General features: G+C 46.1%; 1 protein-coding gene and 1 non-coding gene across 2 annotated transcripts; one reads left to right on the forward strand and one right to left on the reverse strand.

The window, feature by feature from the left end:
• Nucleotides 1-7,851: 7,851 nt before the first annotated feature.
• Nucleotides 7,852-42,323, reverse strand: LOC146188017 (cytosolic endo-beta-N-acetylglucosaminidase-like). The gene is made up of 9 exons (XM_084603592.1): nt 41,764-42,323; nt 41,141-41,289; nt 40,543-40,691; nt 38,632-38,949; nt 30,999-31,102; nt 30,226-30,334; nt 24,333-24,520; nt 14,000-14,257; nt 7,852-9,576 (listed from the first exon to the last, which is right to left on the reverse strand). The coding sequence occupies exons 1-9, from the start codon at nt 41,931-41,933 to the stop codon at nt 9,321-9,323; spliced, it is 1,701 nt and encodes a 566-aa protein (XP_084459718.1). The 5' UTR covers nt 41,934-42,323; the 3' UTR covers nt 7,852-9,320.
• Nucleotides 42,324-50,523: 8,200 nt separating this feature from the next.
• On the forward strand, nt 50,524-50,605 carry TRNAS-UGA (transfer RNA serine (anticodon UGA)). The gene has a single exon. It is a non-coding gene; the product is annotated as a tRNA-Ser (tRNA).
• Nucleotides 50,606-72,089: the final 21,484 nt, after the last annotated feature.

Consider the following 72,089-nt stretch of genomic DNA (forward strand, 5'->3'; position numbering starts at 1 on the left):
AGCTATTGGCCTGTCCATCCTGCTGACAAAGAGAAAATTATGTTTATTAAATCCGACAACCTTTACGAATTTAATGTGATGCCATTCGGCCTTTTCAATGCACTCGCTACCTTCAAGCGATTCATAGACACGATACATCACGGTTTGAAATGGGCAGTATGGAGGTATTTATGTGTTACTTGGATGTCATAATTTTCAGGAAGACAATAAGCGAGTACAATGACTGTTTAACTCTTGTGTTGGACTGCATGCGCAAAGCCGGCCTTGTGCTGAACTCAAAGAAGTGCTGTTTTGGAGCACGCTAAGCACTAGTTCTCGCACTTCTCGTGAATAAAGAAGGCGTCAGACCTGATATCACAAAGACAGCAGCAGTTGCCTCTTTCAAGCCACCTCAAAAGAACTACGGAGTTTCCTAGATTTGTGTTCATACTTTCGCTGTTTTATTCACTGCTTTGCTGACATCGCACACCCCCTGACAAGCTTCATTATCAAGATGTCGCTTTCGATACCTGAGTGCTACTCCACCTTCCGCCACCTGAAATTTCTTCTCACATTGCAACATGTGCTCCTCCACTTCTTTATGGACGTCCATTTACCATTGTTGCAGCCCTCTGCTTGTTAATTACCCTCAAGGACCCGTGTGGTCACTTTGCACGATGGGCCCTGCGGCTGCAAGAGTAAAACTTCACAGTCGCATACAAAACTGGTCGTAAGCACACTGAAGCAAACTGTCTTGGTCGCCTGCCCCTGTCTACAACGAAGTCTGGCGCCGATGATTTCGAAAACTAAGTCATGTTTGTGTCACCTGCTTTTCCTGACATCCCCACGTTTGTTGAAGAACAACAAAGGGATCCCACCTTGGAGCCTCTCTTTGCAGCGGCTCATGTTCAATCAGGTGCATGCCAATTTTGTGTGCGTTATCGCATGCTCTGGAAGAAAAACGATTCTTTTACGGTACTCTACTTCCTTCTGGTTGTTTCGAAGAGCTATACCATCCTATTTTGCAGGCCATGCACGAATGCCTTAGTTCCGGGCATCTTGGAACTGCGAGAACTGCTTCTACTGGCCGAAAATGCGAGCAACTGCTGAGCGGTACGTCTCCAGCTGCACCCAGTGTCAGCACTACAAATGTCCCACAAGCATGGCAGTGGGGTGGCTTTACCCCATTGCACCATCCCGTGCACCATTCGAGCAAGTGGGCGCTGATATCCTTGGCCTCCTTCCGCTATTCCATAATGGGAACCATTGGATCGTTGTTTGCAGGGACTAGTTCGCTGGATATTGCAAGACAGTAGCCGTACTCGCGGCCAACGTTTATCAAGTTTCCTGTTTAATGCTACAGGTGATAGTTTTCCGCCACGGATCATCATGAGTTATTATTAGCGACTGTGGTCACCAGAACGGTAGCTTGGCGGGCTAGTTGGTTCATATCTAACTTGTATTGCAGCGTGAACCACAAGAAGGGACGACGACAGACGGTCCGAATGGCGAAGACAGGCCCGGCTCTACAGGGAGTACCTGTTTGTGCAAGTGAACAGGACTGCCTCCTATTGTATGGCTGCACGTATTTGGCAGCAATGCCATGGGAACATCGATCAGATAACGGAGGTCCGCTGGCATGGCTTACTACCTTGGCTTCGAGCTCTTCAGCCCGTCAAGAAAGAGGCGAGGCCCTGCAACCCTGTTCACATCGAAGGTTATGCGGATATTCCGGGGGATATTCTACAGACCCTACAGCTTGGGCCAAAGTGTGCTGTCGAACCTAGAAAGAATGCGCCGGAAATGTTGGCGATGGTCAGACAAGTTGCAAGATTCACACCAGAAGATCAGAAGAGCAACTGTATATCCCAGGGAGTCGATGTTCTCGAGCACGCAGCGAGGTCAAGACGCACTGTGCCGTTGAAAACTGTGTCTGATTTTTTGTGCAACAACCAACTTTGTGTTCTTACGGCTGATAAAGAGGGTGGTTTTGCCGTTTTTCCGCATGACCTCTTCCGGAAGAAAGCCTCCGAAGCTATCAAGAGCAATTTTAATAGAATGAGCGAATTAAAACTAAAGAAAGCTAAGGCCGTGGCAAAAAAACTGTGCAGGGGGTTAGGATTACAAACACTCGTCAAGCAAATTCAGGACAAGGAAAAACCTTGTTTAGACATGTTCTTTTCCGCAAAAACTCATAAGGATGGCTGTCCACTTCGTGTGATTATTTCAGAAAAGGGAACATGGCAGAAATGTTTAGCTCTTTTTCTGCAGGATAAGTTGGCCATGCTAACAATTGAAGACCCATTCCTTGCTAGGAACTCTGAACAGGTTGTTGAATACTTGCGGCAGCATGAGACTGCAAATGTATCGGCCTTTTCCATAGACATAAAGGACCTTTTTTTACTCTTTGCCGCATGATGCCTTGCTATCATGTGTTGAACAGGCCATTGATAAGATGGGTGCCGTTTCGTTCCAGAACAGTTGTGGCTTACATGTTAGTGGCTTTCTAGAATTGCTTGATGTGTACCTGCGATCTACGTTTGCCACCTGGGACAAAGGTTTTTACCTGCAAAAACGCGGAGTATGCATTGGATCATGTATTGCCCCGGTCCTTAGCAACTTGTTTTTAGCCATGCACAACAGAATACAGTTGAATCCCGCCACAACGAATACCGCCACAACGAAATTTCCGCGACAGCGAATAATTTTTTATTCCCCGCGAGTATCCTATAAGAATTAATGGCCTAAATTTCTCTGCACAACGAACCATTTTTGCAGAGCGTTTCCGCTTCAACGAAATTTTCGCGTTCAAAATCGAAACCGAAACTAGTTTTATTGGCGAGAAGTCCAAGTCAAATCCAAAGCCACATTAAGCCATAGAGTTTCTTACTCTAAGGAACTCTATGCATTAAGCATGAAATCACGTGATTGCAGTTCCGCCATTTTGGCTTTGTGTCGTGGTCGCGTTCACTCGCTGCCTTTCTCTTCGACAACGACGAGTTTTCATCCGCAGGACACGATGGCAACGCAAGTGAAAAAACGCAAAACTCTTTCCCTTGAGCAAAAAGCTCAAATAATCGCCCAAGCAGAAAGCGGAAGGAAGAAAGCGGCAATTGCTGAAGACTTCGGAATTCCTGCAAGTTCGCTGTCAACGATTCTAGGCAATAAGGACAGCGTGAGAATGGCACTTGCTTCAGGCACATCCTCGAAGCACAAAAAGGTGACGCGGCCCCTCCATGAAGAGTTGGACAAAGCAGTGCATGCGTGGTTTGTGGAAGCACGAGCCAGCAACGTCCCCCTGTCCGGAAGCATCGTCCAGCAGAAAGCCTTGAACTATGCATGCCTACTTGGCATTGATGATTTTAAAGCCAGCATTGGCTGGCTAAACCGTTTCAAGGCCCGCCATAACATCGTTGGAAAAGTGTTGTGCGGCGAGTCAATGTCAGCAGACGTGGACGGAGCAGCTGCTTGGAGGGCGAGTAACATGGCCGGAATTTTAAGCAACTTCGCGCCTGCAGACATTTACAACGCCGACGAGACCGGGCTATTCTACGAGATGTTGCCGGCTAGGACGCTCGACTTCAAGGGGCAGCGCTGTCACGGCGGCAAACACAGCAAAAAAACGCATCACAGTGCTGCTTTGCACAAACATGGATGGCTCGGACAAGCGTCCGCCGTTAGTCATAGGCAAAAGTGCCAAGCCGCGCTGTTTTAAGGGAACTCGTAGCCTACCTGTGCAGTACAAGGCGAACAACAAGTCATGGATGACCCGCGCTATTTTCACCGAGTGGATGATGGCATTCGACCGCGACATGAAGCGGCAGGGCCGTAAAGTTTGCTTGCTTTTGGACAATTGTTCAGCGCATCACTCCGACGAAGTCAAGCTCACTAACACGGAGCTGAGGTTTTTCCCTCCCAATTGCACGTCTGTCTTACAGCCTCTCGATCAGGGCGTGATTCTTAGCCTGAAGCGCGCTTACCGCGGGAGGTTAATTCAGCGGCTGCTTTTTAACACTGAAACCGGCCGAGACACGAAGGTGGACTTGTACGTGGCACTGCAGATTGTCTGCTGCCTGGAGCACACTGGGGCGCTCAGTAATTGTGAACTGTTTCAGGCACGCCGGATTTGCCGAAGGTCGACCCGTACACTCTGCTGGCCTAACACCAGGCGTTACAGACGACGACGAAGAGGCGTCACCGGCTCCGGGGATCGCGGCCGCCTGGAAAACGCTGGGAGAAATAGGAACCGTGCCGCCTAATCTCGAGCTCGACGAATACATCGGCGCTGACGCTTGTGTTGTTGTTCACGAAGATGTGAGTGATGAGCAGATCATAAAAGCTGCCCGGAATGATAAGGACTCTTCCGATGAAGAAGACGACGACGTACAGGAAGCGCCGGCTGCGGCAACCGCCGTACAGGTGATGGACGCTTTTGATGTCATCAGGAATTTCGTTGCTGTCCGAGACGACGATGTTGCAATGGGTTTGCTGACCGAGTGCGAAAATCGCGTGACGGCGTTGCTCGCCGTGAAGCGTAAGCAAACCAAGCTTACAGATTTTTGGCATTAAACGCCTTTGCTGCTGCTTGGGCAATTCTTTCTGCGTTTCACGTCAAATTTTTGCGATAACGAAGTTCCGCGAGAACGAATTTTTTTTCGTGCACCGTGAATTTCGTTATAGCGGGATTCAACTGTAATCGAAAGATGTCTCGAAGGTACAAGTGTTGTCCAAGTCTTTAGGTTTGTAGATGACTTTTTAATCATAATTGACAATGCCAATGCAGATTTTCATGTAACAGCTGAAGACGTGCTAGACACATTCAAGCGAAACTTAACACCTTTAATTTTGACGCATGAAATGCCCAACAACCATTCCATTAGATTTTTGGAGCTAAGACTAAAGTTTTGTAATAACCATGTTTGTTAGGGGTATGAACCACGTGGCAAAAAATGTTTATTACCCGCTGTATCTGCCCACTCCAAGCTTGTAAAGCGCAGCGTTGTGAAATATTGTTTTGTAAATGCCCTGACTAAATCCTGTGACCATATGCTTAAAGAAAGTCTAGCTCTGCAAAATAGACGCCTGTCTGACGCGAGGTTCCCAGAGGCCCTTGTAGTTTCTGTGCCGAGGGCCTGCTCCAGAAAATGAAACAAGTCCGGCAATCTGAAAACAATGCCGTGACAGGCCCGGATGCACGCAAAAGAGTAGCAATCATTCTGTATATCCACCAGACTTCCCACAACCTGAAGAAGGTTGGAAAGCGCGCAGGCGTTGAAGTTGTGTTTTCGGCCCCACTCAAACTATCAGTTCTATGCAAGAAAACTAACCCGTGCTATAGCAAAAAAGAAAAAATTGTGCATGATTAGGCACCAGAATCGGTTTGTCACTTGCAACGAAGGTGTTGTATATCGCGTTCAGTTGTCCTGCGGACGCGAATACATTGGAAAAACCAGCAGGTGTATAAATACCAGATTGAAAGAACACAACAAGAATGTAAATGATGGTGACCAGGGCCATCTTAGCATGCACTGTCGTAATTGCGGCGATGAGTCTACACGTCGCCGCAGAAAACCCTGCGTGCCTGCGTTCCAAAACAGCACAATCGTTGCTTGACACAATGATCAGTGTGTCAGGGAGATAATTGAGGCGGTAAACATAGCTTGTACAAAGGAAAGGTGTGTAAGCATGCCATCAGTCGCACTAAGCAAGAAAGAACTGAAGTTTCTAGATCGATGGTGATTACGGCCTTGTCCTATCGCCTATGCCTTTCATGCTGATTGCTTTTCCTGCTCTTTCCTGCTGAAGCTTCAAATGCGTATAAATGCGTGGCATATCAGAGAAATGAATAGTTGGAATTCAGCGCTGTTTTCACTCTGTCTGTCGTCGTCCCTTCTTGTGGTTAGCGCTGCAATACAAGTTAGATGTGGTCACCAGCTTACCACCGAGGAGATACTCTATTTATGTGCGTCATTTTTGCGATTCATCGTCTTATCATCCCCAAACCAACGGTCTAACTGAACGTACCAACCGTACAATCACTAATATGCTCTCCATGCACTTTGATGCAAATCGCAAAAAATGGGACAGTGTCCTACGTTCCACTACCTACACTTTTAATACCGCCCATCATGAGACCACTGGCTTTAGCCCATTCTTCCTGCTCTACACCTACCCACAATATACCTTGGTCACCATCCTTCCCTTTCTGCCAGTAGTGGTGAAGATCCCTTGGTAGACGAGACGACGAGCTTTGCCGAGAAGCCCGCTGGCTTGCCTGCCTTTGCATCCTAGCTTCTCAGGATCACTCGAAAGTATGGTACGATGCCCACCACCATCACGTCACTTATCAGCCTGGACATCTGGTCTTCCTGTGGCAGTCTGTCAGGAAGCGGGGTCCATTACAAAAGCTGCTATGTCACTACAATGAACCGTCTGTGGTCCTTGCCCAACTTAGCGAGCTCAATTATCACATCGTGCACCTCACGACAAGTGGCCTTCATTTTGCGAAAAGTGAAGTTGTGCACATTGTTCCCCACCATTCATACGACACTATTTAAGTCGCCCAGCGGACTTCGGCTGCATAAGGGAAAGTATGACGCCCAGCAATAGAGGAAGGGCAAGATGAAAATTATGAAGAAACGGCTCGTGCTGGGACTCGCAAACAGACTTAATCAGTTTCAGACATTTGTCCTTTGGCTCGTAACAATCACTCATAACAACATTGTCATGCACGCACAATAGCTACCCTATACAGGCAGCATTGCAGGCAACTTTAACATTAGTGTAATGCTTTCACAAGATAGGCAATAGCCAAAGGCCTCAATTGATTTTCCATAAAATTCTTCATGCTACGTTTCTCAGCACACAGTAATGACGAGTGAAAGAACAGAACATGTAAACATAACCAGAGAAGTACCAGAGAAAACCACTGCTTCATGAACCTGTCCCGTTTTTTTTTTTCCATCGAGTTTTCTCTCGAAAGAATTTGTTTTCTTGCATGTAAAATTATGCAGAAAACTAGTCCCAAGAACAACATTCCATCTCATTCATGCGCCCAGCCAAAGCCACCATAACGCGTTATATCGAGCTTTTCATTGCTTATCTGCCACTCCCTGCTCTGGTGACAGCACGGCTTAGGCATAATTTTATACAGTAGAACCCCTTTTACTAAATTCACTCGGACCAGCAAAAATCTTTACTATATCAGAGTCCTTGGTGATATCAGGGTTGTTGGTGATAACAAGGATGTCAAGATGACGTCTGGTAATTAAATGGCTGCTTAATAAACCAGTCTTGTTGCTTTACGAAAAAAAAAGAACACTCTGAAATACCTTCAATCTGTCTCTTTGTGCCATTTTCCTTTACCCAGTAAGGTATTTTGTTTGCCTCTTGTGGGAGTAGGCCCTTCTGAAGCATGAAGCCAATGTGGTTACGAATACAACTGAACTTGATTTCACGTGAAAACCAAAACCTTGCATTAGCATGGTGTCATCTTCTGCTGTTTCTGCCTTTTCAGAGGCAGTAGACGAGAAATTTGGCGACAGTCTAGCGCTGCAAGACTGCACACACCACTCCTCTACTTCTGGCCACCGCTGCCTCATGCTGGAAATGTTTGGCCGTTTTTTCCTCTTCCCTTTTTATCGCTGCTATGTTACTCTCGTTTACTTTCTGAACGGACCGTGCCACCTTCTTTCCAAGTTTGTAGCTAACTTTACTTTTTGTTTTTCCTACGAGCTGCGTTTTGTCATAGCTCCAAGACCAACATAAAGTTTGCTTCTCCCGAGTGCTGGTGAGTCTGGTGGTAAAGCCATCAAAGAAAACAGTGATTTTATTATTACATTATTTTCTGTTTTTTTCCAATAAAGAAGAATTCGCCTCAAGGTCCTAGGCAACACACCTGTGGCGATGTCAGACGGTGGGAAGTATGTCACCATGGCCAGATGCACTTCACTAAAACCAATTATAACCAAGAATGTCTACATAACAGGGCAAAAATGTACAGTCATCTATGGAAGATGAACTCCGAATTATTATATCCAAGTTTACTATAGCAAGGTTCTACTGTATTTTGGCAGATACTGGTTTTATGGCACTAATGGGCTTGCTGGCAGTGCCGTCGGAACTCCCAGAAAAACACCCACTGACACATTCACACTTCTCTTCCTTACCTTGGAACACTCGGCCATGCAGCCCAAGCCTTCAGTCGCCTTGCGCACGAGTGTGCCTGCGGGGCACTGCACACTGGTGCGATCCCAAGGTCTGATCTGCAGACGGTGCTTACACTGATGACGCAAAACTGAAGAATGAACTAGGATTAGAAAAGCTAACACTCTAAACTGGGTTTTAACAAATTGGGCATTGTTGTCAGCGTGCACAGCAAGAAGTGGGTAAGGAGAAGTGTAGAGAGCGAGGGCTAGTCCTGTATGATTTCGCGGAACCCACAAAAGCAGCCCGTGAAACATTTGAGAACCCCTGCTCTAAACAGTGCTTTAAGGGTATCCCGTAATGTGAAGCAGATTCCAGAACGAGCAAGTACGACTTCCACACAGTGAAACAGCCTCTAGCAAAGTAATGGATGCCACAAAAAAAAATGCAAGGTACATTGAACTAGAACATTACAAAGTTTTCTGTGCATGTAACAAAAATCTGATTACTTCATTGCCATGTCAGCAATGTTTAGATGTATAACTGCAACCAACACCCATCTCAGTCCAGCCAACAGCTGCAGGGAATACCCTCATTCGTACCAACTGCTGTGCTTGGGTGGAGATTGATTATAGCTAGTTCCATGTCGCGTACAACCGTGCACGCATACGAGCACACTAGAGCTAAGCATTTCAATGCATGCAAAGGAAGACGTGTGTCGCACTGCTCTTATTTATTTCCAAGGCCACAAAAGCTTTTTTGCAGGTTAAGGAAAATACCAACAGTAACCTGTTAAAGCATCATATGCATAGAACCTGCATTTGGCTGCTAAACTCAACATTGTAGACTGAAATCCTATCTAGAGCATCTGTATTTCTATGGAAGTTTAATGCAAAAAAATCAACTAGTAACTAAACCCCTATAGTAAGTTGCATCCGCAAACAGCACTAAGCATTAATTTTGAGACCTATTATTATGCATATGCTGAAAGTTGGGCTCACTACTGAGCACACCGGAAGAGAAAAAAAAGCAGGAAAAAAAAAATTAATAATTCTATGTAGGATCAAAAAATTTGCCAACTATATTGTTAATTCAAGACCAATAATGCGTATACATGCTACAGTCCTTGTTTTTCATACACAGTGTTTCCGCGCCTTACAAACCGAGTTGAATACTGCAGGACAACATCGTTCACATTACACTGTGACATTATTTTCACTTTCAGTCACTACATTTTCCAGCTTCTCAACGCTGTCTTCGTCACTAAATGCATCCATGTCGGGACCCGAGTCCTCTGAGCCACTGTCCCTGGCTGGTTCAGCGCCGACTGTGTTGTCTGGTCGTTTCACGACAAGTCTACCCAGCAAGCAGGCATTTGCGGCTGACAGAACAAACAAAATTCCGATCTCGTCAAGAGTGGCACTGCTCTTAAGGTCTTTGACCCAGTACGTCCTGCGAACAGTGGCAGTTGAAAATTCAATAAGCTGGTGTTCAGCGCTGTCAAATGACAGGCATCAACAGACGACACACACATGTAAAGAAAATTGAAATGACAGTTTGGTTTTTTTACTCGGAGCAGAAAACATGAATGGTGTGCATCAGGTTATAATGAGATGCTTGTCATTACGCAGTGATGTGCAAGCAAACTTAATCAGTAGAGAAAATGAGAAATAGTAGGTATTCTAAGATTCGTCACGCTGCTGCAAGTATTTCTGAGCTAGCCGCACCAGCACCAGAGATAATGAAAAATGATGCTCCCCTTCTGATCCCTGAACTTGTTCTTCTTGTTGGTTGACCCCTTATCGTTCAAAAATAGAAGCGTACAAGTTGATGCAGGAAATGAAATGCCATGCAGTCCTCATCGCACTTGCCGCGCACCAAAGCGACTTCGAAATTTCCAACTTTCTGAATGTAGCTAAGTCTATCGTTAAAAAAGGTGCGGACAGAGCTGACGTGCTTTGGCGATGACGTCGCATCTGTGGCGAAAAGAAAATAGCACATTCAGTGGTCAGACGCCGTCAGAATACCTGATTTTCTTCAGCGGCTGTCATCGCGAGCGACGACCTAGGGAAGTGTCAATGCGGGCCATTGCAAAGGAGCTCCAAGTCGCACAGCCAACTGTCAGGCTCGCTGTGCACGAGGACTTGAGGCCAATTCTTGTCCGATAAAATGTGGGAGAATCGTCTGCTTTAGTCCAAGCGCTCGATAGGCATGTTAAAGAGACCCGAGGAACCTAAAATGCCGTTTTTCTTTTTTTTTTTTTTCTTTTTCAGATGAAAAGAACTTTGACCAAGACCAAAAAGCTAATCACCGTAACGACAGGTGGCTTTGCACAAGCGCTGATGAAGTGCCTACAATGATGCATACAAAATTTCCTTCTGTGATGGTGTTAGCAGTCGGCAACAATGAGAAGGACGTCAAGCCACCACACTTTTTTGCAGAAAGGACTCCACATTATTGCTGCCGCGTACGTGGAGGTGCTTGCCATTGTTCTGAAGCCCTAGATTGATACTGTTTCGAAAGGAAGACCTTACGCCTTTCAGCAAGATTCGGCCCCTGCCCACACCGCCTGCGTCACCCAGGAGAAGCTGGCCGACACATTCTATGATCACATCCCCCCCAGCTTGTGGCCTCCTAGTTCTCCAGATTTGAATCCACTCGACTATTATGTCTGAGGCATCATTGAGAGAGAGGCCAAGCCACATAATACAAAAAGCTCTCTCAAGGCCGCCATTGCTGACTCAATGGCCAGCATCTCTAAGGACCACTTGATCCTTGCATGCAGCCGTTTCCGAAGCCGAATTGAATTTGTTATTGCCGCAGGTGGCAGAATCATAGAGTAATTGTGAAAACAAACAGTAAGAGAAGTATTTCCCAAATTTTGGTGAAAATATGTCTATTTTTGCTGGAGATATTTTTCCCTGCCTGAAGCAAAAATAGCATCCTCAAACACCCCGCGCACCCAGTATTTTGCGGCTCCCCTCAACTTTGTTAAATCGAGTTTTAACTGTACTTTGGGCTAATGCTCGAAAGCATTCATTCTACACACTGAACCCATTTACCAGCAACCTTTGAAGCTTTTGCCTGATATTTCCTTTAACCACGTTTCGCACAACATCCCTATTACAGTGTTGAAGCTCCTACAAGAAAGTTGCATCTCAAAACTTGCTCAATGCAAGGTGTGGTGGAAGATGAATTCCGTTTCAAAATCTCTTTGGTCCTATGAAGTTTACTCCTCACAATTTGAGCAATGCTACCCTGCTACCCTGTAGGTGGCTCATTCAGAGTTGCGTGCACTATCTTGACTAGTATTTACTTACAGACTGCACCTTGCCATCCGCCTTCTACGGTGCAGTGTTCACAAAAAAAGATCAGTTTTGTAACTACAAGACTTCGGGAGGTTAACATATGAATTTGAGAAGGAATAACTGTCTAAACTGGCAATTCCTTCTTTGCCAAGGATTGGTGCTAGGACATTAACAGTGGGGTGGTATGGAGGTGGCGTTTCAGTTCCCTATAATGCCTCTATGAACATAAAAACAAACAAGCAAATGAAGCCCTGAGAGCCTAGACCGCATTCTCAGGAAACGTGCTCTTTAGGGATGGGTCGCTCCGGAGCAAGCCGGATCTTCGGAACCGCTCCTTTCAAAGAGCAGGTGAGCCATTTGGCTCCGTGAAGTCGGAGCCGGATCCGTCGGAGCCATCGGATCTTTCGGAGAGCTGGTAGCTGGTTCCCTCGTTCAGTGAACCTTTCCGTCACAGGCTGGTGCGACAACCGCGCCATCTATTAGTGATGCGAGAAAGCAACCTCCTGCCCTTTCTCACAGGATTCGCAATAATGTCCTCGCCCTCGGCTGTCTTTTGAGCAGAGTGTGCCGTTCTTTTGGAGAGCAAGTGAGGTGGTTCTTTTGCTTTTATTTTATGGATAGAGATCTGCTAGATGGCTGGAACGGCGGTCCTTTTGAAAAGCCGGTCCTCTCTCGTTCAGTGAGCCTTGTCTGTCGGAGCTGGGTGAGATTTCTCAAAACGCAAAGCGAAAAAGCAACTATACAGCTCTTCCTTGTCAGTGTCACAACCAACCCATTGCCTTCAGATCTTCCCGCGGGTACCGCGGGCGCACTGCTGCTGGTGCCCGCACTTTTTTTTTTTTGTCTTGCAGTTTTGTGGTTTCGTTCCATGCCGATGAGTGGGGACCGGTACTACTCGTACTCGTCCGCTGTGTAAAGTGGTCCGCGGCAATCCATTTGACTCTGTATGCGTAATGCAGTAAGACACCCGATGCCACTGAAGGGGGGAGTAAAGAAGAGGAGAGCGAAAGAAAAGGAATGAGAGGGAAAGACTAGAACTGGCACAGAAAGAGTGCGGCCATCGGCTTCGTGAAATAGAGGAAGACAAAAAGAGCGGGGAAAAAAAAAAAGAAAGAAGGCACGGAAAGGCAAACACTAAACGTCAAAAACTGAACGGCATGCCGCCAGATCCAACGCCTCCCGGAGAAGATCGCAGAGGCTGCGCGCAGAGCATGGTCGCGGCCCGTCACGATCGCGCGCCGATCGAGGCGGCCGTGGGCGGAGAAAGTTGCTTTTTCTCACCGCTAATAGATGACGCAGAAGTCGCACTTTTGAGTGTGCGTGCCTCTAGCTGCAGAACATAAAAGGTGCCAACTATCCAAATCTATCTGGTTCGACGGGACGGTTCGGGGCCATCCTCCCCTGACGCCCTCGAGGCCAATCTAGTAACGTTGCTCGAGGCCGGGCGTCAGGGAATCGAGGCCAATGTTGTCGTACTCCAAGCGTGCTTGGTACGCGCTGTTTTTTAGTGTCCGGAGTGGAGCCATGCTCAGGAGAGGAGAAAAGCAGAGCGAAGTGGTTCGAATGTTTAGCGTTCTTTCGTAGCACCTTCCTTAGTCATCTCAACAGGCAGAAACCGCAACTGCAACCACAACCGCAGGCAGAAACTGATGCTAAATGCCACCGCTTGCTGTGCCAAGTGAGGGCCAAAATTGATTTTACTTTTTGTCACTATTAATATATATATATAAGATCCGGCCCCTTCTGAGCGACCTACTCACTTCTACAGATGTAAGTAAGCCAGTGAGCCGTTCAAGTGAGCCGGCTCACTTTAGTGAGCAGAGCCGCTCTGATACGCTCACTAAAGTGAGCCGTCTTTCCCATCTCTAGTGCTCTTCGACTGATTAAGTGCTCAGCAAATTTGCTCAAGAGGCCTGGCACATTTTTTGCCACCCATCACCTCCCCTTGGCGGTGTCCAAGGAGGGCAGTGCCACTGTGTCCGCCTGCCACATTATATTTAAATGTAACAAATTATCCCTCACTATGCAATGTTGTGATTGTCAAAACTGGGTAATTTTGCTTCCTTCATACTTGAAGCAGGCACACAGTTTGTTCAAATGCCACATCAAGCTTTACACTAAACGAGAACAACTCCATCTATCTTTTATACATCATAAAGAAAAACTTTTGCTCTTTGTAGCCTTCTTGGCATTTTTTAAGCGGAAGATAGATTCAAAAGTGAGCCTTTTTTTTCCCCTCCCACCAATCGATTCAAACTCATGAAGCTGATAACAAAGAAGGCTTGTAACTGCCGCATAGAAGTGAGCTACAGTGCATTCCAGCATCAGAGATTTTCATAAAACTATATTGATATCATTGAAGTTCATACCTACGAAACAGGCAATAGTGGGTATACCTGTTTTTACATACTTTTTTTTTTTTTTTGCTCTTCTTTTAGGTAAAGTAGACTCTATTACACCATTGTAGTATAATTTATCAATGTAGGCCAGCTTTAACTTGCCCCAGTGCCCCTTTAAATCCTGTAAAGCAACAATAAATTGTTCACAATAAACTGTCCACATCATACCTGGTAACCCAGCAACTTCCAGAAGCATCCTCCAAGTTGGTGTTGAATCCAGAGTCTGAGATGTCGCGTGCCGCGATGTAGTGCTCTGTACTGGGCACGTCAATGATAACACCCAGCTTGAGCTGGTCTTCTTTTCCTTCGGCAGACTTGACCTTCAAGAGCAGCACAATATCATTCGTTATCGTGCCGTTGGGTTTCTGCTGCTTGAATGTGTAGCTGACCATCAGGTGACCCAGTGGGATATCGAACCCAAACAACCTGCCAAAAAAAGAAAAAAAAAATCATGCTTGCAAGCTTTCTAAAGCTTGTAGCCTCACAGGTCCATACAATAAAGTAAACATTCAAATGTTGACATGAAAGCCAGCATTATGGCACAATTCACTGAAAGGTTTCTAATAACCTCTAGTCGAAGCTATTCAGAATCGATCTACTCCTTAAGCGGGATCCACACGGGGGAGACCCGCGGGGATGGATGTGGAAAGGAGGAGCACGACGTCACGGGCTGGGCAAACTCGCCCCCGCACCCGAAATCATGCATTCACACGGACAATGATGAGTCGCCGAAGAGAGATGTCAACTGTTTCAAGCCGCACGCAGCAAGACAGGAACGAAGAAGTACACAAGACAGCCGTTTCTGACCTACTAACGTTTCGTTACCAGTCAGGGAAACAAGTTCAATGAAAAAAAGCATGAAAAATAAAATAAGAAAACTCGTCTGAAACGGAAGGGGCCCGTGGAAGAAGGGTCAAATACATAAGGCCCGAGTGGGGTAGATCTTATCTGCTCGCACCTCGCAGCGCGCTTCTTTTTCCCTCTCGGGGTCTCTCGGGGAGTTGGGGAGCGTTTGTACCGGCTGGCTAAGATGTCCCCCCAGCCCGGAGACAGTGGCAGGCGGCGAAAAACCGGAAGCTGCAACCCCCAGCAGCCTCTTAAAGGCGTGACATCAGCACAGTCGCCCTCGCTTAGAGCGGGATTTGAGCGCTCATGTGAATGCTGCTTTACATACTCCATAATTACCCCCGTACCGCCAGCACAACTAACATGAAAAAAACCTTACACTTCTCTGCTCTCTCAGTGAGATGTCAGATACGCCAACTATGTCTGCTACATAAATACACTTCACGGCCATTTCCTTCCGCATCCTTCTCACACCACACCTTGTGTGGACCATCATAATAAATCTTGATCCTCAATATGTCCCACAAATGCTCTCAACAATTCATTCCTCCCACGCTCGATTATTGATTGGAACCACCTTCCTGCAGTGCTGGTATCTATAATCGATATAAAATTGTTTAAGAATACTCTTACTGTACATTACAGTGTTCCTAACTGATCATTTTTCACTGTTTATTATCTTTCGATTTGCACCCTTATATATTTGCCTGTGCTTTTCTCTTATTCCTCAAATTTTGTCTTGTATTCCACTCCCCTCTGTAACAACCCAGCTGGGCCCTAAGGGTATTAAAAATAAATAAAACCCAGTGAATCAAAGCAGCCTTTTGTAAAACAGCTTTTTGTTAAAAATAATCGAAACCTGCATTTTGAAATAAGTATATGGCTGGCCCTGGGTCAGAAAAACATGGCAGAACAAGTTAAGACCTAATTTTTTAAAGAAAAAGTGTCACTTCCCCATCTCGAAACGGCAAATGGTTGCAAGAAAAAAAATCTGAGGCATCCGGATTCCCTTCAGCAAAACGAACCCTCGGCATTGCTCTCTGCCTTCTTCACGAAGTGCAGAACTATACAGAAAATGTAGCCCGAATGCATGTACAGCTGTGAATTCTGAACACAGCAAAGGTGCCGTCGTCAGTTCTGCTCCGATACTACAAGTTCTGCCCTTGCTGTTGTCTTCAATGTCACCTACAAGTATGCACCAGTACCGTTATGCACAATACACCCGTCTCCAACAGTAGACTGTGCCTCAAAAAAAAAAAATATTAAAAGACAATTTTTTTTTTGTGTGTAAATGTGTAAAATCTACATACAACAGTCACAAAGCTGTGCATGGCCTTTTTTTCACAACACCCTGCTGCGTGAAAATTAAAAAAAAAAAAAAAATTGTAAGTCACACACACGACACATTCACAAGGTGCCCCTCTAACACTCCTGGTACCCATGACCCTTCTTAGCCTATGCGTTCGCCCTAACGACCCTGTGTGGCTGTGCGTTCAATGCTCACCTTGCATGTATGGATGTCCTGGGTTCGAACCCCAATGGCAACAAGTTTATTTTAATAAAGCACTTCTACTCCTTTTTATTTACTTATTTATATACCCTAAAGGCCCTTTCAGGCATTACATAGGGGGGGAGGAGTCACATGAACAAGGTTGGTTATAACAGGCACATAAGTAACAATTGCACTTAAGGATCAGAGAGGAGGAAAAGAAATACTATCCTCAATAAAAGAACCACCTAGCCAATTTCGGCTTCATTTGGACACTCCACAAATTTGTTAGCTCTATCAGAATGTAGGGTGTTTGAAATGATCCTGCACGAGGTCATGTGGTTATGACATATCATGGCACCATTGACCAATCGGGTCTTTCTTCAGACTGCTGCCACAGTACTACAGCCCCAGCTTTTTGATGAAACGACCCATATTATATGCTATCGTGCAAATCCTTGGACATTTTCATTTGTGGTAGCATAGTTTTTTACTATCAAACAGTTCCCTTGCATTTTGAACTGGAAAGTTTGTAGAGAGAAACCGCTACATATATTATCACAGACAACTTGCAGAGGTACTAATGCTAATGCAAATAACCAGAGCACTGTTCACCTACGTCCGGATTACAGCGAACTTCAAATCCTTCTTTTTGCTCTAAGTGTTAGCAGCCTAGTAGGACAGGCAGGGACAGTGCAGCATGTATTATATCTAAAGCAAATTGTTGGGCACAATATTAGCATTGGCCAGCGTATGAAATAGCTTTGATGGAATAAAAAGTTACCCAAATAAGGTTGGCAGAGGAAGGAAAAGAGCCAACCAAAACAGTTTTTTGCCATTCCAGAGCAATACCAGAACAGAGCGGTATTAAATAGAATACGAATGTGCTGGGGATAGGCCTGCCAGCTAGTACACTTGTCATCGCTATCACTCAGGTACTGAAATGGCCACCAAGGAGGAGCCCCTAGCAAAGGAAAAATACTCAGCACAAAGAAAAAGATCCCACAGCATGGGAACGGTATCGTTAATGTGCAAAAGAATATAAAAAAAAATGGCCTCCACCAAGGAGAAGCTTTTTCCTCCAATTTACATTCAATCCTCCAAACAAGCCCCAAGGAATTCTGGCACATTCTCTCCCCTAAGATACGACTCAATAGAATTGAGCTTCTAGACATTAACTGCAAACAAAGAGACAGTGAAAAGAGCGCAATAATCCTAAATGAATATTTCTGTTCAGTGCTCTCCCCAGCAGCTGGCAGTCCCAATCTTTTTCCAGCCATCTCAACAGTAACCATGCTCCAAATTACAGTCACCCTGACAGGCGCAGCAAATCTAGTCAGTTCGCTCAAGACTTCTTCATCGGCAGGTTGAGACCACATCAACAGCAAACTCTTAAGAAATACCAGTGTAGTATTATCTAATATTTGCCCAATCATTATAATCCGGAGACGTCTCCGATGACTGGAAAATAGCAAAAATTGTACAGATTTAAAAAAAAAAGTGATCGCACAAATTCTCCCATTTTTCACCCTATGTTTTTAACCAGCATCCCTTCCAAATTGCTAGAACATGTTATATCATCCAGCCTAATGAGCCATCTTGATTCCATAAACTTCTTTTATCACCATCAACACGGTTTTCGAAAACCCTACTCCTGCGAAACTCAATTGGCTAAATTCACTCATGACATCCTTCGCTTTATGAATGAAAACTTTCAATTTGACGCCATATTTTTAAATTTTTCTAAGGCCTTCGACAGTGTTCCACACTTACACTTGCTCGCGAAACTTTCCTATCTAGGCATCCCTGCTGATCTAATGAACTGAAACCACCAATTTCTTCATGGGCGCAGGGAATGGCTACTGCTCATCCTTTTCTGATGTTACTTCAGGTGCCCCTCAGGGAGCCAGCCTAACCCCACAACTCTTCCTCATTTGCATCAATGATCTCCCAGCTAATATAGACACTAAACTATGACTCTTTGCGGACGACTGCGTCATGTACAGCCTCATTCGTCACCTCACCGGTAGCCACCTACTAAAAAAAGACATTGATACAATAGCCACATGGTTGTGACACTTGCCTTTGAGCCTGGACAAATGCCAACTCTTGTCGTTCTCCCACAAACGCTCAGTAATTCAGCATTCATACAACACTAACGCTACCCTGGTTACCAAAACATCACCCTACAGGTACATTAGATTACGTCTCTTATCTTCGTTATCTTGGGTAAATCATGTCCAAACAGTATGCTCCGATGCCTCACGTGTTCTAGGTTATCTGGGGCAAAACCTCAAATCAGCACCCCCAAAAGTGAAAAAAACCGGCTTGACAAATGTTCGTCCGTCCCAAACTAGAATTTGCATCATCCATCTGGTACCCATCTCAAGCCTACCTCACTGCCGAACTGGAAGCCATCCAAAATCGTGCAACCCGCTTCATCACTTCTGAATACTCCAAAGAAATCAGCATCACTGCACTTAAAAGCTCTATCTCCCCACCCACTCTTCAAGGGAGTACGAAATGGCTAGAGAGGTCACTAATAAATGTTTTGAATGTGTAGAACGAATGCTTCCGAGCGTTCTCCCAAAATACGATTCCTTGAAACAAAGACAGCAATTTATTATTAATTTTTAAAAACTTCGTTTTTTGAAATTTGCGGGCTGCTCGGTTCTCGCATGGTGGTGAGATTTGAACTAATCTGCCGTCAGTACCTATGTCACATCTACCGAGAGTGACAGGCCATGACAGGCTGCCATTGACTGCAGCCACATCATCATGAACACGCTTCTGGTAGCTGCAAAAGTTGTCTGCTCGAGTGCTGCATGCAATGTATGTGTGAACCCCTGAGCTTGGCACTTGGGTTCGTGATGTTCACCGAGAAGGTGGTGGCGCCTGACTGAAAGTGCGCGCGAGCACCAGAGTGCGAAAAGAGCACGAGCTGGTCTGATTCAACACCGTACCAATTGTACACTTCTGCTTCGAATCATACTTCAGGAGCAGCACATAAAATAGGCAGCGTCAACCTTCGTGTACCAACCGACAGCACAGCAACAGCGTACTGTAGTCCCGTCTAGTCTTTGCAGCATCGACCATTTGTGCGGCGGGTTGATAATTAAATAGAATGTGTGTCAAAAAAGGTCTGCCCTCAGCTGCATCACGAAAGTATACAAATTTGCACCGGTTAAGTGCAACACCGGATTCCGCCAGGTTATTGCAGAGATGCCGTCCGTGAGAGCTGCGACCAACAGCATTCCGATTGTGCGCCGCTCACTGGTTGTCGCTAGGCCTTTGTTCGGCATTGAAGCCAAGGTAGACGACATTTTGGAATAAGCCGTTTCGCCGCCTCTCTAGCGTATGCTGCTCGCGCGCTCCTGTGCGCGATTCTTGAGTATAGCTGCTGAAATCGGTGATAACCTGCACTGCCGAACTGCATTTGCCGAGCTGTTTTGCTGATGTTTTGAGCCATCAATTCTGGCTCGGACGATGCGTACACATGAGATAAAACACGCGTGCATGTCATGCATTGGCACTTCCTAAACGATGTGCAAAAGGACTTCAACGAAAAAAAACATTACACTACCCTATTTGTTAATCTCAATTCTTAAGATTCACGGACGAATAATTCGTGCTCACCTGTAATCCGATATCCAAACTTTGTAGCAATCATCAGTCTGCTCTCGCCGATGATATGTATAGTTCCATTTGTTATGCACCACAAGAGACGCCTATCGCCGACCACCATGAAAGCACTCCTGGCTAAAAACGACGACATGTTTGCACGCGTGCAACTCGCATGCTCGTCTGCCAGCATCCATGCAGTGTCATTGCTATCGCGCCAACTCCGCGAGGAGATCGGCCATCGTTGGTCAAACTGCAGGAGACTGTACCAAAGCTACTGACACTGGAGACTGATTTTGGCAGTGCGAGAGAAGAAAGGGGTCTTGTAGAAAGCCGTACTCAACAGGAGTGCACGCTAACTTGCGCTGAATGAGACAGGGATATGAAGGTAAGTGCTCCTCCGCGGCGGCCGCTGGTGTGTGTGGACAGCAGTCTGCCCACCTGCAGGCATACGCTCACGAATGACTCGGGTCGTTTGGGCTGCTGTCGCACACAATTCCGAGAGGTCAAGCAACCGAAGAAACTGGTGGCATAGGAAGACACAAGAGAAGGTTGAAAGCTATGCAAACGCAGATGAGAAAGGAAAGGAAGAGACCGGTGAATGCGTGGGCGACGCTCGGGAAAACAGGCGCGACAACCGGAAATCTGTGAATCAAGCGTCACCCTACAATGTTTCATGGGCAGGGCAGAGTTCCCGAGCTGTTTTCTTCATTTTTTTCTGGTGTCTTGAAGTGTTGAGTTGAGGGGGGAGAGAAGGAGCACTATATTTAATTGCAGATATCTCTGGTATTATTGAAGCTAGCTGAAAAATTCTTGCGATGAATTGACTTGCGGGGGAGTACCTATCTCTCGGCCGATTTGGTTTACCTCATTTTAGGCATTTCATAGTCCCTTTAAGTCCTGCCGCATCACCTCCTATCTTTGCCTACTGCACAGTTTCTTTTACCATCCTGCTTTCAGACAGCCATTGCTACAACCACAGCTCAGAACATTCAATCGCCTAAGCCACAGCCTCCCTATAGCAGGTATCAGGAGCCGCACTTCAGCTATGAACAATTCTTTTTTCCCCGACGCGATAACTCTCTGGAACACTCTGCCTAACGACATAGTTTTATGCGACGATTGCAAACATTTTGCACAAAACTCGCCAATCATTTCCATGATGTGTAAACATTTTTTCGCCGTTATCATCAATCATTCATTGACTTTCAACTGTGCTTGTGCCACACGTGCATTTTTTTTTTCCACGAATACCGTGATGCTCTTTATTTGTTGATTGATTTTTCTTGTCTTTTATAATTTGTAGTGTTTGTGTTCATTATGCCTGCTTTCATCATGCGTGTATTTCTCCAACTGTAGCCCCTCCTTATGTAATGCCCTCAGGCATTTAAGGATGAAATAAATGAAATGAATGGACAAGCATAGGTGTTCGCAGAGTTCTGCATTAGAGGGGACCAAGTTCCAACGCAGCCCCCGTCACCCCAAACTCCCCAACCCCCTCCTACCAAGGCCCCTATGACCAAAGGGCAGCAAAAATATTAGGAATGGTTACAAAACATTTATTTTGGTGTGATGAAATCACAGCATATACAAACTATTGAACCCTTAAAAAACAAAACGAGCTTTGACATGGTTGCAGAATTGGAAATGATGCGAAGATGCACTTCTCACAACGTTTCCTCAAGTCCCAGACTTTCCGGTGGTAATAGTGACAAGTAAGCAGCTCTTGGTACAGTGAAAGCTCGTTAATTCGAACCTTGATAATTCGAATTTTCGGATAATTCGAACTGCACTACTTGGTCCGGCCAAGCTCCATAGAGATCTGTGTATAAAAAAGCCCGTTAACTCGAATGCGAGTCGGTTCCACTGCGGGTGATTCGAACTACGCATCACCATGTCTGGGCGGCTTGGCGCACATCACGCGGCAAAAAAAAAAAAAAGAAAAGAAAAGAAAAAAAAGTAAAGAAACACCTCCGCGATCGGTAGGCATAATTAGAGACTGTGCACATCCAAAGCAGGGACAGAAGATGGAACCAGGTAAAACCATGGAACAGTGAGTAAAACTTAAATGGCACCATGACCGGCGTGGCGGCCGGAGGTGTTGGAGGGAGGGGACGGCAGCCGCTGCAAGGTCAGTGCATGGCCGCGCGGCGGCGGCTGCCTGCTCTCTCTTCTGCGCAACCTCCGTAGCTTGCAACGAAATACTAGTTAATTCCAACCCTGTTAATTTGGAAATAGGGATAAGTACTGTTGGCGCAGTCCCAGCCAACGCCTATAAAAGGCTATGGTCTTGGACGAGCACTATGGGCTAAACCCCTTTTTTTTTTTTGCGATAGCCATCCATCCTTCCACCCATCAGTCGTCAACAGAAGCACGCGAGTCAGCCGCGATCATGACGCCGGTTTTTAGCACCGTTCGTTCCGATGATTGGAGAGGCAGTAGACGGCGCCGCCCGTCCCAGTCGCTCATAGCATGGATAAAGCGAACATACTTTTTGAAAAGGAGGCTTGACACAACCGGACAAGCGCTGGCACTTTGCCAAGTTCGCTTCCGCTTCCCTCCCCCCTGCAGGAGCTAAAGTCAAAAGATAAACATGCCGTTATCGCTGGGCAGCATCTTGACGCACTGCCAAGAAATGTATTGTGGACCGTGACGGCGCGAAATGGAGAAACGCGCTAACGACTGACACCTTTATTTTTTTTTTTCTGATTTTTAGGCACAAATCGGGGCTGGGTGGGTTCATTATGTGAGCGAGTTCGTTACGCAACTAAATACGGTACATTTACCGTAATACAAATGGTTCTGGTCAGTTTTTTCGAGGCCATTCGAAAATTCGAACATCGGATAATTCAAACTTTTTTCCCAGTCCCGTGAAGTTCGAATTAACGAGCTTTTACTGTACACATCATGGGTCCTCAGCTGCCACTATCGTCGGAAAACTAACATGGCCATAACCTTGCACATTTAAGGATGATGGCACAGATCTGACAGAGTAAAGGTTAGAGTGTTAGGGGTGTAGCCACCCCTCCTCCAAAAATCACACCTATGCAGCTTTCAACCTGTAGACCTGGCCAGTCCATAGCTCACAGTCATCTCTGGAGCTTTTACGCAGTTCTCTGCTTTTAGATCACCTTTTGGTTGTCTGCCTTCAGGCTCCCTCAATCACCGTCAAACATGTTCCCTCAGACACCACATACAGCATGACTTTACTGCAATTCAAAAGCAATATCTTTCACTTTTGTCACATGTAGTCCCTTACCAGTCAAGCATGTTTTTTTTTCTTTTACTGCTTTCATGGCCGTTTATGCCACATGTGACGTTCACAGCAACTGAGAAGCACTACTGCTGCCTGTTTATATCTGTAAGTGCCCATCCATCAAAAATTAGCTGGTGTTTACCTTTTTAAACCCGGTAGGTTGCGTAAGCAAACCCGACGTAGCTTCTCTTTCTGTTCTTTCTTCTTCTTTTCCTTCTACTTATCCTTCTTTTCCTTCTTTTTGTTTTTCTTTTTCTTTCTCTTTTTCTTCTTCTATAAAGGTGAAAGGTCAAACATGGCTACCGGCTGGGTTTACGCGATGGGCTCAAACCTCTCATAGTATTGCTTACGCAATAAAAAAAAAAGGAGGCAGCAATAGTGCCTTGCCCTGTGTGCCTCCCATAGGAATGTGTGTTTGGCTGCACTAGACTTGTTAGCCAGAAAAATTCTTACAGTAGTTCCCCTGTGCCTAATGTTCGCTGCACAGTCTGAAATCAAAAGTGCCGCTTTCAGAGGCTCTACCGGGCATTCAATGACTTTATAGCATGCCAAATGAATGGTCAAAGCGTCTTTTCTTACTTTTTTTTTATTTTGCGCATACAACCACTCTCTCCCCTCACTTCGTAAAACAAAACAGGTCTACACTTGCATTCCATAAGAACTGTTTTTTGGCAAAGTAGTGCAGGCCACACCAATACAACAAACGCCAGAAGGATGGCACATGTCAAAAGAGGCTTGCAGAACAACAACGAACTGGCCTGATCCCACTGAGTTCAATGACAAATGAAACCATCCATGTGATAAGTTCAGATATCATGCCAGGTGCTCTCAAAAATCCGAGCTCAAAAATCTAAACAAAGTATTACTGTTTTACTGCTGCAAAGAGAAACATAAAGGAAGGTTACGATAAAAGAACAATAAAATGTAACATTTAAAAGAAGGCTCCCTTGGTAATACCTAAACTGCGGTACTTCTGACAAGCACAGCATTGTGTAGAAAATCGTTATCAGCATTACCAAGCCACTTTCCCAATTCATAAGATATCTGGAAATGTGAATGTCCGGACATGGGAAGAGCATGGAATGTGAACAGCAGATAACCGAACATCTTCCAGCTCAACAGAGTGGATCACCAGAGAGAGCGCCAACAGAGGGTGAGGCGAGGGGATGAGAATAGGAGGTCAGCAGGGATAGGGTAGCCAAAGCTGGGGAAGGACAGGATTAGCGTGGAGATATGAGAGACATTCTGCAGTGAACGTATCTGGACTGATGATCATCAGGATGTCCCACCTGAAGTAAGGCACAGCCTCGGGCTGGTTTTCATCAGGCAAGAAGCGAAGCCGAAGGCAGCCGCCGCCATCATATGCGTCCTCTGTATAGCCAGTAGCCGATCCACATCCGTGGCAGAGCCAGGGGCTCTGGTCTCGGGGCTGCAGCTGCTGCAAGGATAGGTTGAACCACGGCCGGACCGACACCACCTGCACCGATTCGCACATCTTGTATGTCAGCAGATCTTCCTCTGCTGAACAGAGTGCTTAGAGGTGACACTGTACCGGTTTTGCATTTAAAATTTCATAAATACCACAGAATCTCTGCACAGAAGCCCTAAAGCCAGCTGTCCCTGGGAACCTCAAAGCTGCTTAACCTACTTTCTGTAGTTTTCATTTTAAAACTAGATACAGTACTAAATTATGGGGCCATTTAAGTAATTTCAAGAGTGGAGCGTAATAGCCTTGGAATCAATACTGCTGCAGTAGGTTTCTTTCATTTGAGCCTGAAGAGCATGTTATCATTTTTTAGTGCGTTAGCACTAGGGCTCTCAGACTATTAGGCCTTTGTGTGTTTGTCTGAAGTGTCCAGGCTCGTGCCGCAGTGACCCCCGCGTCTGGGTCGGCAGTTTTTGTGGCATCACGAGACCACGTGTCAAGATCAAATTGGCAGGAGCTGCCAACTTGGAATTCAAAGAGTCCCGGTGGGTCGGACTCCCATCTCAAAAGTGCTGCCTATGTCAGACATGCTGCTCTTAGATAGTGCAGCCACAATCATAGAGCTTGGTTGAATTTAGGCTTTCTGTGTCACACCAGGCAACCTGGGCAACATACAGTGAAATCTCTTTAATCTACATTTCCGAATAATTTAAACTCCATTGCTCAGTCCGGCCAAGCACCATAGAAGTCTGTGTATAAAAAAGCCAGTTAATTCGAATGTGAGTTGGTTCTGCCACGGAAAATTCAAAATACAGACTGCCGTGTCTGGGCGAGCTGGCATCTAGCCGTCACTACCGAGACCTTGAAATTCTCGATGGTGACGGCCCAGATGGCTTAAGTGATAAGGCAGCACACAGTTATGAAGCTGCGCACCTCCAAAACGGGGAGAGAAGATAAAACCAAGTGAACACATAGAAAAATGGGTAAAGCCAAGCCGCCGCAATGATTGGTGCGATGGCCGGCGGCGCCCTAAGGTAGGGGTTGGCAGCCACGGCAGCAGCTGCCTGCTCTCTGTTCTGCGTGACCTCAGAGACTTGCAACTCACTGCTTGTTAATATTGTTACAATGCAGCAAGCGATGAAAACAGGAGAACAGAGAACAGGGAGATGCTGGATGACAGTGAGATGACGTTTAATGAATTGTTGCGGGCCTAGCGCGAGCGCTCCTGCCAGCGCCACTGCCCGCTTCTTCCTCCTTTTGGTCCGTAACACTACCCGGGGCCACCGAGCGATCGTCCCGATCGTGGACGAGGAAGTCTGTCGATGTTGATGACTCTATGACATGACGATGGGCGTGACTGGACGGGTGGAGAAGAGAAAAAAGAAAGAATAGAACGGCCTGCCAATGAACTTTGGCCCAGGAGACTCTTGGGCCACACATTCCCACGACTCAATGGCGGAGGCCAAGGCACGCACCGCATGGCATAGGCAGGGGAAGATGTCTTGAAGTGTAGCGGTGTCTTTGGTCGTAGGGCCTTTAGTCGGTACATCTGGTCAGTGGGGTCACATATGGTCGTTCGGGTCCCTTCTTGTGTCTTGTGGTTATGTGTGGCGTCTCGGGTCAGTCTCTCCTTCGTCGTGTTTAGTGGTCGGGGCGGGGGGACGGGGCGGAGGAACGGCAAGGTCTTGCTGGGTCCGGCAGGCTGGGGAAAAGATATGCGATGCCTTCTAACCTTCAGCCGACGGGGCAAGAAAAGCAGGGCACCGAAGCTCCGGACCAGGATAATGGGGTGATGATGAAGTACCTCACACCTCCAACCAAATGTTACGATGCGGCAAGGCGGTGAAGAAAGACAACAGAACATGACCGATAGCGATGGTAGATGACATTTAATGAATTGTAGTGTTACGGACCAAAAGGATGACAGTGAGATGACGTTTAATGAATTGTTGCAGGCCTAGTGCAAGCGTTCCTGCCAGCGCCACTGCCCACTTCTTCCTCCTTTTGGTCCGTAACTATATGACCACTTTAGGAAATACAGGTAAGTCTTACTGATGGCATAGAAAGAGTCAACACCCCTGTAAGGCTATGTGCACTACAGGCTTCGCACTGGTTAGGCCGCAGCGAGACTCGTTAGGCCACATCCTGGTATGACTGGCATTGACAGTAATTGTCAAAATAGCACTCCTCAAACCTGAACTGCATGTTGCGGAGTTGACCGTGCGCCTCAGACATGCGCGCAACAGCAAGTGTGACGAAACAGGAACGGCCTTGTCTCAGATAACAGGCAGACTACTTAATTTCAGTTTTATGAGCTTTACACCATTCGCGCTAGCTCATGCCAGCATGCTATGACGTCAGTGGTGCTAGTTAAAAACTTATATTATCAATGCCCCATGTCCGAGGCAGCAAATGGTGGATATCGGCAGCACAACAGCCAGCTAACCGATTGCAACTGTGCAACATTTCAGACGCTCATTTGCGGTACCGGACATTTTCTGTGCTTCCATCCACGCGATTCTTCCCCTGCTTCAAAAATGTACGCCCGTCAAGTTCTCTTCAGCGCGTCATGCAGTGAAGCCTCACTAGCCACACAGGCTGCTTGTGAGGGGGCGCCACCACTATCGTGTCATACCATTAAGGCTGGTTCACACTAGCGACTCGCGGAGGTCGCGCGACACGATTCGCCACGGAGGGGGCGACCCGAACGAGTCGCCAGCGACCCGTTTGAGGTAGTTTGAGGGAGTCGCTCACTGACAGATTTCTTGCGACGCGACTTGAAGTCGCAGAACTCCTCAGCCAACCCGCGGCGCTTCTGCCTTCTTTTTTGGGCGGGAAAATTCAAGTGTGCATGCGCGCGTTTGCACGAATTACTGCGGCCGCTGTTGTTGGGCACACATGTCAAGGATCCCTGCAAGAGTGAAACGTACTAATTTGTGTTTGTACTCGTACTCTTTATCATGTGCGCGACGCTCTGGCATAAGGTGATTTCGTGATCTGCTATTGCGCGAAACCGCAAACAATAGCGCGCACACCACCACCGCTTCAGTCTTCGTTGAAATAGAGCGCTTTTGACTGTCGAAACAGCCCCAAACATGGGCATAACCATAAAATCTACTTCCTCGCGGATAATTGCACATATTCATACCCGAAATGAGTCCGAATTGATCTACCACTAGCGGTGTAGCAGAGTTCGTAAAGGCGCGAAAGTCGGCTCTTCGTTCAAATCTCATTCGGTGAAGGGGTTGTCGTGAAGCGAGTCACATGCCGATGTGAACACTCGCTGTCGATCGGCGCTTGTCGCCAGTCTCCCCCTCCGTGACGAATCGAGCCGCGCGACCTCTGCGAGTCGCCACTGTGAACCAGCCTTTAAGGATGCTGGGGAGGCTCTTACCATTTTTGAGCAGTTCTGCATTGATGCTTGGAACAGAGTGCACAGAATATAAAGCATTGATGGAAACACAAAAAATAATCACAGTTCCACTATTCTTGTTTAAAAAGCAGGCGACCATAGCTCAATTTTTCGCCAAATAAGTTTACAGTAATGCAAAAGGGCCTTGACAATTTTCTGTGGCCATTTGATAATTGAAACTTTTTTACCGGTGCCGTGAAATTCAAATGAACAACAACAACCTTTACTGTACATTATAAAATATGTCACCCAATGTAGGCCAGTTCAAATCAAGCCAAATCGTGCAAAACAAGGGGTAACAGTGCTAGCAAACAATAGCCCATGAGCCCCAAGCTAAACCGGATAATGCGGGCCGTAAACAAAGGACAGCTTGATCATCAAAATGTGCTGAAGAGGAATTTGCAGGATCATGGTCACGTGCGAGCATTTTAGTGCTTTGCTGTGCCAGCTCACTGTAATTTCACCAAATTTCTAATTTTCGAAATGCTACCATCAATTTTAACACCATATTGGTGCCCACCCTTTTTAGCAGTGTTAGCATGAAGTCCCGAGGCTATCTTTAGTGTGCAAAATAGTGTGGATTTCATGAGCACTTTTCATCATTCTTTGCCCTCATACTGCAGCACACTTCATGAGGTCGACTTGTATTCAATGCTATTTTTTACTAACACATGCCAGTGATTAAAATAAACACCATGCAGATTGTTAGCTCAGGCTAAGAAGTCATTGCTTGCACTTGTAGCCTGATTCAAGATGGCACCGATGTGAAAAAGATCATGCAACTATTTAGCGTGGGATGCCCTTCGCATTGATGAACCCGCACCTTACTGCTGGCATGCTCACTCCCAACACCCGTGGGGCTAGTAACGATAAGATTGCTGCTCTTAATGTCCGGCCTAACAGACTAGCACTCACTGGAATTAAGCTGAAATTACAAAATTCCCAAAATTTCAGGTGTGCTGTTCAGACATTATAGTATAAGAGAAATCATAAAGACAGAAAAAAAAAAAAAAAACTGTTCACTGGCACAAAACCGCTGCCTCTGCGTGACAAGCATGCTGTTTTGTTGCTGAATTTACAGTCATGTTATGCCTATTCTCCCCTTTTAGCATTTAATCATTTGTTTCACAAACCCTTGCACCCTCAATACATCAGCAATGCAAAAGCAAAAGAGAGGACAGTTGCTGTCATATCTTGGACACAGTAGCTTGTGCACCATGTGCAAATCAAGTTCAGTCACTCCCATGGATTGTTTCATTTATGCTGCTTTCCTATCATTCTCCAACACTCTCCAATTTTAACTAAAGTCTGCAATATTAAATTCGCACATTTCAATTTTAAAAGGTTGCCCTTTCCACACGCTACACATAATGTACACAATGTGTACGCAACAAATCAGAACATGCCTCGTTAGTTTAACTTGATTTATTGGTTGCAGGTCTATTGGAAAGACTTCATTATACTGCCTGCAACCGATAAACTGAGCTAGACACATTAATCAGTTGAATTTCTGTATTTACTTGCGTAATGAAGCCACTCACAAAATGGCTCCATCCTCGAATTTTGTCCCCCAGGACCTATATTAAAAAAAAAAAAAAAAAAAACACTAGTATAGTCAGCATGTCCTTCATTCACCAGTCTTTAGAATAAATGGTTTTGTGCTGTCGTCATCACAGCCCCATGCTGCATTCCTTGACATCATGTGATGATGCTGCATAGCGATTACGGCTTTGTTTATCTTTTGAATCTCCTACAAATGGGAGGGGAGAGGGGGGGGGAGGTGACTTGCACAGTGAATTTAGCAGAGTGTCAAGACACGGTGCACCCTTGAAAAGAGTGCCAGTGGTGGCTTGCTTGGCATGTTACCTGCGCTACTAAAAGCCAATATGTGTAACCCTGGTGTTCAGTGTGTTCGCTTTATCACACCGTGACTAGGGTGGGTGCCATTCGCGCGACAAAAATCGGTGGAATGCCTGATAGCAGCAAACACCTTTTGAAGTGAACATTCTAAAAACCAGCTTCATGATCGCAGCTGACTTTCGTTATTGACTGATGAATGAATGGGTGGGTGGATAAACAGCATACGATGGGCGTATTCTTCCTTGAATAGGCCTCCGTGCCAGCTCCATTTATTATAAATATTATTCTTACTCACCTATGATGGGCGTACATGAAATTTTGACTCTCATAGCTTTTTTCATCGCACAATGAATCTCTCTGCCCCACACTGATGTCAATTCTTTTTGAAGTAAAAAATGGATTCATTATGCGAGTATGTATGGTACTAACAAGGAGCAACAACAAAAGAATGAGAACATAAGGTAGGGAAACAAAGGAACTCTACTTGTCCCGCCTTATAGCTCTGTCCGCCGAAGCCTTGGCAAAAGCTAGTTGTCAGTGGTAACGGCCTGAGGAGCCATTTGGGACAGCAGAGATCTGGGAAGGACCACAACCTGCGTCAGCACCAGTGCAAGTAAGAAGACATCACACAACGCAGCACACACAAGCAGACAACAAAAGAAGACAATGAGATGCTTTCTGGAACCTGGAAACAGTTCCCAAATTATGCTGCTTTCTCGCTGCCCTTTGGCCTTTCCCTCGTCTGTTGGCCATCCCAGGTGGTGCACACAGGAACACTTTGTTGTTCCAAGGCACACTGCTCACCATTTAAACAGAACGGTATGAATTGAAATGCGACCACAGAAGCTGGTTTTGTCCACCAACTTGCCCGTCTCTACGCTTCACAGACCTAGCAGAATTTGGTTTATGACCATAGCCACCGAGAAGTCCAGTTCTCACTGCGTTCGGATGTGTCCATATCGCAACGTGAAACTCACAAGAATTCCTCTCCCGTACCATCAGGCAACCAATGTGACCAATAAAATTGCCCCACTCTACTGTAGAACACATACCCTAGTGGCACCTTTATTTTAAAGGAAGTATACAAGAGAGCAGTCAGCAGCCCCATTTTACACCCTTTTACAAAACTTTCCCTGGGCCCAGCTGGTATGTGTCTGCAATTGCCTTTGCCTAAATACCACGGGCTATTTCATTCAAAATTAAAAATGGTAGAACCTTTTTCGTGTGACAATGTGATCCTTGCCACTAACAACTCACAGGCATTGATTCTGCAGGAACCTCCGCTTCTCCTGTGTCTCATAGACCCAACCAGAACCCAAAATGGCCGCTGACAAGCCATGGCTGCGGGCCACCTCGACTACCTGAAATGAAGTAGGAGGCCAATGAGGCTTGTGCAAGGTAATATTTTTATGCCACTAGTGCACCCAAGGTCAAAAAGTTTACAGAGGTCAGCACAGCTCATAAGACAGCTGAAAGAGACAGTTTCTTCGCCACATCTACAATATGACTGAATCTATCACGGATCCTGAGCAGTTTCTGCACCTAAGTCTAGGCTGTATGTATCAGTAAAACCACGCTGTGTACATAAGTGCTGAAGAAATTTTTTCTTCTGATGGTATACCCAAAGTACATGATGGTGAGAGGCTCCAAAAGTAAACACTATCCAGTAAGAATATGCCGAAGTAAATGGCTTAACCCAAAACAATACACACACAAAGAAATAGTGATCACCCTAGAAAGCCCCATAAAAGTCCACATATCTGGCTTCGCAAGAAATTTTCCTAGTAAGTGGCATAAAAGACCTAAAGTGAACCTCCCTAACCTTCCAATTCATAAGACTGCTAAACACTTCTGCAGCTGCTCAACACAGCAAGCTGAAATTACTTTGCATAACTAGCCTTGCTGACCTCCGCACAAAATGCTATATCCAAACTCAAATGGGGCCAACATAGTGCATTTCTTAGAATAACTTGTGTCAATACACCAACCTTTGCCTGTACGGTCATGTAAAGCACATGCATGGCATGCCTATGGCTGCGACGTGAGAGCTGCCAAGGTTGTTGTAGTCACCCCTACCAAAAGCTACTCACAGCACATGGCGCTCAATAAGGCTGCTGTGCTCCCCAGATGTCATGTGCAGAGCAGTTTCAAGCCTAAGATTACTGCTGGCGGTTAAAAAAATAAAGCGCACTAATATTCAGTCAGCAGAAGATAGCCATAAGGCAGCTGCTCTGGGTGCAAGAAAATATCTCATAGCGAAAAAAGTTGATTGTCAGTAAACTAGAAGCAATCAATAATGCTGCCACCCACAATGTGAAGTGAAGTAGAAAAAAGCTAAGATCCATAACCTTGGAAATATTTCAAGCATACTTTCAAATGTTATTTCGTTAGCATTCAGCCTTGAATGCTCACTGTCTAAAAAGATACTACAGTCTTGGGGTGATGCCGTGCAACTCGAGTGCTAATCGCTCATGCCAAGGAAGCCAAACAAAATGGCTACTCCCACCAAAATTGTCATCATGTGCCCTATCCCAGCAGCCTGTACCAGATTCAGCAGCCAGAAAGCAGGGCTAAATATTCCAAACAGGTTACTGACTGTCATTTACAAACAATTTCTTCGATACATACTTTATAAGTGCTGGAACTAATGATGACCGTGGATAAAGAATAAGCACATGCTGGCGAGGTCAACATACTTGTCTGCCGCAGGGGCTCTTGGTGCATGTTTGAAGGCTCTTTTAATACACATTGGTGGCATACTAAAGAAACCAGCTAGATAGCCCTCGATATACACAATGGCATGCAAGCCTGTTCGCAAGAAAAAGTTAAGGCCATGGTCACCCACAACTGTAATGAAGCAATGGCTGTTACAAAAAGATGGTAGAAGCCCCTTGGATTTCATTATCGTTGAGTGCAAGTGCACTTAATTTTCGCTTTCTATGATAAATCAAGCACAGTACAGTTGAATAGTACAAAATATTTGGGGAATACTTAAGCTCTGCCTTTAAGGCTAGGATGCGACGGTGCTCCTGTCAACAGCCTCTGCATACAGATCCTTGTTCAAATACTTACTACTCACTTTACTAATCCCGTGATTTGTGCCTCTTCCATCTCATGTGCACCCATTAGCACTGAGCTGTAAGCTACCCCATTATGTTAAAGAGCATCCTGCATTTGTATTAAGCCTCGCTTCAACCAAGCCGTCACACGGGCATTTCGAAGGCCTTCGAACCGACTGCCTATCGGCTCCAAGGCCTTCAAAAGCTGCCACACGGGCGTTTTCTGACCATTGAGTCGATAGTATATCGATAGTCTATCGAGTCAGCGGAACAGTTCAGAACTCTATTGAGAACTCGAAGGCCCTCGAGGTTGCTAGCATTGTCATGCACACACATGCACAGCGCGTTTACGATACAAAAACATGAACAAGCGTTATTATTTTATATCTTTAATTTGCGTGGTGAAATATTAATGTTCCTAATAATTTTGTAAGTAATTTTGTAATTTTGTAATAAAGTGGGCACGTCAGCGGGCCACCGGTCAACGCCATGACAAACCCATTCCTGCTTTTTGTGCAGATATTTCTCGGCTTGACTGGACCGGCAAGCATACCCGATGAAGCAACATGTGTCACTGCTGCCGGACTCTACGGAGTCTGCGCGCTACAACTACCATGTTACGTCGACGTTTGGACGGCACCGCCCTCAACTTCCTCGGCCCCGGCCTATATAAGACGCTCTTCACACAGCAATCACTTCAGTGGGCACGTCAGCATGCCACCGGTCAACGCCATGACAAACCCGTTCCTGCTTTTTGTGCAGGTCAGTAATAATTCTTCCACCATAAAAACTAGCAACCGTTGTCTGGTCTTGCTGGCGTGCCCCAATGGTGTTTGTGCGGTGTACCTATACGTACAGGATATTCTGCTTTCATTGTTGATGCTTTGTGGTGATGTCGAGGTTAATCCCGGACCAAACAATCAGGAGCTACTGCTGCAACTTTTGGATGGTCAAAAGAGTATTAAGGAGACTGGACACAATCGAAGCAAAGATTAAACAGGCTGAAGAATCAGCAGCGATAGTAAAGGAGGTTGGTATGAAGATCACTGATATGGAAAATACAATTAAAACACTGGAAAAAAAGTTAGTTGATTTCGAAGACAGAAGTAGGCGAAATAACCTCATTGTGTCTGGCATTCCTGAGCGCACCGATGAAACGTATTCATCACTTATGGAAGATGTGGTGAATGACTTGTTTCAAAGTACACTCGGCGTACAGGTATCTTCTGTAGAAAGGATACACAGACTAGGAAAAAAGAAAGTAGGGAAGCCAAGAACAGTAATTCTTAAACTTATTGATCACCGAGAAAAAGTGAACGTTATTCAAAACTGCTACAAGATAGAAAAGGAAAAGAATATAGCCGTTAGCGAAGACTTCTCGGCAGCCACAAGGCAAATCAGAAAATGCTTATGGGACAACACGGCTGATATTAGAAGGCAGGGAGGAAAGGTAAAGTTGATCTACGACAATGTTAGAATTGACAAAAAAATGTTTCAATGGGACAGCGCCCAGAGGAAGATAGTGCCTATCGTTGAAACTTCACTCGTGTCTGAAAAGACACCATGACCCGAACCTTCCATTAAAAGTACATTCTGTTGCCTCAATGTGAATGCACGCAGTATAGTTAACAAGATAGTAGATCTGGAAAGTATTGTTATGGTCCATAGCCCGCAAATAATAGTCATTACAGAAACATGGTTACATCCAGATATAAGCGATGCTGAAATCACTCCAGCAGGTTACGGAATTTACCGTAACGACAGAGATTCCCGAGGTGGCGGAGTAGCCATACTTTTTAAGGAGTGCTTGAGTGCGTCCAGACTACCTGACCCTATTGGAATGGAGTGCGTCATCGTCAAGATTGTACTGGATGGTTTCCATCTTCTAATTGGTGGATTTTATCGTCCTCCTAGCTCTAGTCCTGCATTTTTTGAAAACCTGAATGAATTTCTATGCAGACATAGGAACCAATCTTGTAGCATTCTGTCGACAGGAGACTTTAATGTACCAGATGTCGATTGGGCTAATGAGTTCCCAAAAGCGCGCTCTCATTCTGGTGAACTCTTTGCTGACGTACTTCTAATGCACAATTTAACGCAATTAGTGAAACTACCTACCCGTGTTCACGGCGGAAGTATGTCGACATTAGATTTATTTCTCGTGAATGACAAGGTCATACATATGAATCCAAGTGTGCATATTTTTGAAGGGATTTCTGATCACAAAATAGTGTCCCTTACCTTGAAATTGAAGAATGTTTTTAAGCTGAAACAGAGGGAAATGGTTGTACTCGCTTTTTCTCGCGCTAGTGATGTGGATGTACTTGATGCATTGGACAATTCGTTCTCTTCTTTTGTTGCCAAACATGAATGTTGTAGCATATCCATTGATGTGTTATGTTTATTCTTCAAAGGTCTAGTTATGCACTGCATAAAGCACTTCATTCCCCAGAGAAAGGTCATAAAACGCACTTCTAAACCTTGGATGACAAAAGAAATAGCCCATGCAGGGCGAAAGGTTAAAAAAGCAAGAAAGAAATATCTACAGCGCCCTTCTCCTGCGGGCGCACACCACTTATCTGAACTGCGTCTGTTTCTGAAGAATGCAATAAAAAAGAGCAAAGACCATTATCAAAGTGTATGTCTAAAACAGTTTCTTACCGAGTCCCCGCAAAAGTTTAGGCGTCACTTGTCGCCAAAGAAGCAATCAGTTTCGAATCTGTTGATCAATGGTAATGTCGTAACGGATCAAGGGGAAGTAGCTGACACCTTAAACCTTTATTTCTGTTCTGTTTTTACCAAGGATGATGGCGTTACTCCGCAGTTCAACGCTTTTGCCGAAATTCCTCCGATAAATATTCCAGCTATCAGTGAAGAAGGAGTACTAACACTTCTGCTCAATCTAGATGTTAAAAAGTCGCCGGGGATTGACGGCATTCCTGCTTCCTTTCTTTTCCGTTACGCTGAATGGTCCGCTAAGTACTTATGTCTGATATTTGAAAAATCATTGTCACGCGCAGAACTTCCAAGCGATTGGAAACATGCAAAAATTACCCCAATACCGAAAGCAGAGGACCGGCTTCTTGTTTCATCATATAGGCCCATTTCCTTGCTATGTACTTGTATAAAGGCATTTGAACACATTATATTTGCACACATTTCTACTTTTGCTGAGCAGAACGGCATTATTGATAGCCGACAGCATGGCTTCTGTCGAAAACATTCCACGGCAACACAACTAATAGAAACTGTCCATGATCTCGCAGCAGCATTAGATAGGGGTAGTCAAGTAGACATAATATTTCTAGATTTTGAGAAAGTGTTTGATCGCGTCTGCCATCAAAAACTGCTTTTAAAATTGAAACCTATCCTTAAAAATGATTCATTGCTCTCATGGCTAGCGGCATATCTTTCATTCCGGCGTCAGACTGTATCCATTGACAGAATCAGTTCGGATTCCGCGCCTGTTGAGTCCAGCGTTCCTCAGGGTTCCGTCCTTGGACCATTACTTTTTTTGCTTTTTATAAACGACACTGCTTCCGACATATCGATTAAAATACGCCTGTTCGCCGATGATTGTATACTTTATCACGAGATTTACAGCCAGAATGATCAGGTACTGTTAAATACGTCCTTGAGTAAAATTCAGGTCTGGTGCAAAACTTGGCAAATGTGCATAAACTACAAAAAAACAGTAGCTATGACTGTGATGCGAAAAGTCAATCCGCTGAAGTTCTGCTACAACATTGATAACGACACGTTATCTCGGGTAAATAATTACAAATATCTAGGCGTTATAATCACGCCAGATTTAAAATGGAATGGCCACATAACGTACACTGTAAATAAAGCTATGAGGCAACTTGGATATTTGAGGAGAACCCTTGCTAAATCCCCAGCAGAAATCAGACTTCTTGCCTACAAATCTTTCATTAGACCGGTTTTAGAATATGCGGCAGTTGTTTGGGATCCGCACACAAAGATCAATGTCATCAAACTTGAAAATGTCCAGCGTAAACGTGTCAGGTTCATATACAATTGTTATAGCTGGAAAACATCCCCAACAGCACTTTTACAAACAGCTAATTTAGAAACCCTGCGGGCAAGACGATGCCAAGAAAGATTAAAAATGTTTTATTTGATCTACCACAACCAGCTTGGCATAGATAGAAATGCATACTTTCATTCAGTTAGCCAACGACAAACCCGTTCTTTTCATTCTAAGAAAGTGAGCGATTTTTCGTGCAGAACAAATGTGTTCAAAGCCTCATTTTTTCCTAAAACTATCCGTACTTGGAACGACCTACCTGAAAATGTGGTTGAGTGTTCGACGTTGTCTTCTTTTCTGAGCGCATTCCATGATAGATAGCAGTGTTTCACATTGTCTTATTGGGTGTTTACACTTCACTTTTTTCGTGCTTTTTGCTCTGTACAAGTGATATGCCTTTTTTTTTTCGTTGTCGTCATTCGCAAGACTGAATGTACTATGTATTCTCGTGAATTGTATTCTTCTGTACCCCCCACTCCTGCCTAAAGCCTGACATTCAGGCTGGCAGTATGCAATAAACAAAAAAAAAAATTAAAAAAATAGCATCGCTCTTTTTTAAGGCGCATTATTTATGCGCTATCACTGTAAACTGTGCCGCCGAGAAAAGCAAACATAATGAAAAGCACAGCCGTATGAACGTCAACGCGTTAAAAAAAAGAAAAAGTTCCCTTCAATAACAACTAAACGCCTGCAGTTACTAAAAAAGGCAACAGTTATATTTTATTTTGCATTTATAGAGAAATTTTAGTTCTTTAAGCAATACCGAAAGCAATGATAGTGGCGCCAAACACCAGAACTATTTCAACAGCCTGCTGTGTAGCCATCGAGTTCGATCGGGATTGAAAATCTCGAAGGCTATCGACTCAATCGCCTTTGAAAATGACCGTGTGACTGGAGTATAATAACTCAGCATCCAAGGATTCAATTCCCATGGTTCAATTCCCATCTCAAAGAAGCCGGCTGAGTAGACATTTCCTGCCAACTTGGCCATGCATCATCATGGGGCCTTGCGACGTCACAAAATCCGACGACCAGTCAGTATCAGGCCTTGTCACCTGTCAACTAGCACCTGTCAACACGGGATTTTTCGCTCGTAACACTGACAATGCCAGATTTTCTGGAGAACGAGGCCTTTATTCCTATCACATTAAAATTCAGAATGTAATGTACGGAGACACTACTTAATGAACATGGGAGGTGAGGTACCTTCCCTGCAAGGTTGCTTTAGATGAGAATGACAATGGTGATAAATGGCATAGTCATGCGAAACTTACACACGCCTACAGTCTGCGACGCCACAGGGTGTCTCTGTTGAGTATGCGCATGTGTTTACAAGGCCCTATAGCCCTGCCATGCTGTTTGCAGGATACAGCTCAAGAACACAGCCGCAAGTCCCCTCAGAAGAAAGTCAACCACTGTCGCCAGTGCCAACTGTCTGGCATCTGCAAGCCACTTTCTAGGCCCAGGGCCCAATGCAAAGCAGTTCACCCTGACACACTGGCAACAGGTCAATTCTTCTTGACCTGTACCTGCCCTTAGTTCAAGCAGGCATTACAGGGTTAACCCCTATGACATAACCAAATAGATACAGTTCACTGGAAGCGTTATGCATATTAACAACAGTGGGTACAGATTTGTTTTTGCGTGCTGACCAGTAGTAAAAATTACGACATAAGAAGAAAACAGAACAAGCGTGCTGAAAACAAGGATAGCATTATTTGTTCAAAGGGGTGTATCTTGCATCAGGCAATGGCTACATGCAGCGTTTCTCATGCATGATCACCTGGTACGTATGGTAGCCAGCAATGTAACTTGTGTTGCGTGCATAGACGTCGATGCCGACGTAGACGTCACTCTTGCGGTCGCCTGCAAAGGCAGCCGAACGCTGAAGTGCATCTTCGGTCCAGACAGAGTTGAGGAATATTCCGTCGCAAAGGTCAAAGAAGCACGAGTTTTTCTCGTTAAGCTCGTTCTGCCAGTCCAGCGTACCGTCACACACGACACTGTCGTACCAGATGATAAGTGAATTGGGAACGGCACGGTGCACCTCTGTGGTGATGGCTGCAAGGAGCTCCCTGAGGAATCCACCATGACCCTTTTCCTGGACAAAGGAAAGATATTGTGATATATATATTGGCCTGACATCTACCCACTTTCCATTTGTGTTAGAGAAGACGGTTTGGTTAGCTACAAAGTACAAAAATGGGTCAGTGGCTGAAGAACAAACAAGTAGTCACAGTGGCCTGACAGACACAAGTCTGGACTTCACTTCCTGGCCGTGCCAGCTGCATTTCAATGAAAGTAAAATAGAGAAGTGCTCATGTGCTAAGATAGCAGTCAAAATTAAAGGACAACAGGTGCAAAATTTTTAATAACCTGCATTATTCTATTATTGAGCCCGACTTCAGTAAATAGACCACATGCCATTGGCTCACAGCCAGTAAGCAACCCGAATTGCTTCTTTCCTGGTCTTTCGATTTAGCTTTTAAAACCCGAGCGATGGTTGTGACATCAAAATTCAGCATACATCGAGCGAGATGCAAAAGAGCTGCAATATAATTTTTTCATCTCCCTTCCTTGCCGTTCTAGCTTTTGTAGCGAATTAAAACCCCTAGGCAGTGCATAAATCACAGTTTATGTTTCACATGACCTGCACATGTAGCCTTTCAAGACAGCCATTGCTGAGTGTTGAAAGCTACAGCAACACAGAATTAAAAACAAAAAACAAATGCAATTGTAAACTATTTTAGTGGTCATAGCCGAATACCATAAGATGATATGATGACCCACATATACTAGAATCCAATGTATCCTTACATGGAACAATAAAAGTAACCCAAATTTGGTGCCTAAGCCCCTTTATTTAAAACTTACTTTCAACAAGGTTCACAACTTGCAGTGTTGCTTCAGCACATAAATATACAGAAATCACAAATCAAAAAGCAAATTTAAACTCTCCTAACTTGTGCGAAGCATACATCGTTTTGCATTGTGATACCTTTTTTTATTATTATTATTGCTAAAGCAGTGCTACTATACCCCTACCCCAAGCAAGGAGCCTCCCCCTCCAAAAGCCCCACACACCACCCTACCTGTAGCTGTCCACCTACCAACCATGATGTTAAATCCACTGCCCCACCCTACACTGCCGCAAATTCACCTTACAGAAACATAATCCACTACATATCTCTACCCTCCAGAGGTGCCACCACAGAGCAGCAGAGTAAAAAAGTGATGGCAAAATTGAATTCAACGATAAAGTGGGAGTGCCAGCTGCCGTTGAGAAGAGCCACCCTCGAGCACCCTACCCTTTCAGTCTGCCTATCCTCTGCCGCCCACAATCTGAATTTACATACCTTACCTTCCAGAAAAATCGCCACACATGTGAAGCAGAACAGAATCATCCAGGCAAAATTCAACAATTTCCACAGAATTACCATATATGATGCCTGATTGTCTGTAATTCTTTGTGTATGCATTTACCCTGCTCTTTTAGCTTGGAAACTCTGACTTGGCAAAAGCATCATGACAACCAAAAGCCATGGAGAGCAATGAGTGATAAAAAGGAACATAGGAGATGTCAATAACAGTGTTTCATGGCTTCTCAAAGAGAAAACTGTCAGTCATGACATGGGCTCCAGTGTCAAGCAAAGGCATGGGCACTCTGCTGGGTGGAAAATGGATCAACGCTAACCATCTTGCTCTCGATGTCGACAAGCCATCCATCAAAGTGGGACCGTGATGCAACGAGACCCAATTGAAAGGCTACTTTCAGCGACAGGTTGTTACGTCTGATTCTGGCAAGAGTTTCTGCACCCCAATTTGACTTGACTGTGAAGGTTCCTGCAAAGCCAAAAGGTATAGGACATGTCAGAGCAGATCCCAGGCTTCAGTCAAGTGAGACATCAGTAACTGGCTATCCTTTCATTTAGCTGTAGTCGACTATAAAAAATTATTTGACTAGCAGCAACTTCTGCAGTACTCTCTGCTTATCGATCCTCTCTCCTTCCAGTTGTAACAGCTGACCTTCCAGTCAGCCACTTGGTACAGAGATTATCCCAGTCAAGCATCTCTAAGTCTGGTTGGTAGGAATGACACAAAGTTTTCTTCAACCATACAAATTTTATTCCTAGAGACTAGCCTTATTTCAATAATGAAATATTTTTTTTTTCTACTCGTACTTCCGGAAACATGAATGCAAAAATGTATGAAGTCAATGGCAAGCCCTCCATTTTTCACACTAGCTGGAAATAGACATTATATCTGCCATGCGACCGCTCAAAGTACCTCACCCAGAACCTTGACGCCATGCTTGTGGGCAGCGGAGATCCAGCCGGGCGGAGGAATTGTAATCATGTTGTGTGAAAAGTAGACGAAGCTGTTGATCACTTGCCAGTGGAAGAACCGGTAGCTGTTGGTATTGTGACAACCGTGGACAAACCTATAAGACAAGCGTGACACTGGCTGTGAATGCGGGAAGCCTAAGAAATGCATATTGTGTTCCGTTTAGAACTGAAATGGGTTGTGGTTACATGCTAATGATGGGGTTAATCTCGTAATTATTCTGCCAGCTGTAGCTCCACCTCTATTCTGAAAATGTAGCACAGTAACTCCCTTCATAGACGTGCACTGTCCACGACAAACAAAAACCTCTGCTGTGCACTTCAATATGTTGAAAAAGCAGTACTACACTTAGTTCATATACTTGTCTTCTAGGAATATGAAGTAGGGCGCAGTATTACGAAGGAAAGTCATGGTAACAGTTTCACTTTAAGATGAACACGTGAACAGTGCCGAGGCAGAAAGCACAGAGGAGTAAGTGGGCGAAACAGAAGTGCAGGCACATGTGTGTCATACATGTCATGACGCAAGAGTGCAATTTCAATGCAGAACTGCGCCAATTCAACACGCCCACCTGTCGTCCAGATACCCATCCATCAGGTCATGGCACAGCAGGGTCTTCGGGGACTCTGGCTCGCCTCGATTTATGTCTCGTAGTGGATCCACGACACACAGCGGCTGTCTAGTGAAGCTGAAGAGTTCTTCCAGCGTCCTCAATGGGGCAACCTCTCGATCAGACAGCATTGGAACAGCGCCTGCCAAGCAACTTTGGTCCAGACGCGGCTGTCCATACAAAACCTCTTCTCTTACGTGCACGAGCACGGCTCACGGAACACGATGGACATCTGCTCGGCAGGTGAGTTTCGCACCAGTCGCCGACGCAAACAGCATGAACGACAGGATCACGAAGTGCCTAGCCAGCACAGCTTCTGGGATTTTGAGATTCCCGCTCTCGGCAATTTCAGCAACCTACTCAAGACTTCCAAGGGCGACAAACTGAAAATCATCGATCGATACCTCGGGTCTAGAACTTCGACCACCATGGCCGAGATACGAGTATTATGTAATTGAGAGGTCAACCTAACCCCCGAGTGAAATTTGTCAAATACACCAAAATGCATGTAGCGCCGCAAGCTTCCCAGACGGCCATAGACGTCCGACGGTCGACCGACGGACGTCCGTTTTCGGACCTTCGGACATCCGACGGAAGTCCGGTTATGTTCGATATACGTACAGCGGACGTCCGTCGGACTGTCGTTCGTGGATCCGGATCGCGTCCCACGGACGTCCGACGGGCAGCCGGAGGCGGACATTCGGACGTTTCCCGGAACATGCTTGCAGGGCCCGCTATTGGTGTAAAAACTTGCCAATAACATTTGTGTAAAGCTCAGCAAGCATGTGCCATGGAAATTTCAGTCACATACTAGTGCTCAATGCCTTTGTCGTGAGAGTAAAGCAGACAACAGAATATGCAACAGGTTCAAGTTTTCTGTTGTCTGCTTTACTTTCACGCACTAAGCACTGAACAGTAGTGTGCAATTATAACTTCCATCAAAGAGGCACATATGCTAGCTGAGCTTCACACAAATGCACCATTCCTGAAAACATGCTAAGTGCATAGGCATACCAGCATGAGAGGTTGTAAAAAAAGCATTTTTTTTTGGCTTTATTGCAAAAACTGCATGCATAAATAGTCTACACTAAAAAAATATTGATGTTAAGGAATGGCATGGTAAAATGCAGGCCAACTGGAGTATTAAGAATCTACTTGAATAATTTTTTTTAATTATCTTTGGCCGTGACAGCTCTTGCCTTGGGGAGGTGGTGAAGGAAAAGGTATTTATTGAAACCTAATATTTCGGAATTAACGAGGAGATGATCAAGTTCTCTGTGGGCAGCCTCCGCAGGCCGGGATTCCAGGAGCAGTTACTATCCTGTGCATTTGCTCGATCAGCTGTTGCTGGTCTTTCAGGCCTAAGATGGAAAGAGCAGGCTGGGCTCCTCCTGCAATAGAAGGGAAAATGAAATTCAAGCTATCTGTGCTGAACTTTGATTACACATCTCCAAGGGCAACTGCCAGTTTCTCTCAATTGCTTTTTCCAGATGGCACTGTACGCATGCATCTCCATTCAGAACTGTCACATACTATATAGAAAGGTCATATAACTGCAGCAAAACCCATGCAGAATAACAAAAGATACAAACATAGTTTGACCAGAACCTGGCATTCAGTATTTTAATGTTTTTATGTCGTCTTTTTGAACATGCCACTCTGACCAAACATGGCATGTTATGCTTGCTGCTATGCGCCCTCAGCAATGCCCAAGACATGGAGTGCACATGCATAGAAACTAAGCATAAAGGATGCTGTATATGAACATAAAGCACAGCCAGAGCATTGCAGTATTACACAGGTACGCATTGGCGGCAGAAACCTGCATTTTGAGCGGTTTAACAGGCAGATTTCTAAAGTCATTGTTCCTGCTCTGAAAAGAAGTGATCAATAATAACATCATTTAAAATTGTTACCTTTTTGTTCTGTAAACTGCACATTTCACTGGTTTCCATGTACCCTCTACCGAAGACATTCCTTGGGCGTGTCGGGGGTATATCGACATCAACATCTAGGCTACAAGCGTCTAGAAAGCGTCTCCTTAGAGCAGCTGCGACGAAGTAACTTATCTGATAACATGCAAGCTGCTGCAGCAGAATAAAGATAGACATTTGACATGTGGCTAAAGCCCAATGTGGAAGCATAGCCCGCCGCAGTGACTGCGCAGTGTTCATGCTTCTACAAGAGTTAAAAGTAAAGTTATTTGTTTACCCACAGCACTATATGTGACATTACAATAGCAAGGCTTATAGTTACACAAAACACAAAAAGCTAACAACCACAAGCTCCTGATGTATTACCGGCAGCATGCAGCATGGATGTTAGTTACTGAAATATGGTTGCAGAATTCTGGCAACCAGCTGTGCATGTATGTCATGGATTTCTCAACTACGCACAACAAATTACAAAAAAAATAATAGTATTTATAAATGCAGCCAGCTGTTCACAAGCAACACTGTAGCTTTTTTATGGGGAAGGTAGTGGGCGCCAAAGAAACTGCCCCTGTAAAGGCACCTAATTTGCCCCTATGTAATATCGGGGACAAGTGTGTGGACTACACAAACTGCAATCAAAGCACATAACTTTTACATCGACCAGGAAACTCGGACCATACTTGTCGATGTGAAAGTTGAACGTTAGTTCTTTCATGTGTGCAAGAGAAATAAGGTCACAATTTGTTTACATCGCGATTCTAGTCCAAAATCTCCAGACATACTGTCCAGAGACTTTCGCCCCCGCAGTATAAGCCACCATTTGGGTAAGAGATTAGTAAAAGAAGTGTATAAAAGACATTAGTGCTGTTGGACAGCCATAGCCATAAAAATGGTATTGACATTGGAGTACTGCCTTAAGGCGGGGCCTAGGGCATTACAAAAGCAAGAGTTAATGTCCGCTGGTCCTCATTTGAACGAACAAAAAGAGGGGGGGGGGGGGGAAGAAATCTACCTCAACTACATGTTTTGAGTGACACCAAGCCGCAGTTAGTATTAAAGATATCACAGTTTTGTGGAAGATTTGGGAGCGCTTTGCTGCTTTCTTACAGGATTGGACAAAAGAGCTCACCATCTTCAGAAAGGCACGTTATATCGAAATGAAAATAGTGAATTTACTGCATCTGGCCACAACTTGCACACGGAGAGGAAGATGAACTGAAAATTTTGTACATGAATGTATGTATTTACAACAGGTGAAACAATGATCATGATCTATGCCGAAGAGGAAAGAGATCAAAATCTAGCTCAGAACGAGTTCTCCAGGCCGCAGGGCCGTTTCATTAACTTCGGGACACCGCCCACATTTCTCATCCCCAACGACAACGAACTCACACATGACTGGCTAACAAACGTTTTGGCATGTCTTTCCACTTTCATAAGTTCTTCATCCTCTCCCTAATACAAGCAATGCAAAAGGGACAACAAATTCGTTTCACAACAAACGGAATTTAGAGAATGGACCTCGAAATGATTGGCTCACTAGGTCACATGCCAAACTCTCTCCCCTAGGAAAAAAAAGAGAAAAAATAAATAGAACCCATCAAAACGGTGTCCCACGTGCGCAACCATTGCCCAAAGCTTGCATCCTTGGCGGCTCCTTTTACAGGGCAATTATTGCAATTATTGGCGTCTGAGTCAGCACCATTGCGGACCACATCAGAAGAGCCAACCCACATCCTCCCGCTCCGCATCATACCGTCACTGTTACACACTTGCCCTTTTTCAACGCCGCCATCTCCTACCATTGTTGACATCCAGGGTTGGAATCCTCAACGAGACCCCACTCAGCGCGCCTGCACTGAATAATTGTCACTTTTATGGGCTCCCCAACAAGGAAGAGGGCCTTACACCCTTCAACCTGACAGTGTTTTTTCTTTGAACGATAAGCAGTTCTTCCAAAAGAGGTGCTCGTTTCAAAGCTGTGCTACCTCCGGGTGATGGGTCCAGTCAGAGTACTAAGGACCCCTTAGTACGCTTAGTACTAAGGACCCCTTAGTTGTATACTGTTCGTAAAGCTCCTGAAATAAAAATGAGCCCCCTACATGACACAGCAACGAGAACAAACTGCTTGTCCCCGCGTCTTCAAGTGCGACAGCAAAGTCCTCGGAAGAGGGAACTTCTTTCCCTCTCTGCCTACGTTTCCGTTAAGCACTGTAGCTGCTGTAGCTGCCTCTCTATGCACGTCTCTCTGCCTCCTGTCCGAGGGCAAGTGGGAGACGGCCGCAGCTGGGCAGTGAACAGGTGACCCAAAAAGAGCAGACTAATAAAGGTGCCTAGCATACCCACCGATCCCTTACAGAAATCATTAAAGAAATGAAAGCAACACATCAGATAACGCTACAATGTTTCTAAGTGCAAAGTCGACAACTCCAAGTCATATAAATATATGTACAGGGTCGTCCACTTCTAGCTATAACACAGACACTGCTTTCAAATCAACATTACGTACGAAACAGCCACATATCGATGCAAATCGGTGCACACACACAGGGACCCGGATGTGCTGCTTCACATGGCCTGCCACTTAGCTTTATTGTGTGGCCGGTTCGAACGCAACAGCGTTTTGAAGGCGGTGAGCATGTTATAGCTAGAAGTGGACGAGGCTGTACATCTCCGCACATTAACTAGACAGAAACAGTGCAGAGTAAACTAATAATTCGGTGTCTAGCAACACTATTAAAAGGGGATAAAGGCCACGGGGGGCTACGATTATTAGTACCGTTTTGCCTTTAAACTACAATAACATACTTGTTGCAAGCTTAAAATCAAAGATTCACACCTGTCCCACCCACAGCAATGCAGAGAAAGAGCAAGCTAGACTATTACAGACGCACCCTTGGTTATTTTTCTGGCATTTCTGAGGGTGAAGAATCTGACTTGTCAGTAGCATGTATATGAATAAGAATCCTATGACAGTAAATGCATCAGATTTTCTGGAGTGGCTTTTCTTTGCTGACCACATATGAGGTGAGCTATCCAACTTGGCCTAGGTTTATTCTATGAATAACAAAGCTATAGCAGGTACACAGTCGTCCACTCAGGCTGAACATGCGAGTGCGTGGCATGCACTTTTTGAGATGCCACTGCATTCATCGCAGCTGCACACCGTAGCGAAGAGGCAGACAGCGTGAAGTACCAGTTCTAGTCCCTCTACCACCACTGGGGTCCCAAACTAGGGACCCCTTGTTTTTGTCAGGTCAGGCCCCCTCAGGGTCAGCTAGTGAGTAACCTCCTATATTTGTATCTGATGGCAATGTTTTCCACCACCACCCACAATATGCAGCTGCGCATCATAGCAGATGTGAAGCAACAGCTCCTGGTCCTTCTATGCATAAGCCACTTTGCCTTGATGCATGCTTGCGCACCATAGTAAAGAGGCAGACGACATAACGCAGCAGCTCATGGTACCTTTACACATGAGCCCCCCCATTGTACTTCGATACGCACCATAGCAAATATACAGACTACACCACACAGCAGCTCCTGGTCCCTCTATGCATAAGCCATCTTGCTTCAATACGCACCTGCGTACCTGAGCGAAGAGGCAGACGTGAAGCTGCAGCTCCTGGGCCCTCCATGCACAAGCCACTTAGCATCAATGCACGGCTGTGCACTGTAGTAAAGAGGCGAACGACGTTAAGCAGCAGCTCCTGGTCCCTCTACACATCAGCCATTTTGCCTCGATGTGCATCTGCACACCGTAACAAACAGCCAGATGTGACAAAGAAGCTCCTGGTTTCTCTACACATAAACCCCTTTGCCTCAATGCATGTCTGCACACCGGAGCAAAGAGGCAGGTGACGTGAAGCTGGAGCGGCTGGTCCCTCTACGCACAAGCCACTTAGCCTTGATGCATGGCTGTGACGGATGCATTGCTATTTTGCAAACTGCATGCCACACATTCCCATTCAAGCTAAGAGTGGACGACTGTGTAAACGTAAAATACTGGTCATTTACTTCAATGGACAATGACAAAAAGTAACATGGTGGACAATGTAAAAAGAATTTGCTGCATAAAGTTTGTTGAAACCAGTTCTACATCCTACATGTAAACAAGCTAAAACCTTAATGTCGAAGGGATGTCCTGTATGTTTAAAATCATCACGCTCAAACAACTTCAACACTGACAATCATGATTCAATATTAATAATATAGATAATGATACAATACTCACTTTTAGCCATACTAAAGAAATGAGAATGCAAAGAGATGTTGCTGTTTTTCCCCCGTGGATGACAGTTTTCCATGTTCAAAATGCTGCTTCCTGTTGGCCTACGAAATCGGCTACAGCAAATGGCATCTGAAAAATTTTTGGAAGCCTCATGCTAGTCTTCAACGAGAAAAGCATTGCCATACAGAAGCAGAACACAAATACTTTTACAACACACTAAAAGCACCAACTGCGGAGCTGTTTTTAGGATGACTAGGTAGAGGTTTTGCTGTAGCAAGCCAAATGTTAGCCTTCAATAAGGAAAGCATTCCCATACAGAAACAGAACACAAAAACTTTTACAACACATTAAAAGCATCAATTGCACAAATGCTTGTAAGATGACCAGGTACAGGTTTCTGCTATAGCCCACATCATGTGACCAGCAGTTATCAGAAGCCTTGTATGTGAGCATGATGCCCTAGGTTCAATTTATGGCTATCACTGTATTAACAAGCATGGGTTTAAAGCTACTTTAATATGATAATCTAAGAACATGGTAAGAGCTTTCAGTGCGAGACATAAGCTCAGTATCATGCACTATAAGGTGCTGCATGGCTCTAGTGTAGCTTTGGCATTATCTCGCTGTCAATAATGCAGTGAAGTTCTGAGGAGCCTTTGAATATCTGTAAGGACAAAGCAACAATTTTGTTTTCATCTCACTTTTGCTCAACTCGGTTTTTTTTTTTTTTTTTAGCCCGCGGCTTGCATGGCCTCCCAGTATGCCTGTTTTGCATAAAAGAAGGCGTTGCAGGTACCAGAGCTCACAGCCCAACTGTATCGCGGCGGCGGTATGCCAAATTCGTCCCAGAACAGCGCAGAACAACGGGTCAAGAAAAAGAAGTGCTGACTTTTTTTTTTTTCTCTCATCTCCTTGTCCGGTTGTTCTGCGCGGTTCGGTCCCACATGCATAACCAACATGCGCAAGGTGCTGTCCTGGTTCGTCAAAGCTGAAGGAGAGTACTAAACCTTTAGTTATTTAGTAGCTACAGCCGTTCCTTCTAGAAACTGTAGTTGCCGTAAAGCTCGAGAGAGAAAGATAAGCGGCTGTCCATTAAAAAAAAAAAAAAAAAAGAAAGAAAAAAAAACATGTCGCACGATAGGCTCGAGGAGTGCAAAAGTTTTCTCGTATAGTTTTTACAACTCAGCACGTTGCGCATGGTTAACAAATTAACTCCTTTAAAGCTCGGGCAGGCACTCCTTTATCAGAGACAGAGAAGTTGCGCGGCTTACTGGCGCAGCATCCAGTAATGCCGAGAAAGATGGCCCTCAGACTTGAGGCTGCACTTTAGTTAGTCGGCGCGGAGCCATCCTGTCAGTCTCGCCTAAAACACTCGACCGTTCGGCTGCTGTACAGAGCTGTTTCCTTACCCAAAAGCTCACCACTATCGGTGCATCGAAAAGTTCCACTAAAGAAACAAAAGTTCGGTGAAATACTTACTTTGGAATCGGCGGGTGAACAAAGTGTGCCAGCCGCACAAAGCCACAGCAAAAACAATGCTAGCAGTGCATTACAGCCGTAGGTATTTGTAACTGCGCAGAAAATGCAGAACACGGAAACGTGAAGCCATCTTCCATGACTAAACTTCAACTTGTCAGGTGGATTGGATTGGCTCATTTCAGATTTTTTTTAGGATAGGTTCGGTTTCGTTCTTTTTGAGCTTGCTGCTTGCTGCGTCTATTCAGCCACTGATTAAAATTTCACCGAAGCATCATGATAGAAAAATGTTTAATGGTCATTTAACTTTTAATCAAAAATTTTGATGGAAGAATTCAACGATGAAACACGCGGAAAATAAAAAAAAAACTGTTTAATGGAAACGCTTTCTATCGCATCGATTCGCTCTGGCATCATATAATGCAGACTTGACGGTATTACTGATTTATACGCAGTTCAGACGAGCACGACGACTACAAACTATATCATAGCTGTGTAAAAGCAAATCCAGTGGCGGACGTACGGCGGCTGTCCGCTGGGCGAACGGATTCGACCATCCACTTTCGTACGTACGCCGGAATTCCGGCGGACGTCCGAAATCGGCCGCCGAGTTGCGGCCGAGTTCGGTTGTCCGTCGGACGTCAGTGGCCGTCTGGGTTGCCGCAAGCACACAGTCGAACCGTCGAACGCGCGGGAACAAGGAATGTGTTAAGAAGCAGGGCGAGCCACGTAGACTCGGGACTACAGGACACTACGGGGCACGGGTACATGAGATCGAAGCGATAAACGAGTTTACAACTTCTAGCGCCTGTTCAACACGCTGTTTTGAACAGGACAAAGCCAACGAACGCGCTCCGCTCTTTTTTTGGCTTCCAAGGGTGGGAACAGACCCACAGGTGCTTGCTGTAGTGTGATGACACCATGCGAAAGCAGATGAAACGGCAGATACGGGTGCATAATTGATGAAACGCTGAATGCATTCTTGAGCTTCAGTTTTAAAATGTGTAATTTCAATGTTAATTCCTTCTCTAACATGGAGTCCTTTCTTTATAAAATGCCTAGAAGAGTTGCACTGCAGTCGCAGTCGTGGCCGAGTGGTTAAGGCGATGGACTTGAAATCCATTGGGATCTTCCCGCGCAGGTTCGAATCCTGCCGACTGCGGATTTCTTTTTCTTTTTTTTTTCTTTTTCCACGTTTGGATACGGTTATGTTACATTTCGAGGAAAAAGTACATTTCTGAACTGTATTATTCACAGACGGCGATACACAAAATCCTTAGTGATTGAAATAGAAATAAATTGAAATAGATTGAAATCCCACCTTCCCGTTCCTTAAAGCACTGTTCAGCCTTCACGCGTCCGCGTATTTATCCATTTATATCGTTAAAAAGGCTTCTACGTGGGCTAATCGGCAAAAAGATGCAGAGAAATGAGGGAATGGTTATGACTTATAAGAAATAAAACGTCCCAACATCTACTGATCAATTATAGAACTACTAACGTAATCGCGGAGATAATTCATTAGAAAACTAGACGAAAATTAACCGCTATGTCGCCCATGGGATTCCAACTCACGGCCTGCGTGGGCTGTCTTTCAGGATGCGCTTTCATATTTTCAATTAACAGGAATCACTGACTAAATTTTAACCATCTGTGCTAGCTAGCTGTTCATAGCCTAAAACGTGGCTTGTTCTGCTTGTCCAATTATATATCCTGGCATTTCCGTGTGCTGTGGAAAACCTACAGACTGTCCCAAGCTAGTTCTTTTCCATAGCTCTGCGACAAACTTGTGGACATCTTTCAGAGGCCGAACAGCTGGGGCTAGTCCGCTTGGCAAAAGTGCCTTTAATCTTTAGTTAACCTTGAATAAACTTTTTGTTCTCTATATTGTTATGCAGCCAACCCAACTGAAAAAAAAAAAAAACAACATTAAGTAACGCGCGCGCGCGCGCACGTCGGCCTCCGCGGCGTTCGGTGAAAAAATTGCGAGCGCGAGCCGACGCGGCCCAACGTCGCCCGCCGCGTCGGCCACGCATCTCAGCATTCCTCAACGTTAGGTACTAGATTATTCTAGTTCACTATATACTAGATATTGCTCACGCGCTGTGAAGGTGGCGGCCTGCTTTGTAGACAGCGACCGCGCGCGCGTTTCACACTGTTGCGGAAAAGCTGCTAGAAGGCATTCGAGGGCAGCCCTGAATCTATGATACCAAACGGATTGACTACAGAGACGTTCAGAGGGGCAAAAAAATGCCTGGGATGCAATCTGTCAGCAGTGCGGCCGGGCACAGCTGTGAGCTCTTCGCTGCAGTGCGTGGGTTATACTCGTTTTAATGCAGTGCTCTAGGAGGTGTATAACGATGGTGTTGTTTCACACATCTGCAGTACATTCAGTGGAAGAATGCCAGAAACTGCGGAAACGGCTTCGCATAGAGTTGTGACCCGTACACGCCGGAATCGAAGGCCGTACTCGATTTGGCCACACGGAACGTCAGCGGCTCAACAACCAGGGAATTCGCGAAATTGATTGAATTCTGCAAGAACTGCGGCCGACCAACAAAGTGATCCTCAATACTGTGTAATCTCTAACTCTTCTGTAAACGTACAGATACTTAAATTATGATTAGTTTGCAGTAAAACACGCACGTACACAATCATCGTTCCGTCCGTAGCCGTCGTCGATGCGGGCAGGCCGTCGCTGGGCTGGACGTCTCCAAGGCTGGCTGTAAATGCTCTGTGCCATTTTAACATTCGCAGTAAACATATCGCATCATTGCATTGGTCACAACAGTAATTAGTGGCTCGATAGGCAGCCAGTTCCTCCCTGCAAGTGCCCTGTCGTCTGCTCGAAAATTCGCATCGAAAACGTACCGGCCCTCGAGGGCGTCTTCTGCGCATGCGCGCAGCGGCACCGTGCACGCCAGCCGCGCCAGACCGTTGGCCAGACTAGAGGCGGCAGTTTTTTGACGCCCCCGTAGTGGCCGACTAAGCCAGCACGGTAGGCCCAGGTCGGGATTAGTGTTGTACTTAGACCGGTCGACGTACGGCTGCCCACATATATAGGGCCAAACCGTCCTTGAAGACATCTCCACTTAAGCAAATCCTAAATAGTTTCTAAGGATCACCAACAATCTTTCGTGTAGAATGTGCATTTGTTTTGCCGACACTGCTGACACCAGCGTCATCGTTATTTTGTTTAAACAGTGCCATTTCAATGTCAAAATAATGTCATATGTTAGCCAACATCACACCAACTTTACTGTGTATGTTTCCTGCATGATTATCAAAGAAGTGATTAGCATGCATCTATTCAGGCGACATATTGTGTTCCCTGGGTGGACAGTAGCCTGCAAGGCTGGCCTTCGGCCTTGGCCTCATGTAGGCAGCCGAAAAGCTGGGCGGTGTAAAGCCAGTGCCTACTCCCAACCTCAGTCCAACCTTGGACCTAGCTGGGACTAGCGTGGGCCAAGGTTGATCGACTTCGGACCAACGTAAGATCAAGGTCTATTTTTCTGTTAGCGTAATTAACGCAAGCATTTCCATAGCGACCAGGTCCAACATGTCAATCGGGCCAGAACACCACAGCATTGCGCGCGCACACATGACAGAAACCTTAAGTCCACATGAGGCCTTTGTACAAACATGCAAATTCATTCGCTGCACACATACATGCTCTAATTCTCAAGAAGGCACTTTTCCGATGCTTAGTCATATGTTGCTTTAATACTGAATGCACTGGGTTTGTGAAATCAGCATAATTCAAGACTACATTACCAGTGCAAATGTGGCAGCTCGTGCACGTGCGCGAGGCCGCGGACGCCGGTCAGTGACTCATGGGCAGAGCTGACCGTGCCACACCAGCGTCGAGTGGCCCAACTCTGCGCATAGCCATATTTGGTGCACGTGCGCGAGGCCGCGGACGCCGGTCAGTGACTCATGGACAGAGCTGACCGTGCCACACCTGCGTCGAGTGGCCCAACTCTGGGCATAGCCATATTTGGTGCACGTGCGCGAGGCCGCGGACGCCGGTCAGTGACTCATGGACAGAGCTGACCGTGCCACACCTGCGTCGAGTGGCCCAACTCTGGGCATAGCCATATTTGGTGCACGTGCGCGAGGCCGCGGACGCCGGTCAGTGACTCATGGACAGAGCCGACCGTGCCGCACCTGCGTCGAGTGGCCCAACTCTGGGCATAGCCATATTTGGTGCACGTGCGCGAGGCCGCGGACGCCGGTCAGTGACTCATGGACAGAGCCGACCGTGCCACACCTGCGTCGAGTGGCCCAACTCTGGGCATAGCCATATTTGGTGCACGTGCGCGAGGCTGCGGACGCCGGTCAGTGACTTATGGCCAGACCGACTGCTCACGACCTGTGAAAGGGCAAAAGCCGCAGGGGAGTAACAAAGGCAGCTGGTGGCCACGGAAACCGGTCAACCCGTGAAAAGGAGGTACAACGATGGAGCGAAAGGGCTTAAAAAAAGGAGGCGAACGGGACAGCGGAGACAGGATCGCAGGCAGCGGACGAGACGGTCAGACAGAAGACTAGCAGGGCAGAAGACTGGGACTGCGCCACGACTTGCGAGCCCGGGGTCTAGCCGCCGTTCAAAGTTCGGCCCCTGTCATCCTGCTTCCACGCCTGGCAACTCCTCCCGCCGGCTTGCGGGAAACAAGGAAGCAGCGGCAGCCCTTGGCATTCCACCACCTGGCCGTGACGAACACCCAGCCCTTCTTCGGAGCCCGTGCAGCACCCTTTCAACGCAGCGACGCATCCCAGTGACGGCCAGCCGTAAGCAAAACTGAGGCAGTTGTTTTAATTAAATATATATAAAATTATATCCCGAGTCTGTGCCTCCATCTCCTCATGCTCAATGTGAACCCAGGACCTCTTTAAATAACTCGAGTCATCACACAAATGCATATTAGGCTTAGTCAACTTTGTTACAAATTTCAGTCCGCCTATTGCGCGTAACTTGTGGCTGAACCTCATGGAAATCCAAGCACGGTCCAACTTTGGACCATGTTTGGGTCCCGACCATTGGGTGCCAGCAATTTCCTACAATTTGCCGCTTTGGCTGAAAGCCGCCAATTATTAGCCAGAATATTATCAGCCAATCAGGACCCACCTTTGGGCCTGCGCTGGTTGGCCGAGAGTACCGGCTGCCGAGCCATGTTAAGTCACGACGCTCAACCGCAATCAATTTCAATTGACAAGGATACGCTGGAGCAATGGCTTTTGTCCCCGTGCAGCGCCGTCCCTCCAACTTGACCCTTTGATCTCGTCACACCTCTGAACTTGAACAACGCATTCCCCATGGCGCAAGTACAGGGCCCGCCCCTTCCCTTTCCTGCGTATCTTTCGCTGCAGAACGACATAACAAGTGGCGATGAACTCGTGTTTGATGTTGCATATGGCTTTCGTGCCGTGCAGTTTTGAAATACCCAAATGACGATGCGGCGCGCCCGCTGGCCGGCTTCTTGTCAGTTGAGTGGTTCAACTGCGATCAGCGGCCTCATTTGAACTGGATTGCAACTGAGATCTGAAATCTGAACAGGCGAGATATCGAGGTTAGCTAGCTGGCGGAAGTTACAAGTCAAGAGTGCAGATACGGCCAGCATCTGAACAGGGGAGATATCGCAGCAGTTACAAGTCAAGAGTGCAGCGGCAGATACGGCCAGCTCAAAGGATTCCTTCCGGTTCATTGGCGTCAGTTCTCAATGCTCTCCTTGGTCTAGACAGTTTGATTTCCTCTGGGGGCTGCATGAACGCAATCGTCAGCACAGCGGCCATTGTCACCTGCTGGCAGGAAAGTTGTACAATTCAGTTCGAAGGTTCCTCTCTGTCGATGCCATTCGTTGGAAGAAGGCTTTCTTTGAGGAATTTTGCAGCTACACTCTTGACTTGCAAATTACTATAGAAAATTTCGCGTCCCCCCTCCACTCCTTAACACCACAAAAACTTTTCCCGGATACCGCTGCATTTCTGAAGATCGGATTGACCTGAAAAATGTCATTCTTGAAAATGGGAGAATAAAAGTGGCTACCGATTTACCTAGCTAAGCTAAATTAAATGCACCTCAGGTGCGCAGCACGTTTTGCCCATGTTTCGATTTGTTTAACCTTTATATGATCCCCGTTTCCTCCCATTGGCTGCAGCAGGTGCGAAGACGTTGTACTCATTTTTCGTTGTACTCGTTGTACTCATTTTTCTCGCCCACTGCACCACACCCGGGGCTCCAAAACTTCAGGCAGACTTAACGGCTTTCTCGCAAAGGACAGTGTTAGCGCAGGAAAGTAACCAACGTACGATTCGATACTCAGTAATGCAGACTCTCGGCTGAGCGGGCACCGAGCTAGGCACCCTATAGTAGGGTGGCTAGAACAACCCGAGCCTCAGCATCGGCAGCGCCCCTTTGCTCGGCAGATCTTCACAGCAGTCACCGTCGCAGGGATGGCATGACAGTCCCGCTACTCTCGACCTGCCCTCCTCCGTCATTTTTCTCCTTGTGATCTTGCCTACCCTGCCTTACCCTTTTCCTTGTACTTCTGCTTTAACCTCCTCCGCTTTCCTCCCGCGTAACTTGTACTGATTTGAGCTGAGGACATATACCGCCCAACCAACGAATGAGCGCCGAGCTGCGGTCTAAATGCCCTAAACAATGACGGAGAATTAAACTACTGATTAGCGTCCACCCAAGAGCAGTCATACGGGTATACAAAGAAAAGCTATACAGCTTTCCTAGAAACTTCGTATCTGCTTATAACTATGACGCTGTACACCTTTGCGGGCCGCTTCGCCTGCTCTCAGACGAAGTAGCCTGCAAAGGTATACAGCATCATAACTATAAGTGCATCTTCACAAAATCAGACTCGCCAAACGATATACCTAGGCTACCGCCTCTGGCACTTTCCAAGTCATCATTACCCCTTTCTCCATTCCATCGGCTCACATCTCACATCAAGGCTACCACTCGGGCTTCCGCAGAAACAATTTACATCGCCTCCGTTTTAGTGCTGCCTTTACGAACAGTCTACGATACTATTTCAAGCAAGCAGACAGTCCGTATTGTGATAACTGCGGCTCAGTTGAGACTGTACTCGTATTCGTCTCGAATGTCAATCGTACGTCAACGAACGCGCGCTCTATGAATAATACATGCTGCCTGTCACCCAAGTGCACTCACAGTGGAATTTATGTTACGTTTTTTAGGTTGCTATAGACACCAGCGCCGTGCGATGGTATTCTTATTTGCCTATAATTAGACGCTATTGCTGTTTTAGACAACCACGAGCGCCGGGGCAATTTTGTGGCTTTCGTTCCAGCTATTCTTAGCTGCAGCGCCTGTGCCCCGTTCCATTACATCTGTTTTCTATACAACACATGCCCAGTGGAGGAGGAAGTGTGTGGTCAATCGTGCCTTTCGGGTTCCCGCGTGCTTTTTCTTACTACAGAAACTACGCCTTTCGTGGAAGGTTTGCCCTCGCTCCTCAAACTCTGTATCTTTCTTTCCCTCACCCTCACCTCACCGCCTCTGCCCTGCCTCACCCTCGTCCTCACGAATTTTTCAGCGCCGATCCTCCCTCGCCCTCACCTCACTGAATCAAATCCTCACGAGGTGAGGGTGAGGACGCCCTCATGAGGATCCACCCTCGTGAGGATGCCTATGTCTGGCACTTAAGCTCGACGCGACAGCGTTAACGGCTCTCATTCGCGGCTCGCCTTGAGCACTCGCACGTGCACTCGCACGTGCACTCGCACGTGCACTCGCGCACTTTATTACTCCCTTAAACACTGGTATCTTAATTCATGCGTCTGTTACCTCAGTCATGCTCTTTAGCATTCCGCTGTATAAGCTGACAAATTCTGTGGAATATACCCCCGACATAGACATAAAGCCCCGCTTTGCCAAATCGTATACGAACGTGCATGCGTGGCTTAAGGGTAGCTCAGGATGCAAGGGCCCTGGATGACTCGATTCCCCTAAGACTCCTATATGATTTAAGAAACCCGAGTTCGCCGCTCCCATACAAAATCGCCCGTGCCACATGGTCGTGCAGAGTCGCACAGCCCTACGACCATTTCAGCTGCCAGCTAACGTGCACCTCTCAAAGCAATGCCAGTGACATTTCGTTCACAACGTCGACGCCGGGTTTCCTCGAGAATGGGGCCTCAGAGGATACCGCGTAAAAATTTCAGATGCGATCATCAAGAGCAAGGAACCACATATGTGTGCCATATTCTCACCTCGCTTAGACACCATGTTTTTCCAGGCGCGCTGGTCTGCAGTCTGATACAGGGGCTTATCTTGTTACGCATACATGGCAAAATTACTTTTGAAAAGTAATTAAATTGCATTCTGAAAATGACAGAAAAGTAATTAAACTACATTACAATTACTTCTAGTGAGTAATTGAATTACTTTTGATTTACTTTCTAGTTTCCATCCATGCAAAAACTAACTAAAGCTATTAACAAAATAACAACTTGTTCTGCAGAAGCGAAGCACACACATTCTTTCGTCTTCCCGCCAAAGTCCGTCCCAGAGAACTATTCCTTCCCTCTTTCCTACAGCATTTGCCATTACAAGAACAAGACAACAGCAAAAAAAAAAAAAAAAAAAAAAAAAAGCAGAAGTATGGTCGAACGATCGTGAAATGACCGGTGAACCCAGCGTCTTGATGGCTCGGAGTTGTTTTCACCATTCGAAGCGCCCGAAGAAGCTAGGTTATTTATTGCTTCCGCAGTCCCAAGAATCAACGTCGGCACCTTGTACTCACTGCTATGTAATGCTGAAGCCACGGTGGCTCACGCCATGGACCCTTCTGCCTATCTCCCCCACCCCCACTCCTTCCCCGCCCCGTGGTGACGAGTGTAACCAGCCACCTCTGTGCCCTAGCCGACGCAACAGGGTGTGCCACTGCGCCGCGCTTCCAACTAGTTTTCAACCAGCCTTCTTGCAACATCTCTCCCTTCGGCATTCCCTTGACGCCTTGTATCCTGCTGCTTGGAGAATGTTTGCCATATGATAGCCGCACTAAGTGATCCTGCTACACACAAGGTCTCAGACGCACTGTTCTGCTCAATTCTGTCTCATTTTGCCAATCCGTTACGCTGGCTTCGTCTTGCCGCACGTCGTCCCTGCTTTCGCGCACTCTACATTGTTGTCTATTGAAGGAGTAGTGGCGCAACTTTAGTAAAAGTAATTTCGAAAGGAAATAATTACTTTTCCTGTGAAATTACTACCAAAAAGTATTTCATTACATTACAAATTACCGAAAAAATAGTTAAAAACAGTAATTTTATTACTGTAATTCAACTACTGACATATCTAGTTATCAATACGTAGTCTTGAAGCTTTCATGCACCATCCGCGCTTTGCTGTTGTAGCTTGTTTACAACTGTTTCATGAACAAATTTCTTGCTTCTGCTGATGAATACGGGGGCGTAATTCCACGCCTCGGAGAACACTAAAAAAAGAGATAACTGGATCCTATTTTTAATTATTAAAATTTTTTTTCTCTGGCTATATCCTGTTAATTTCGCCGAGCAGTAATTACGTTCATTGCATTTTGATGCGCCACTACTAAGGCTTGCAATCAGTCGAAAATCCGTTGTGTGCGGTTCCTGTGACCTTGAAGGAATAAGACAAATATGGCCGCACTTGGGTTTCAATTCCACGGGGGTGCAAACAGACCAACTTAGTTACCCAGTGCATTACATTGCTTGTTGAACTGCCACTCTCTAGCGCTACGCATGAAGTCGTCTTCATCAACTCCTCTCTATGCGAGGCGAATCCAGGACGCATTGCATTGCCCTTTTAAGGTGTATTAAGAGGCTCCCTGTACGTTACAGTGCGCTGTCGCGAAGTTCTCGTCGATTTCTCCGACCTTTGCCTGAAGACTGGCCTTGAAGCCCCAGACTCGAATCGAAAGCGAAATGAAACGTGACATATGCTAGCTCGCATTCTTCGCGTTTGGTCCATTGAGCTCAATAGGCTGCAATTTTTTTTTTCGCTAATGCAATAAAACTCATGACGTCAGCACTGAAAGGGATCCCGCGATCACCGTTATGAAAGAGAAAAGAGGGGGGGGGGGGGAGTTTAGCGCATCCTCTGTGATCCGCGCACAAAAAAAAAAAAAAAATTACGACGCAGAAAGGTTTACCACGAAATCGGCCGCGCGATCACCGTTATGAAAGAGAAAGGGGGGTTAGCGTATCCTCTCTGATCGGCGCACAAAAAAAAAAAAAAGAAATAAAGAAATTACGACGCAGAAAGGTTTACCACGAAATCGGCCGGTGATAGCGGTGAACCCTTGCACTTGGTTCTTTTTGCTTTCTTCGTGCTTTAATTAAAGCTCTGTATCGGTGGGAGTGGTCTCCGCGATAAGAAAGCGGTATTCTGTCGGTATGCATTGTCATCAGTGGTGTCCCTTTAACGACGATTGCAGCGGCTGAGTGCTTATTATGCTCGGCAGCCGGCGATACCGGCCGTGGCGACGCTGTGTGATGTGAGTGCTGTGTTATGTAAGTGTGCGGTAAATGAATCCTTCCACTGCCTGGAATGGAGAGCTATGCTATGGTTGATGGGATATATGCATGACCTTAGCACATGTTTGTGGGACAAAGGCATTTTAGTTGGTTACACGTGTCTAAATGGTCGCAACGCACAAAAAAGAACAAGGACAGTGAAGAACCACACAGCGCTTTGTGGTCCGTGTATCTGTCCTTTTTGTGCGTAGTGACCAGGAACGTGCGTTACATCCGACGCGTGTAGACGTTGCAGCTCGATGAAGTTATTCCGGAGCCAGAAATTCTGCCATCAAGACATAGTTTCGCTCTGTGAAAGCTATTTGCAAGAGGTGCGACTTGAAGTTTTCCGTCCGGTATGACACTGCATTCGCGTCGAAATGCACAAACAATACGTTCCATAAGCATCGTATAACAACAAACAATTATTAGTTGTGGTTTAGCTCTGGTTAACCCCAGTTGAATTGCGAAAGCAACAGCTTTTGCCTGCTATATTATTCCCCTGTAACGCTCTATCAGTGTAAGGTGCTACATTATTGGGGACCCTTTTAGGATATGACGCGAGAGCGTAAGCTACCAGCCCACATATAAAGTCACGCTTCAACCAAGCCGCATGGACGTGCCTGTGTGTTTGTTGAACACGTGTTTCTCGAATGCTGGGACGCCGTATTTTTATGGGACGTGCTCCAGAGGACGCTTAAAAAGGAACTACCCATAAGCCCACATGGTATTCGATTCTTGCCAGTAGAAGCGAACAATGATACACCGTTGGATCTTTTGATGCTACTGGCTCTCCACAGCATATGGAAAAGCAGAATGGCTGTAGAGCATGGTGACGTCGATGCACGTTCAGCGAGACAGCTCTTTAGAGAGAGCATACGGGCATATGTGGATGAACAGAAAGCGTTAAAACTAGAGTCAGAATGGTTGGTTAGTTTTGAAGGGTTGTCACATATGAGGGATTTTTAATCCGACAACTTCAGCTAAGGAAGGCCGAAGCTTTAAGTCAATGCTTGATCTTTTATTTTGTCATGTTATTGATGTCACATGTGTCTTTTTTGTGTACGTCCTCGGTCAGGAAATAAAGAAAAAAAAATGCCTGTTTGTTGTAGGGGTAACGAGAATGCAAACGGTTCTGGCAGGCTGATTCTAATATCAGCCTCCCATATGGAAGGAGCGACTCGAGTTGGCAGCTCCTGCCCGTGGCATAAAGGTAACGTGAACTCAAATGTCATGGCAGGCTGATTTTTCTTTTCTTATGAGGAGACCACGGCGCCTCTTCACGGCGTAGCTGCGGCCTCCCGGGGTCTTGTTTTGGCTTTCGTAGCGTTGATTTCGCAATAAAAAAAAAAAAGAAGAAGAAGAAGAAAGAAGACGGAAACGCATGCCACTCTGCACAGTCGTTGCAATCACTGAATGACTGTAGCGCATTTCCTCGTTTTGCTGCGATGGGAGCGAAGACGAACGCCTCTGCTATATTTATCGGTAGCTAGTCTTGTGGGCATAGGCTGTATGAGCGCGTAAGGGTGGGTGTAAGTTTCCTGTGACTTGTTTTTTTTTTTTTTTTTTCACCTCGGCGCACAACGTGCAACCGGCGGCAAAATAGGTCGAGACACACGACTGGCGGCAAACATCAGCTAAAACTGCATCGCCACGACGCCTGACGTTGGAGTTCTGGTGTCGAGACAAAGCAGTGCACATAAGCATTCTTTCATCCTCGCAGCAGGTTTTCTTTTTTTTTCTTGCTCGCAGAGTAGGAGATAATTACATGCGGTGCTTGGTGCCAGGGGTCGCATTGTTAATCCTCTACGTTAGGATACATTACATCAGTTATTGCCGAATCATTTAGGCGCGATGATGGGGTAATCGCCACGAATGGAGAAAGCATATCGGAGCGGAGCTTACAATAAAAATTTTACCTGCAAGAAGGCGAAGACAAATATTCCTGTATGTACAACCATATAGGAATGGACGAAAACACGAACCACTTCGTGTATATTTACGAGCACTTACAAGACACCGTTTTCACCCACTCAGCAAGATTCTGGATGAGCGGCCGGACTGCAGTTTTACAGGTGCACTCCGCTGCCATCAGTCGCAAGTATTGACAGGATATGCCCTTCCATGTCGTCCCGGCCAATCACCATGGACGATGGATAAACCTTTGGTGCACTCTCCCAGTACTCTCTAGTATGAGTATTTCCTGCTTGCGGACTTTAGAGAGCGTGCAAGCGCAGGCACTGAAAATATGCCTTGGACTGCCCAGATGCACCTCTAACAAAGGCACAATTGAAGAGGCACACGCTCGCCCAATGTCTATATACTTGTCACACGAACCACTTCGTGTATATTTACGAGCACTTACAAGACACCGTTTTCACCCACTCAGCAAGATTCTGGATGAGAGGCCGGACTGCAGTTTTACAAGTGCACTCCGCTGCCATCAGTCGCAAGTACCGACAGGATATGCCCTCCCATATCGTCCCACCCAACCACCATGGACGATGGATAAACCTTTGGTGCACCTTCGTGTTCCCGGAATACTAAAGAAATCAATGGTACCAATTAGTGGACTTAAACAACTTACTCTGGCACACATCTGGTCAGAATATCCCAGTTATATTCACGTATACACCGATGGATCTGTGTCAGCACAGGCATCCGCTGCAGCTGTGGTCATACCAGCTCAGAAAACGACTCTGCATTTCCTTTTGGGACATACCTCTACATCAACCGCTGCCGAACTTGTAGCCATTCGGGAATCTATTCGCTATATATGTGGGGAACCACCTCAAAAATGGTGTATATTCACGGACTCGAAGACTGCATTACAAATTTTGGAAAACCTCTTACGCCACACTGCCTATCAGTCCCTGGCACTAAACATTATGGAGCTCATCACATCTGCCCAGCTGCAAGGCCACAGGATAATGTTTCAATGGATTCCTGCCCACTGCGTGCTCCATGGGAATGAACAGGCCGATGTTGAAGCGAAAAGCGTGCACTCAGCAATGGTCTCCAAACAGCTGTGCCTTTTTCAAGAGCGGATACGACGCGTCTTTTTTCGAGTTGTATGAAGAATGCTACAGCAGCTTACTGGGCCCAGCCAGACGCCCGACTCATTCGTCTAAAAAGGCTCGATCGAACATTTAAATTTTATGTTCCGCGTGATATTCCGCGTCATCAAGTATGCTTGCTACATAGACTTGCTTAAACGTGGCTTTAACGCGTAAGTACTTGCATTTAATTGGACAGGTGGATCCGCCGGAATGTTCAACTTGTGGTATCCCAGAGACTGTGGACCACATATTATTGGTGTGCCCAGCGTATGCGTGCGAAAGAAGTGTGCTAGCCGCTTCCTTGAAGCGTTTGGACAAGAGGCATCTGTCGGAGGAACTGCTGCTGGACGCTTGGCAGGACTGTCCAGGCAGTGCGTGCTCTTTGCCGTTTTTTGTGCACCAGCGGACTTTATTCGCGCTTGTGAGGCAAACTACTGTGCCTGTTTATAAAGAAGAGGTGGCAGGAATACACAGAACTCTACAAGAAGGACCCGAATGTGCAAACCCAGCATAAGACGGTTGTGATTACTGATCTCGAGCCGGGCATCCTGAAAAGTGAAGTTGAATGGGCCTTAGCCAGCCTTGCTAAGAACAAAGCTAGCGGAATTGATGGCATTCCAGCTGAGTTGCTTCAAAACCTCAGCCATGACGCTGTTAACATTCTGCATACATTATGTCAGAAGATTTGGACAACCCTGCAGTGGCCACAGGATTGGAGGAGGTCAGTTTACATCCCCATTCCAAAGAAAGGCAGTGCCAGAGATTGTTCCAACTACCGCACGATCGCACTTATTTCGCATGCTAGCAAGGTGATGTTGAAAATCCTCCAAGGTAGGCTGCAGCAGTATGTGGATCGGGAGCTTCCGGACGTGCAAGCTGGGTTTCGCAAGGGCAGAGGAACTAGAGACCAAATTGCCAACCTTCGCTGGATCATGGAAAAAGCAAGAGAGTTCCAGAAACCCATCTACTTCTGCTTTATTGATTATGCGAAAGCGTTTGACTGCGTAGATCACAGCATATTGTGGCAAGCTCTCCAAGAGATTGGAGTTCCAATTCACCTCATCTGTCTCCTCAGGAACCTTTATGAAGGGCAAGAGGCCGCAGTCAAAACTGGGCATGGTCTTACTGATTGGTTTCCGATTGAGAAAGGAATGAGGCAAGGCTGCATACTGTCGCCCTGCCTATTTAATCTATATGCAGAGTGCATCATGAGGAAGGCCGGTCTGGACGAGTCTTCAGCTAGAGTGAAGATTGCTGGAAAACGTACCAACAACCTTAGATATGCGGATGATACCACTTTAATTGCAGAAAGTGAATCGGAACTCAAGAGACTTCTGATGCGCGTACAAGAAGAGAGTGAGAAGTTTCGGTTTAAACTGAACATTAAAAAGACAAAGATAATGGCGTCTTGCCCTATCAAGTCCTGGAGCATCAATGGACAAGAAGTGGAAGCTGTGACAGATTTCCTCTTCTTGGGCTCCAATTGCCTCGGAAGGAGATTGCAGCCATGAAATTAGGAGACGCCTGCTTCTGGGAAAGAGAGCAATGGTTAGCCTTGACCGCCTAGTAAAGAGCAGAGACATTAGTCTGCCAACCAAGATCCGTATAACTCGTGCTATGGTCGTTCCAGTTGTGATGTATGGATACGAGAGTTTGACTGTGAAAACGGCTGACCGCCTAAGAATGGACGCGTTTGAATTGTGGTGCTGGCAGAGACTCTTGAGAGTTCCTTGGACTGCCAGAAGATCAAATCAGTCGATATTGTCGACCATAAACCCTGACTGCTCATTGGAGGGTCAAATTCTGAAGTTAAAGCTCAGCTACTTTAGTCATCTGATGAGAAGATAGGAGTCGCTGGAGAAAGATTTGATGATGGGAAAGGTTGAGGGTCGCCGGAGAAGGGGTAGTCAGCGAACGCGATAGTTAGATGGCATCCTCGAGGCACTGCAGATGAAGTTATGTGATGTTAGGAAGATAGTGAGAGACCGGAAAGCGTGGCGTGACATGGTCCATAGGGTCACGAAGAGTCGGACACGACTGAACGACTGAACTGAACTGTATATATATTTCATATGCCTTCTCCCACATCGTCACCCATCATGATCTTTCTTCTCTCCTTGCCCTTCCCTAGTGCAGAGTAGCAGGCCATATTTGAATTATGAATTATTCCGGCCAACCTCTCTGCCTTTCCTTTCAATTAATCCATCTATCTATCTATAACCAATCAAGCTAAAAATGGGCTTGGTCAAAGAAGAAACACGTTGTTAAACTCACTGGAAACACTCATAACAAATAAAAACGTTGCGGGCAGCTGGCGACTGAGTATGAGGAATTAAATCTATTAAAAATTAGAGATAGGAAGAACATTAAATTAGACCGATCACGATAACGTCAGTTACGTACAGGCTGGCATTGCAGGCCATGCAAGTAAAAATTCTAAAGGGCACTTTGGACCACTAAAGTGCACCGATGAGACGAAAACCATTATAGCACGGTGGATCGGAGCCCTCCACTACGGCACCTCTATATCCCTCTCTTCTTTCACTCCCACCTTCATCCCTTCCTTTATGGCGTGGTACATGTGTCCGCGGAGAATTGTGACAGATGCTGCACCTTTTCGATCCTGTAAATCAATTTCAAATCCCGCTAACGCCTGCTGTACAGTTGTTGTTGTGGCTGTAAGAAGAAGGAAAAGAAAATGCACGGGCCTGCTACTGGCTCTGTTGCTGAGCCACTCAGTTATAGGAAGGGAAAGGCGCGGTAACTGGTTGTAGTTTGTAGGGTTTAACGTCTCAAAGCAACTCGGGCTATGAGATACGCCGTAGTGGAGGACTCCGGAACTTTCGACCACCTGGGGTTCTTTAACTTGCACTGACATCGCGCAGCACACGGGTGCCTTGCTTTTCGCCTGCATCGAAAAGCTGCCGCCGAGGCCGGGATTCGATCCCGCGTCCTTGGGAACAGTATAGTCGAGCGCAGTAACCACTGCGCCACCCCAGCGGGGTAGGCGCGGTAACTGTCTCACTTGTTTTCTGTGGACACCGCAACCGCGCCGTAAGGGAAGGGAGGAAGGTGGCAGTGAAAGTGGAAAGAGAGAAAGAGGAGCCGTAGTGGAGGGCTACGGAGTAATTTCGACCACCTGGGGATCTTTAACGTGCGCTGACATCACACAGCCCACGGACGCCTCTTCGTTTCGCCTCCATCGAAACGCAGCCGCCGAGGTCGGGTTCGAACCCGGGTACTCCGGCACAGTAGTCGGGCGTCTTACCACTGCACACCTCCACCGCGCCGTAAGGGAAGGGAGGAAGGTGGGAGTGAAAGTGCTTCTTGTTACTGGGGATGATGAAAGGGGGGATTCGGCGCGTTCAACTGTCTCCTCAGGGACGAAAAAAACTTTTATTTATAGGAAGGGAAAGGCGAGGTAACTGTCTCACTTGTTTTCTTGTGGACACCGCAACCGCTCCGTAAGGGAAGGGAGGAAGGTGGAAGAGAAAGTGGAAAGAGAGAAAGAGGACCCGTAGTGGAGGGCTACGGCATAATTTCGACCACCTGGGGATCTTTAACGTGCGCTGACATTGCACAGTACACGGACGCCTCTTCGTTTCGCCTCCATCCTCAGGGACGAAAAAAAAACTGATTTATTTATAGGAAGGGAAAGGCACGGTAACTGCCTCACTTGTTTTATGTGGACACTGACGAGGGATCACCGCCGTTGCGCCGAATTAAGGGGAGGGGGTAAAAGGAGGGAGGATGACTGGAAGAGTGGCAAGGTAGAGATAACGTCTCTTGCACGGTGAACGTGTGTGTCAAATCGGGTTGCTTTTTAAGAATCACCAAATAATCGTCCACGTATCTAAAAACTTTAAGAACTATCTTGTCGTCGAAATAGCACACCAGATCACGATCAATGCTGGCCAAGCAAATGTTAGCCAATACAGGTGCCACACAAGACCCTATGCAAATGCCCTGACGTTGAACATGAAAATGATTGTCAAAAGTTACAAAAGTGGACTCAAGATAAAACTCTAGTAGCTTCATAAAATTGTCCAGGGTTAGGCCGCTGGTGTTCTGAAAATCTACGACACCATTATCGTCGATGCAAGACCTAACTGCACAAAATAGGGCATCATGCGGTATGGAAAAGAACAGGTTCTCTATGTCAAAAGACACAGCATAACCTAAAGTTGAGGAACCCTGTAGGAAAGAGACCACATCACTTGAATACTTTACAACAAAAGGGTCTTGTATAACTAAATTCTTTAAACACTTCTGGAGGAAAGAGCTTATCTCCCGTTGCCACGTATCCCTTTCACTCACAATGCACCGGAACGGCTTATCATATTTGTGCGTCTTCACGGTAAAAAAAAACAGTTCTATGCTATTGCGCTTACAGTTGTTAACGGCTCTTGACAGTCTATCCAAAGGCAAGTCCTTGCATAGTTCTATGGCTTGAGCCTTTACCTTGGCTGTCTTCACGTTTTTGGTAATAAAGTTCCTTCTGACGGCGTCAACGGCCTTGTCGTGAAACACCCCCCTGGTAGCACGGCAAATCCTCCCTCCTTGTCTGCCTGCAGAAGCATCAGCTGATGATCCCTGAAGAAGGATACGACTTATTAGGCGTCCTTTTCCACAGTTGATTGTCCTCGGCCCGCAGATACTTGAGGCTTGGTGGCCGTCCTCAGCAGGCAATCAACCCCATCAAGAAGATACCTTTCACGGTCTTCTTCACTAGCTTTGCGCGCCACTTGTCGATTCAACGACAGCAACTCGTGCGCTGGCACATTAGGCTTCATGCTGAACTTCGGGCCTTTCTTTAGCACATCGGCTATCTTGGGTGGTAGTTCCGTGTCGGCCAGCAGAGAAATCGCACAGCCAATACTTTCTTCCCTAGGCCTGCCTTTTGGAAGGCGCAGCAAAAGGCACTTTCACCAAAATTCGACCGCTTGGGAAGTCTGTCGCCGATAGGACTGTAACCTGGCTTCACCTATCCACCCGGAGTCTATGCTAAAGGCGAGCAAACGCAGCCAGTGATTCAGAAGTCTGATTTGGCGCCATAGCTCCGATCTCAATATCTTCCAGAGGCGCTTCAAATGACCAACAGACGGCAAAACGTGGCCAAAAAGAGCTGTGAATTCTATCGGCACTACATTCTTCTTGAGGCGATAGCCAAAAAATCGGGCACGGCAGGTCGCAGACACAATGGAGCTTATCAAAGTAGGTACATTACAGCTTTTGTTTTGCGTATTTATAGGTTTGAATAAAAGATGAAAACGAGTAACGTGTGTGTGTGTCGTTATTCTTGTCTGTGCGTGTTTACTCATGCCAAACATAGCTGATACATAGCACAGCCAAAAGTATCACCATCGCCATACTAGCACAAGCATAACCAGAGCATCACCACAAGCGGTACAATAGCAGAACCCACGCATTGCTTCGCAATTACCAGGCTTAACCAAGCTAAGCCACAGCCAATTTTTCGATCTCCGCTCGGACTGCGTCTGCGTGCAGGTGGGCCCCACGACGTCTTGAGGTCCCGTGTAAAGCACCCGGAGCTGCTGGCCGTGGAGACGTCGACCGAGTTCCTCGAACTGAAGCGCCTTCTTCCAGAGCTGGATCGGTCCCTGGTACCGGAGCTCGAGCGGCGTCGCCTAGAGTGGGCGGTGGTTCCTTCCTGCAGCCTTGGGATGTCCCCCTTTTTGGCTGTGAAGTTGTGGCAGTCCTTACTGTTTGATCTCGATCTGCTCCTTAGTAGCCGGGGTCCTCTTCACCATTTTGGTTCTTGGGCGTCCATCGCGCTTGCAGTTTTGTGTTGCATCATGCCATTCTCAGTTGTTCCTGTTGATCCAGCTTTTTATCCCATCGCCATTTTTTAGTGATGTAAGAGGTTCTATATATCTCCCGACATCGCTTGTTGCCGAGTGGGTGATTCTTTCCGCATCTTTCTTTCCACCCCTTGGTTCGCACAGATGACCTTCTTTCGGGTTTTCCATGCCACATCCGCGGCACGTTTTATTCATCGGATCCGGACAGACGTCCTTTCGATGTCCCATGCGTGGCACACCATATTTCTTCTTGTATAAGACGCATTTTTGCGCGAAGTGAGATAGGTACACCCAGCGCGGCACCTTCTCATCCTCGAAGAGGATTAGTATCGTCTTGAAGGTTGCTCCCAGTCTGCGAACACCGAGCACCGGAGGGTTCTCCTTCCTCCTGCGTATTCGCTCCAATAGCTCTTCGCTGGAATAGCGTAGGAGGACGTCGTGCACGACTCCCTTGCCGCACTCTTCAGGTATTGCGAAATAGACCTTTACTTCGATATTCGTATATGCATGAATTGCCTCGTGACGTCATGGCCTGTCGTGGCGGTACATCGCGCGCCCCTTGTCGAACACAACCAGCAATTCATTTACCCCGCCGGGGTGGCGCAGTGGTTACGACGCTCGACTACTGTTCCCAAGGACGCGGGATCGAATCCCGGCCTCGGCGGCAGCTTTTCGGTGGAGGTGAAAAGCAAGGCGTCCGTGTGCTGTGCGATGTCAGTGCACGTTAAAGAACCCCAGGTGGTCGAAATTTCCGGAGTCCTCCACTACGGCGTCTCTCATAGCCTGAGTTGCTTTGGGACGTTAAACCCCACAAACCAACCAACCAACCAACCAATTCATTTAACGCATCAAAGTTCACCGGCGTTCTATAATTCTTTTCCAGGAAAGGAAAGGCGCAGTATCTGTCACTCGTGGAATCCTGCTATCATCCTCATGGTAGACAAGGGGAATTGTGAAGAGCGTTTCATGATCCGGGGCGTGGCGCAGCGGTAAAGCGCTGGGCTGGGGATCCAAGCGGTGTAGATTCGATTCCAGGCGGAGACAAGGTTTAACTCTCGCTCTCCAAAGCGTGACACCTCTGCTGGCAGTCGTCTGTCTACAACGATAAGGCATTAAAGGCTTTCACCTTAAAAATGCAGGCATTGATAGGAAGTAATAATGTACTGGGCGAACTGCAGAATGGGTTCAGAAGTGGTAGGCACCTAATGATTGCAGTTTCGTAATAAGCCAATGCATAGAAATAACCAGCGTGGAAAAAAAGCGGCTGTATTTTTAGCCTTAATGAGCATAACCGGCGCATACGACAACGCAAATAGGGAACTTTTGTGGAACATACTCGAATCTGAAGACATCAGCCAAGATTACTAAAGTAAACATACAGAGATAATAAAGTTGAGATTGCATGGGAGGGGTTAAGAAGTACGTCTACTGTCTAGGTATTCAAAGATGTCCGCTACCACCACGTTGTTCATGATTTATATGAAAAATATGAAAAGAGTCTGGAGGGAAGCAGCCTTGGTTTCAATCTCTCGTATACGCTAGGTGGAACAGCTGAACAAATACTTCCAGGATTAATGTACGCGGACGGCATTATTATATTAGCCAATAGCTTAATTTATAGGCACTGCTCAATATATGTGGATACCAGTCGGTTATCCCTTAAGCGCAGTTAAGTCGGGTCTGATGGTATTGAACGATTCGATTAATAAAAAGCTTACAAGGGATACCAATTGACAGGACGGGCACTGCCATGTCGTCCTGTCGTTCCTTTATCCCTGTTTATTTTCTTTGTTTGTTTTTGTGCTGGTTTTTTTTACATGCTAAGTATGAACCAACTGGCCCAAACAGCTATCTTTTAGATGCCAAGACTGGCAAAATATAAATATATCGGGGTATGGATAGACGAACGACACGTGGAAAAACAGGAACAGGTCACCGGGGCGAAGGGACGAATATATGCCGCAATAATGAATTGCACAGGGCATTATGGGGTGCAACAGATAAGTACTTAAAGGCACTTGGAAAGGATTAATGGTACCAGGGCTTACTTTCGGGAACGCAGTTTTGTGCTTGTGGGCAGAAGTCCAGTCGGAATTTGAAATAAATCAAAGATCTATGGGAAGGTTAGCACTTGGAGCCCACGGCAAAACTACAAACGAAGCAGTGCAGGGGGACATGGGCTGGGCGTCTTTCGAGGCACGAACGGCTCAGAGCAAAATATTGTACAAAGAACGTCTCAGAAAAATGGACATCAATAGGTGGACAAATACTTAAAAACTTATACCGAAAGGGCACTGAACTCACAGTGGCGGAAACAGGAGCAGAAAACTGACCAGTAAGTGTTTAGGAAGGCAGAACGGAGAAATAAAGAACGTTAAACGGCAGGTGAAGAACAGAGGCTCAAAACTAGAATAATTCAAAGAAGTCGACTTTAGAAATATCGAGAAAATGGCACAGTCTGATAAGAGACCTTTTATAACTCACGAGGCAGCGGCATCTCTTTGAAGATAGATCAGGATGTCTTAGAACCCGAAGCTACATAAGAAAGTTTAATCAATAAGATGAAATTTCTGCTACGTGCGGTAGGCACCCAGAAAGAATTGAACATCTTATAATGCTGGAGCACGGAAGTATCTAGACATCGATGCGGACATAGTCACTCTAGCCGAAGCCCTGAGGTTTAGAGGTGTAGAGGTAACAAAGGAAACGTGAATGAATCGGCGGTAGAGGTTAGCACGAGTTTGAAGATTGGTGGCTAAAAATCAGGGCGGGGACACAAAGAAGCTAAATCGAAATTAAACAAAGGCATTTAAAGATGACCTGGGTCTAAAATTAAAGTCGCAATAGCTGAACAGTTGTCTAAATTAAAAAGCATAAAAAAGCAAGGTTGAGCGTGGCGATGGCTATCGCCACCCTGTTTCAAAGGGGACGCTCGTAACATATCAATCCACCCAAGCCATGCGCCCAGTTTGGCAGGCCCTTCGAGGGCGAAGCGCGCGGTGCTTGATTCTCTCTGATTAAACAGATAACGTAGCACGTATATTATGAGTCTCGGCGACAAACCGGAATCGCATACAGAATTTCTTCTCTTCCTTGCATTTTTTTTTGTTCCATCATGTCGATTGATGTCGAAGCAAGAACGTGCGACACGCGTCTTTCTCCCCATTTTCTTTTTCTTCTCTATTTCCTCTTCTGTCCGCACGAGGCAGCGGAGGTGGCTCAGCTACAGAGCCAGTAG

The sequence above is a fragment of the Amblyomma maculatum genome, chromosome 5 (genome assembly GCF_055883805.1).
Source record: "Amblyomma maculatum isolate TAMU_Amacu chromosome 5, ASM5588380v1, whole genome shotgun sequence".
In the NCBI taxonomy this organism is placed as follows: Eukaryota; Metazoa; Arthropoda; class Arachnida; order Ixodida; family Ixodidae; genus Amblyomma; species Amblyomma maculatum.

Coding starts and splice junctions, on each gene's coding strand:
- LOC146188017 (XM_084603592.1), bottom strand. CDS start 41,933: ATGCTGTCTGATCGAGAGGTTGCCCCATTGAGGACGCTGGAAGAACTC. Junction 41,290..41,763: donor GATGGGTATCTGGACGACAG/GTGGGCGTGTTG, acceptor CTTGTCTTATAG/GTTTGTCCACGGTTGTCACA. Junction 30,335..30,998: donor TTCCTGCAGAATCAATGCCT/GTGAGTTGTTAG, acceptor GTGCTGACGCAG/GTTGTGGTCCTTCCCAGATC.